The sequence below is a fragment of the Lolium perenne genome, chromosome 5 (genome assembly GCF_019359855.2).
Source record: "Lolium perenne isolate Kyuss_39 chromosome 5, Kyuss_2.0, whole genome shotgun sequence".
Classification (NCBI taxonomy): Eukaryota; Viridiplantae; Streptophyta; class Magnoliopsida; order Poales; family Poaceae; genus Lolium; species Lolium perenne.
In genome coordinates, this window is record NC_067248.2 from 58047792 (window position 1) to 58119880 (window position 72089).

The 72089-nt window shown below is 41.0% G+C and overlaps 3 protein-coding genes across 10 annotated transcripts; 1 reads left to right on the forward strand and 2 right to left on the reverse strand.

Moving 5' to 3' along the window:
* Positions 1-26908: 26908 nt before the first annotated feature.
* Positions 26909-30547, reverse strand: LOC127299249 (uncharacterized). 6 transcript variants are annotated; one of them, XM_071819887.1, is made up of 6 exons: positions 29857-30547; positions 28159-29666; positions 27961-27978; positions 27626-27859; positions 27449-27515; positions 26909-27367 (listed from the first exon to the last, which is right to left on the reverse strand). In XM_071819887.1, the coding sequence occupies exons 1-2, from the start codon at positions 30327-30329 to the stop codon at positions 29621-29623; spliced, it is 519 nt and encodes a 172-aa protein (XP_071675988.1). In that variant the 5' UTR covers positions 30330-30547; the 3' UTR covers positions 26909-27367; positions 27449-27515; positions 27626-27859; positions 27961-27978; positions 28159-29620. The 6 variants fall into 6 exon arrangements, with proteins under 6 accessions (XP_071675988.1, XP_071675986.1, XP_071675985.1 ...); XM_071819885.1 differs by having other exon boundaries at positions 27747-27859; positions 27961-29666; XM_071819884.1 differs by having other exon boundaries at positions 27961-29666.
* A 352-nt stretch (positions 30548-30899) lies between these two features.
* Positions 30900-33402, reverse strand: LOC127304657 (putative pectinesterase 63). Its single transcript, XM_051335278.2, has 5 exons — positions 32843-33402; positions 32564-32753; positions 32246-32452; positions 31929-32173; positions 30900-31357 (listed from the first exon to the last, which is right to left on the reverse strand). Exons 1-5 carry the CDS (start codon positions 33271-33273, stop codon positions 31198-31200), a joined length of 1233 nt encoding a protein of 410 aa, XP_051191238.1. The 5' UTR covers positions 33274-33402; the 3' UTR covers positions 30900-31197.
* Positions 33403-47408: 14006 nt separating this feature from the next.
* LOC139831004 (uncharacterized) lies at positions 47409-50708 on the forward strand. 3 transcript variants are annotated; one of them, XM_071819890.1, is made up of 5 exons: positions 47409-48261; positions 48893-48962; positions 49429-49504; positions 49587-49641; positions 50033-50708. In XM_071819890.1, the coding sequence occupies exons 1-4, from the start codon at positions 48139-48141 to the stop codon at positions 49639-49641; spliced, it is 324 nt and encodes a 107-aa protein (XP_071675991.1). In that variant the 5' UTR covers positions 47409-48138; the 3' UTR covers positions 50033-50708. The 3 variants fall into 3 exon arrangements, with proteins under 3 accessions (XP_071675991.1, XP_071675992.1, XP_071675990.1); XM_071819891.1 differs by having other exon boundaries at positions 49594-49641; XM_071819889.1 differs by having other exon boundaries at positions 47409-47969; positions 48107-48261; positions 49587-50708.
* Positions 50709-72089: the final 21381 nt, after the last annotated feature.

Below are 72089 nucleotides of genomic sequence, written 5' to 3' on the forward strand. Positions count from 1 at the left end.
ACATCGTGGAGAATCCTTCTGTGATATCTTCGTTCGACTTCTCCAGTGCTGTACTCCAAAAGCTCGTTTCTTCCATCGAAGCTTATAATGGAGGTACAACTTCAGTGTTAGGAGGGAACCTGTTTTGCTTAATGGTACGTAATGTTCATACCAGGGTAGAATTCTCCAAAAGGTGGAAAAAGTCTGTATTTTAACATCTTTTCTGCTTTTGCTTGTCATAGGCTGTGTACTTTGAGTTTCTTGACACTGAGGTGATTCTGTCACACTTGAAGTGCAATGTTCCTCGAATATCAATATGGACTTCTTCTTTGGTTTCGGAAATCGAGATGCTAGATTGTGTTTGCAAAGACAAAGGACTATTCGGTAGCTTGCCTGTATGTTTTCCTTTTTCCAGACTTAGTTTATTTCGTACAAATTTCATTTTTCTCACACAATCATCCTTGAAAACATTGTTTTTTTTCTTCTCTTATTCATTCAGATGAAAGATGCTGCAAGGACCCCTTTTGGAAATTTAATTAATGAAGGTCAAACCATTGAGCGTAATTCATATGAAGACCTTCTACAATTTGTCTTGTCAACAACACCTTTGGAGTTGCATGAAGAGGTATGTATGCTTCTAAGATAATTATAATTCTGTGATAGCACCAACTGCTTTTGAAGAATTCTACCCTGGTCTGGGGTTTTTTTTGGGAGGATGGTGTTTTTCTGGGAGGGTGTTGACATGTTCACGTTTTTTTACAGTTTTTGGTACGCGACTGGTTTGATAATTTCACGGTTTTACATTTGATAAATAACTTTTCGTGGGATTGATACATAACTGGTCAGGGGGTTCATAAATACACTTTTTTTGACAGGCAGGCGACAGGGTTGATAAATTGACTTTATTACACTTGATAAATAACTTATATGGCGTTTGATACACAACTGGGCACGTGGTTCTTAAATACACTTATTTTCACAGGTAGGCTACTGGGTTGATAAGTCCACCTTTTTACATTTGATAAATAACTGATCGTGGGGTTGATACATACCTGCTCAGGGGGGTTGATAAATACACTTTATTTTTGCCAGGGTAGGCTACTGGGTTGATAAATTCACCTATTTACATTTGATAAATAACTGATCGGTGGGTTGATACATAACTCGTCAAGGGGTTGATAAATACACTTTTCTAAGTCTGTTGTTCAATAGTTCTTTTTTATACTAGTTGCATATTTTTTTTATTAATGTGTCTTTTTGTTTTTTTTTTGTTTTGTTCATAAAGGTTAAGGCACAAGTCCCTTTGTTTATAAGCAAAATGCAGAAAGACATAATGGACTCCATACAACCAGTAATTGTCAAGAATGTCATGAGTTTTCTTAGGATGACTTCAGTTAGTTCATCCTTGTTGAATACTGATGAGAAGCGTAAATGTGAGAGTGGACCTGTGTGTTTCAAAGTACCTTCACATGGTTCTATTGTTTGCCAAAGTCCATTAGTTCAGTCGGACACTATGTGTATTCCTGGGCAAGCAGCATCATTAAAAATTTCTGATCCTCTGACTATGTCTGATGTGGACTCTGAAATAGAACATGTCTGCAATGTGGGTGCTTGTTACCAGTTCCTGACGATGATATGCTTGAGAGATTGAATAAAGAAGCCATGAAGGATGGTCTGGTTCCTGATATCGGCTCCATTGTTTCTGCTATGCAAACTCTTTGTAGCCCAATCAGTCTAGGTGAACTCACCTGTAACTTTGAGTTGTTGGAGCAGATGAAGCCGCCGAAGCCTGACTTCACTCAGTTTTATGATTCTGCATCACCAGGAGTTGACATGCTTCAGTATGTTAAAGATCAAGCTGCAGAAGAGAGGAAACTTATGGATGCAAGGGAAATGCAGTCACAGCTGTTGTTTGAAAAAGTTCACTTCTCTGTCGATTTGGACAGTGTCACCAGTTTCAGGAGACCCAATGGCGCAGGGTACTCTTGCAATGAAATATTATCCTCCAACAAAAGAAATGCAATGATTTCAAGCAATGATTTTGGTTCTGAATCTGCTTGCTTGATAAAGAGGCCAAGGATGTTTGGAATTAAAGAAGAAGCTGCAGTTCAGAGCATTGATCCTGGTGGTATAGATAATACAAAGGAAACTTGTTTTAATGACGGAGAAACATCCTTTATATCTCCCAGCAACTGTAACATATCGCACACACATGTTCAAGCTCCTGAGACCTCGTATTCATGGGATGAAAGTGAGTTTGACAGGGAGTTATTAAGAACAACTCTTCAAGCAGAGGCTGAGCACGAATCGAAGCTACGTTCGACGCAGTTTCCAAGTTATGAAAATCAAGCATTCAATGTTACAGAGATCAGCCCAAACAAGGTCATATCAGAGTTCACTTCTACATTGGTCGAACAAGATGTTTTCAAGGACATTGTGCACAGAGTCCCCAAAACTGCAAAAGAAAAGACGTAAGTTCATCTCCCATTGAACATTTTTTATCGGCAGTACTTGTTTTTTTATACTGTCCATCCTTTTTTATGTGTTTGTGTTCACTGTCTTTATTTTGTTTTTGTGTTTCGTTGTTTCTTTTTTTGGCAGTGTCAATATTGTGCGGATGGGTAGTACTTGGGCCGAGCACCGTGTTTTTGCTCTTAGTATGCAAGTGTATGGTAATGTGAACAAATACGTTATCAACATGTTAGGGAAAGCTGTCATTGTTGAGGATACTGAGAAGCGTTCACTGAAACTTTTACCTGAAGGCCATTGGAAACGATATTTCATCCCTTTTGATGAATTTGTAAGCTTCTTTTCTTTTTTCATCTTTTTATATATATATAGTTATGCTTATGATACATATAGGTTGGACTTTTTTTTGATAAACCTGTGTTAATGTTTTCATTATCAATATGTAGGCTTTGTTTGCTAAACCTGATGAGAACCCTGGAACCCTGTCTAGACTCATATCACATGAAATGATTGGTTTTAAGATCGATTCAATGGATCTGGTATATTTTTATAAACTTTTTATATATGTTTGAAATAATGGTTTTATAATGCTCTTTTTATTTTGCCTTATTCTTTTCAGCAGCTTTTGAAACTTTTTATCTATCAGATGTTGTATTTTTTTTCTGACACTTATTATTGTCCTTTCTTTGTTATGCCTTTTTTATATCGTAGGTGCATGTTCCGTTGATGACATCTGGGTTCTACTAACTTCTTCTTATCAACTTTAGGTTAAAGTTGTTTGAAGTGTTATACCCTAACACAAAATTCAATCTTGTGTCTGAACATGTTGAGGTTGCAATTAAGAATTTTAAAATGGCATTCAATATATCGTACAAGCACTCATTGATCAAAGTTGATGGCATGCAAACAATTTACAGGAGTGTATGTTCTTCGGACAAAGAGTATGTCACAAGTTTCCTATGTTTGTTTTCACCTGTTCTATATTTTTTTATGGATTTTTTTTGTGCTGTTTGTTTCTTCTGTTATGTATATAAGTAATCATGAACCTTTTTGTAGTTTTTTGTTTGTTTATATATGTTTGTATTTTTTGATTAAAAGTTATCAGGGGTATTGTTATGTAGTTACCATTGGTTCTGTACAGCTTTTCCCTTTTTTATAGGTCTTGCTTTTTTGAGTGTTCTCAAATTATGTTGTTTTAAGAAGGTGTCAGGCCATTTGATTTTGTCGTTACGAGGGCTTTTGTTTTCTTTTCTTATATATCCTTATTCCATACAAGTTCTACTGTAACTTTTATCCTTTCTTTTTATGTATTTTTCAGTTGTGACAGTGGTGTGTTCGTCATGGAATTAATAAGAAATCAGAAGGGAGGAAACAAACTCTGTTTTGAACCAGTATGTTTCCTCTTTTTTTTGTTAATTACTTATCATATGTGTTTTCATTTCCTTTTCGTTTCTTTTTTGTTACCGATGAATGAAATATATTGTTAAAAATGTTTATTTAATATATGTATTCTTTATTGTCTTTTTTAGAACCATGCAAAACCACTGCGCGAAAGTCTTACTTACTATATGCTTGCTCATCCTTTCAATGAGAAGATGCCACTGGAAACACAAGAAATCCTTAGGAAGCATGTATGTTTTTTCACATTTTTTGATTTCTTTTTTCCTGAATTTTGTTAATCTTTTTTGATCAATCTATTGATCAGTATTCTTTTTTTTTGTTTGGCATGCATTTCATGATACAGGGAATCCCATTTGACCACAAGGTTTGTATTTCTTAAATCTAGTTTTATATGGCTTTTTTCCCATATCATTTTTTTGTGGTTTGTTTTTGCACACAATTGACTGTACTTTTTTTTTTCAGACACCAGGTTACTATCCCTGGATGCATGAGCAAAACAAGTTTGTTAATGGTGAATATCACATAGTCCTTTTTGTCAGATCTTCATTTTTCTTTTCTGTTTTGTTCATATTTTTGCAATGAAATTTATTCTTTTTTCCATGACATGAGTTGCATGTCTTCTTTTGAATGCAGATGATACTGATTCCATCGAAGAAATGCTTATTTTCTGATTTTTTCCCATGATATGAGTGTCCCATTGCCGTGAAGAAGAGTTGAGATGCGACCGATAAGATGTAGTGTAGACAATCTTTTTTTTTATCAATCCTTTTATGTTTCTTCTTCTTTTTTAAATTAATTGAATAGTCATTCTTCTAGTTGTGTGGAAGTGTACTGAATTTTAAATGTCGACATATCCATCCGGTTGGAATCTGAGTGAGAACCTTTGTGTTTATTAAATAATAATCGCAACTTATTCCTCTTATTTCATTCTTTTGCGGGGTTCGCACTGTGCTTGGCCCATCGTGGCCCAGTAATTAAACTCCTTTTTTATCTAGTCTTATTTTGTTACTGGGCCGTCTCTTCAGGTTCAGTCCAGTAAACAACTTCTACAAGTATACCTGATCTGGAACCGACGGAGCCCGCACATCTACAGTTTCCGCATTTACAGTTCTTCTCGCCCGAGAAGTGGGAGGGGCGGTTGAGAGCAAGCGGATAGAACGGTGGTGTAGGTTCAATCTCAAATCTTCCACCATCAACTCTCTTTTTCGATCTATATTTCTTCTTACTTTTCTTTTTTCGAATTACTTTCTAGTTGGTTTGTAGCATTTCCTCGAGTTTCTATGGTGTTTTTCTTGGTGGAAAAACCAATCTATGTCTCTTTTTGTTGTTCTTTTTTTGGTGGAATCTGAGTTCTCACTGTAGCTTTTTTTGTTGTCTTTTCTCCGGATCTCATCCTAATGGACTTTTTTCTTCTCATATATTCTACTTTTAATCGACTATCTGATGTCGGATAGATTCTTTTCTTCGCAGGTGAACAGTAAGTGCGAACAAAAGGGGGGTTTTCTTTTCTGGAGGTTGTTGCTGTTCAACCTTTGTTGGTGGAGATCTGCTTTTGTTCCTCGGTGGTGAGCACTTTTCCCCTTTTTTATGTATTTGTGTTACCTTTTATCTATATTTAATTATCTTATTTTCATGTTTTCATTTAAGCATTATCCTCCTGGCAGTAAGTCAAGAAATTGGATCCAATATATTTCTTTCTTAATTTTTTTGCGTCTGGAATCCTGGTTATGTGTCAGTAGGAAAGTAGATATCATGGTAGGTATCAACAGTTATACATTGTAGTCATCAAGGTGGTTTTTTATAGTGCTTTTAGTTTCATGTTCTTCACTTTCAGTTTGTTTTATTATGAGACAAACATCAGTTATCATAGCTTTTTGTAGAATATAAATATGAACTTTTTGGTGTATATAGTTTATCAATTGCATCTCTGTTCTGTCTGGTCCTTTTCAATTTTGGTTTTTTATGTTTATGTATGCCAATTTTTTATAGATTAAATATCTTTTTATGTTTATGCTTTTTATTACATATCAACTTGTACCACGGACCCAACAAATGTGATGCAATATAATTGTGACATGTGTCTGTAGACAGCTGGTAGTCTGTTAGCATAACTATAGATATCATAGTAGTTATCAACATTCGTATTCTGTAGTTATCAAGGTGCTTCTATCTACTGCTCTTTGTTGTTCTTAACTGTCAGTTTTCAACATTTTTTGATATATTTTTTTGATTAGTGATTTTGTACATTTTTAGGAGAGTTAAATCCAGTATGTCTACTTATGTGACTGAAGAGACGAGGGTTCAGGTATGTAAGTTCCTTTTTAGTAAACTAGGACTTACTCCTGGCCCAGTTACCAATCTGTTTCTTGTCAAGAACCTTTCCTATTTTGAGCCTGCTAGAGTCTTCAAGTGTCTCCATGTCATCAACAAGCTGGTCGGCACAGAGTTTGATTTCATAGTTAATCAAAGCCGCCAGTGCGAAGTCTTTGTTAGGTGCACGACCCCTGTTGCGTGTACGAAGCTTCACGATGTGCTTCCTTTAACCTTTAAGTTTGATGAAGCTCGCGTGAAGTTTTGCAAGGTTAGCTTCCTTGAAACACTTCCAGAAGATGAAGACATTTTCCTCAAGAAACCAGCCAAGACCTTTTCAGCCAGCATGGAGAATCGTAGTATTACTCAACAGAAGCTTCTAGGTTATCCTGCTGGGTACTCTGATGTAAGCCTTGACATGGATTATGAGGAGAACATCAGAATGACGGACACCACGATGAAGATTCTTGGTGTTTCTGAGGGTTCTCAAGAGGGTCTAGTTAGAGTGAACCTAAAATATCTGCTTTCACCTGAGTATATTGCCCATGCATACTCTGTTGTGCAATCCCCAGACCTTGTCAAGTTTGCTGTTGAATACAACTCCAAGCTTTACATGAAGTTCAAGATCCCAATGATGGCTGAGGTGATGACCAAGAGCCACTACTTTGTTGATAGATTCATTTTCAAGTTCTATTTAGTCAAGACTGTCAGGAAGTGTTCATTCATGGAAGATATTGGCAGGAAATGTCCAGTATACAGTAGGCTCAAGAATGAAGACCATTTCGAAGACCACTTCGAGTCTGCTTGATTTCATAATAGACGATATAGTGCTTTTCCCTTTCCTAAAGTGTTTTTTAGAAGCACAGTATGAACTCTATGTAATGTGGTGCTTTTGTATCAAGGCCTAAATCCCTTGATGTTTGATTTGTGTACTATATCCTTTCTGTGTCTAGGTGGTTTAATGAAACCTTTTTTTAATGCTGCTTTTCGTCGTGTGTAATGGATGCTATTATTTGTATTTTTTACGTAAGTCTGTGCTGGTGATGTGTGTGTGCTGACATTTTTTTATGCACATGTGTGACATATCTGAGTGTCACACATATCTTGCCTGATATACAATATCTTCTTTTGTTTTTAACCTATCATTTTTGTTTTCTGTTCTTTTTTTACCAGGGTATGTCGTACATCACTAAGATGAGGAGGCCATCAGTTACTCGTCATGTTATGAGTATGCTTAGAGAGTATCCGGGGAAAGTGCATGATCTTTACCTTTTCCGTGTGATGGATACTCGGCTTGATGGTATATTCATTTGTCTTGCACTAGCAAAGAAGCTGCTCACTAGGGATTTTCAGTACACTTTTAATCAGGGCAGCAAAACCAAAGTGTTCATCAGGCCCAGTGGGACAGATGATAAAGCTACTCTTCTAGCTGCTTCTGAATATAAGTACATGCTGAATCACTATCATATCAAGATCATCAAGATAGAAGAGCTTCAGTACAAGCCAGTTTCCAAGGATTTCTCTCTGAACAAACCACTGTCGACATTCCCTTGTTCATATGATCATCTCTCAGTTGAAATGATGACTGAATTATCTTATCCTGTTGGTTTCTCTAGCCAAGGTGATAACATTGATGGTTTTTGCAACACAAGAATCTCAGAGACGACCATGAGTCTTCTGGGTATATCTGAAGGAGTGCAATCTGGTCTTCTCAATATCATTGTCAAGTACTTTGTTCAACCTTCAACCATTGGGCTTACACTTGAAGTCATCCCTACAAACTTTGAATTCAAGTTTGCCATTGACCAGAATGAAACTTTTTACATGAAGTTCAAGAAGCCCGAGGAAGCTGAAGCTATTGCTAGGAGGCATTACTTCATTGGAGGCAAAATGATCAAGTTTTACTATGTGAAGACTGTCGAACAGTTGGATGAACAAGATGACACGGGCAAACTGTCTTTCCACAAGAAGCATCATACTGATGATTTCTATGTGCTTTTCTAGTCAATCTATGACTGTGTAGTCGTGCTTTCGTGTCGTTAGTCACCTGGTGCCCTTTGTTTTGTTTCAAAAAACTTGTCATGTAATAAGTAGGTAGCAAGGACTTTACATGTTATTTACTCTTTCAGTGATGTATTTTGCTTTATCATATCTGCAGTCAGTATGTTTTTTTTATCTCTTGGACACTATGATGTAATAAGTCTGTAGCAAGATATGCTATGTTCTTTTTTTAACCTTTTTTTTCACTGTTTTTTTTGTCTCTCTTTTTTGTATGAGTGGTTTTATTGTTCTTCACTTGTATCCTCTTTCATCTGTCTTTTTTTTTGTCATTTTGCCCCTGCTTTTGTATTCAAATCTTCTATTTTTTTACTAGATGTCCAAAATACTGTCTAGCTTGCCGTCATTTTCTACAAGCAGTTATGAATATATTATAATTATTCATGACGCCGGTATCTAGTCTATATTTTTAATTCTTTTAAATTTTTACAGTGGTTTTCTTTAAATGGTTTTTCCATAGTTGGACAGATAAAATGGTTCTCTTTTTTGTAATGCATCGGTACTCATATTCTTAGTTTGTAATAGCTATCGAGCGTGACTGTATGTAGTTACCAACGCTGGTCGAATGTATTTACCGACACTGGGCATTACATATATTTCTTTTTTGCACGTCCTCTTTTTTTATTTTTTATTAGATTATAAAATAGAAATGTTGGATATTTTTTCACTTTACTTATGCATAGCTCACTCCTTTTATAGTGGTTGCTTATTCTCTTTTTTTTTCAGCTCAACTCAAGGAGCCCGTTATATGCTTTTTGTTCACTGCAAATTTTTTAATGCTACAGTTGGTGGAAGGTGAGACGACTACGCTTCAATAAATAGAGACCCCTTATCACTTCTGCATCTCTTCTCACCCTTGGCTATTCCATTCTCCCTCTTTCTAGGTCAACACATCCACATCGAGCCATTGCTCTTAGTGCTGCTTCTCCCTCAGTCCAGACGGAAGGAATCCTCTTCTATCTATCTATTTTTTGGTGGATCTTTTTCCAAAGCTGCATCTGGACGGTAAGGGTTTTGTTTGCTCTCTTTTTCTTCTTTTGATGTTTCTGAACCCCGCACCTCCATGTGTTTATTTAGTACGAACTCGTTTCATTCCCTTTTTCTGCCCCCCGCCCCCCCTCTGTCTGTTGACCTTTTTTGCTAAATCTAGAAAGTACCATGGACAACAACTTTTTAAATATGTAACCAGATTCTGAAGATTTAACTCTATTTTTAGCAGATCTACAACAATATTCCTGTAGATCTAGTTTACTTTTGTAATCTATGAGAGCTCGTCTTCTATTTCCCTATAGTTTTACTCACGATGTCCCTTTTTCTCATTGTGCAGGGTTTTCCTTTGCTCTTTTCAAGATGGTCTGCAATGTATGTGGTAATCCAGATGGACCATGCAGGGCCAAAACGAGGGATTGCTCTTTTTTCATATCAGAGTTATTGGTTACCTCTGAAGATTGGATGGTACATTTTAATTTTTTATTCTTCGTGTTTTATACTTTGTTTTGTGAGATTTATTTGCTGATTTCCTTTTTATCACTGCACCAATGTATGTTTTTTCTTCTACATATTTTTTGTTTTGCATGTTGTTCACTATACTTTTTTACTTTTTGGCAGAATGTTCCATGCTATGTTAGGAACCAGATAAACATGATATGTGCTGGCAGAACTGATATCCCTGTCGTCTCTCATGAGTCTGGAACCACTTACACTTTCAATGTAGCTATGAATGAGTCGGTAACAAGTTTTTATGGTTGTGGGTGGAAGGAATTTCTGATCATGTCCAATTCCAAACCTGGTGATTTCCTTATGTTTCAAATGACCAATAACCCTGAGACACCAATTAAAGTAGGATGTTGCAAGTCAGCAACAATGTGTCAGTTCAGTAAGGTGCAATCTGGTACGTTGAGTGATTCTGATAGTGAATCAAGTGATGAAGAACCAGATCAAAGTGATTCAAGTGATGGAGAACCAGATCAAGGTTGTACGATTTTTTTTACCTTTTTTTTGCACATGCCTTTACCTATGATGCAAAATGCTTAGACCTTAAACAACATTAACTTATTTCATTCCTTTCTTTTTGTTTTGATTTTCTTGTTATCAGTGTATGATCGACATAGTGTTGTTGTCATGACAAGGCCACTTGATTGGACTATGAATCTCTTGGGTAGGTGGAGAGCAATTGTTAACAGGAGAGGCTTTGGGTTGGGACCATTGTTTCTCCACAAACTCACTGCCACAAACATTAACAATTCGCTGATGGTATGTATGTAATTTGTGTGTCTTTTTATATGTGTCCCTTTTTAAAATGTTTAATTTTTTTGTACTCAAGATCACGATATGAACATGCATGTTTATATATACTCAGGGTTGTTTCTTTTTTTTGTTGTTTGTACTGTGCAGAAAATACCTAGCATGGTTGTCCAGGGTCTTAATCTCGAACCATCAGGTTCCGTGGTTCTATCAGCGGACAACACACCAGATGTCCTTGGACAGTTCTATCCCTCCACTGATGGTAGGATGATAATAAGTGTTCAAGCATGGGGAGAGTTTGCTGAAAAGAAGGGATTAGCAGCTGGTCAAGTGGTGATGTTTCTCTTCCATCAATATGGTGGTATCATCACACGCAGGCAGGGTGTTGTTATTACTGTCGATGTTATTTGAATATGTAACGAATCTGTGTATGTTGGAACATCGTTCCAGTCATTTTGTATCGTTTGAAACACCTTTGTTATCCATTTTCTATGTAACTGAACTATGTTTGTAACTCAACTTTGTTTGAGATCAATGTTTCTTATGTGTTTTTCAAGTGATCTGTATGTATGTGATCCATTTTTTTTATCACAAAGTATGATTGCAACATATTTTGCTATCTACCAATACGAATCACTCATCACATATCTTTTTTGCCATGTAATGTGTTTTTGTTACCAACCCTTATTTTCTGTGTTTTTGTTACCCTACCCCGATATTGAATTGTACTAATATTTCCAAAATCCTAGATTGAAAGTATTCGGCTTTCTAATTTGATTTCTTTTTTTCTTGTTTTGATGTGTTTCGGAATTCAGGGTTCGAATCAATTTTGGTCGCCTGAGGTGCTCGCCGAAGCAGTGCCGTCTGAGGGGGCTCGCTGATGCAGGGCCTTATGAGGTTCTCACCAGAGTTGGGCCGAACGAGGGGTGTGTAGGGGAGAAAGGCACCGAGTCGAGTTGGCTAGGAGGTAGTGGGGGGTGTGCGCAAGGCATGCGGCGACGGGCGTAGGGGGCGAGTCGGTGGTGGCCGAGAGAAGGGATACGGGAGGGTTCCGGAGCGCGAGGAGGACAGAAGGGAGCTGCAGGCCGCGAGAATGGAGACGGTGGCAGTTGTGAGAAGGACAGGACGGATGATGGGTGGGGGCAGTCGTGCAGGGAGGGAGATGTGCGGGGCAGATGCAACTTTCTGAGTTTTTCTGAGGGTGAGACTATTTATCAACCCACTTATTTCTATCAACCCTCTTATTCAGTTTTCACCAATACGTTAATCAATGTTTTTTTTGTCAACTTTGTTTTTCATGTCTAGCGTGTCTTACTCTCTTTTTTGGGCCGTCCCTTGTTTTTAGGCCCAGTCCAGTACAAACACTACAAAGCATGCGTCTTCTCGAACCGACGGAGACCCCACGCGTGCAGTTTCTCCCATTTACAGTTCTGGTCGCTTGAGAAGTGGGAGAGACGGTTGAGACCAGGCGGATAGGACGTTGTTGCAGGTTAAATCTCAAATCTTTGCCCATCCAATCTCTTTTCGATCTTTATTTTCTTCTTAATCTCTTTTCGCATTTCCTGTTTTAGTTGCTTTTTCTAGCGTTTTGCAAGTTCTTAGGGCTTTTTGCTGGAGGAACTAATCTATGTCTCTCTGTTCCTTTTTCTCTCGAATCTGAGTTGCCACTCAAGTAATTTCTTCATCTATTGTTGTTCGAATCTTATCCTAATCGACTATTCTCTTCTGCTCATCCATTTTTATACTATGAATCGACTTTTTTTTATGTCGGAGTGTTTTTACATTTTGCAGGTGAACAGTAAGTACGAACAAAAGGGTTTTTTCTCTCTCTGTAGATTTGTTGCTGTTCATCTTTTCTTTGTCGGGAGATCTGCTTCTGTCTCTAGGCGGTGAGTACTTATCCTTCTTTTTTATGTATTTTTCATTAGCTTTTATCTAGATTTTAACTTTGCAATCTTCATGTTTTTTTAGTATGCATTGTTCTTATTTCTAGGGGTAAGCCAAGAAATGAAATCCAATACTTTTTTTATTTTGGTAATCTAATGGTCTCAAATCCATGTTATTTTACCAGCAGCAAAGTACATATAATGATAATTATCAACATTCATTCATTGTAGTCACCAAGGTTCTTTTTCTTTAATAATCTGCTCATTGATGTTCTTCCCCGTCAGTTATTTGGGGTTATTTTTTAGATAAACAACAGTTATACTTGGTTATGTATGACATTTTTTTTGCAGAGTAAATATCTTTTTATGTTCATGTTTTTTATTACACATTACTTTGCCTAGCAGTAAGCCAACAAAATGTGATCCTATATATTCTTTTTCTCCAGGGGCACTCCGCAGCAAGTTATCTCCCTTTGATGTTCCTTCTCATCTTTTTTCTTTCCACTGACCTCTTCGTGTCCCTCTCGTAATGGATGAGGAAGGCAAGGTTAGCAATCCCAGCAGTGACAAGGATCAGGAAGAAGAGGTTAGCAATCAAAGCAGTGATGCGGATGAAGAGGTGTATGTTAGGACTGACATCACTGAAACCCGTAAGATGTTTGCACATACGGCTGAGATTGAGGTTGTCTATACTGATGACACCCATAAAGCAGCTGAGATTATCGACATGTACGAGCAGTGGCTTATCAAGGAGAAAGACAAGTTCGTGGGCCTTGACTTTGAGTATTGTGACTCAGAATATAAAGATGACTATCGTATTGCGGTTGTTCAACTGTCGATGAACAATCATGTATTGGTATACCAATGGTCTAGGTATGATATTTTCAACTTCCATTTATTTTTTTGTGTGTTCTAGTCAGTGTTGAAAGCAGATTTTTTCATATCTTTATATCCTTCTGTTTTTATGTTTTGCAGTAGCCTGAAGTGGTGTCCGAAACTTATGGATTTCTTACGCAGCGGCGTACATTTTGCTAGCGTTGACATAAGGAATGACAAAATAGCAATCAAGCAAAGTTGGAATATTGAGATACCAGCTGAGTGCCACATTGATCTTCAAGACTTGTTCAAGCTCGATCGTGACAGGACTGGTATGGCTGACATGGCAGCCAGCCTCATAGACAGTAGCTACAAAGTAATGAAGAAGAAGTTCCCATCTATTCAGCACAAGTTCTGGGAGAAGAGTCCGCTTGATGATATTAATATTGAGTATGCAGCCAGAGATGGTTATGTTGCGTATCAACTGTATCGTACAATTCTTGCCTGCAACTATGGACAGCGGCACCTGCTACCTCCGCAAGCAACACCAACAGCATTGCAACCCAGTTCAACGGGTGGCATAGAGGCTTCTTCATCGAGCAGCTCCAAAGGAAAAGTATTGGTTGGCACGAAGCGACCAAGTGGGGATGAAGGGTGGACACACACTCGCATGACTGATGGGCATGAATATTGGAGTGCCGCGTCCTGGAAATTTCCCACGTATTATGAAACAAGCCCTCCTCATTATCTTGCGGGCCGGTGGGATGATTGGCCAGAGGACAAGAAGCCAAAGATAGATTGGAGTGATGATGCCCCTGACGACACACCTGTGTTCTATGCTCTGTGAAGTGTGTATGTTCATACTAGGCTTTTGTAAATGGGTTGAACTACTTGTCTAAATGTAAAGTGTGTGTTTTGCACTTTGAAAAATCTTCAAGAAATTTGCTGTGTGTACGTCAAAAATTCAAGTGTGTGTGAGTGTGTAGCTGAATAAAGGCTACTATGTTTGGCGTGTGATCCTTGTTACAAATGCAAAGCCTGTCTCTACACCTGAACAAATCTTAAACGAAATAATACCGTGTTCATACTGTGTTCATTTTTATGTATGTATCTGAGATGTTACTCTTCATCACAAAAACATGATCAACAAATATGTACCAACCCTCACATGTAATTTTTATCAACAATTGACTTAATGTTTTACCAACCCATCTACTTTTTTGTTACCTCCTTCTTTTTATTTCTCTTTTTTTGTGTAGACAAAAGGTGGTCCTTTTTGTTTTTTAAGGGACCAAGGGAAACAATAATTATCTACCCACACATTCAGTATTCATCAACACATGAGTCCACGTGTTACCGACCCATTTCCATTATTTTTAGCTCCATCTATTTTCTTATATATGAACTTTTTGGTTTCTTTTTGGTTTCTTACGTGAATAGGGGAACCGACTAATCAACCCTCCCATGCACTCTTCATCAACAGGTGACTCAATGTTTTACCAACACATCTCATCTTTTGTTACCTTCTTCTTTTTTCTTTTTCTTTTTGTAGAACAAGGTGGGTCTTTTTTGTTTCTTAAGGGTACAAGGGAAACAATGATTTATCAACCCACACATTCACTATTCATCAACACAAAATTCCATGTGTTACCGTCCCATTTCTATTCTTTTTAGCTCCACCTTTTTTTTGTATATGAATTTTTGTCTTTTTTGTTTTATTAAGGGAATAAGGGAACCTACTAACCAACCCTCACATGCACTCTTCATCAACAGGTGACTCAATGTTTTACAAACCGTTCTACTCTTTTGTTACCTCCTTCCTTTTTTCTTTTTTTTGTGTAGAGAAAGGTGGTCCTTTTTGTTTTTAAGGGAACAGGGGGAAACAATAATTATCAACCCACACATTTACTATTTGATCAAGACATAAGTCCACGTGTTATCGACCCATTTCCATTCTTTTTGTATATGAAATTTGGTCCTTTTTGTTTTCTTAAGTGAACAAGGGAACCTACTTATCAACTATCCCATTCAGTCTTCATTAACAGGTGACTCAATGTTTTACCAACCCATCTACTCTTTTTTGTTACCTCCTTGTTTTATTTCTCTTTTTTTTGTAGAGAAAGGTGGTCCTTTTAGTTTTTTTAAGGGAACAAGGGAATCTACTTATCAACCTTACCATGCACTCTTCATCAACAGGTGACTCAATGTTTTACCAACCCATCTACTATTTTGTTACCTTCTTCTTTTTATTTCTTTTTTTGTGTAGAGAAAGGTGGTCCTATTTGTTTTTTCAGCGAACAAGGGAAAAAATAATTGTCAACCCACACATTGAATTTTTATCGACACATAAGTCCATGTGCTACCGACCAATTTCCATTCTTTTTTCTATATGAAATTTGGTTCTTTTTGTTTTTTAAGGGCACGAGGGAACCTACTTATCAACCCTCCTATTCACTCTTCATCAACAGGTGACTCAATGTTTTACCAACCCATATATTCTTTTGTTACCTCCTTCTTTTATTTCGTTTTTGTGTGTAGACAAAGGTGGTCCTTTTTGTTTTCTTTAGGGAACAAGGGAACATACTTATCAACCCTCCCATTCAATCTTCATCAACAGGTTACTCATTGTTTTACCAACCCATCTATTCTTTTTTTACCTCCTTCTTTTATTTCTTTTTTTTGTGTGTAGAGGAAGGTGGATCTTTTCGTTTTTTAAGGGAACAAGGGAACCTACTAACCAAGCCTGCCATGCACTCTTCATCAACAGGTGACTCAATGTTTTACCAACCCATCTATTCTTTTTGTTACCTCCTTCTTTTTATTTCTTTTTTTTGTGTGTAAATGAAGGTGGTTCTTTTCGTTTTTTAAGGGAACAAATGAATATACTTATCAACCATCCCATGAACTCTTCATCAACACATAAGTCCATGTGTTACTGACCCATTTTTTATTTTCTGTTTCTATATGAAATTTCGGTCCTTTTTCTTTTTTTAAGGCAACAAGGGAACCTACTTATCAACCCTCCTATTCACTCTTCATCAACAGGTGACGCAATGTTTTACCAACCCATATATTCTTTTGTTACCTCCTTCTTTTTTTTCATTTTCTGTGTAGACAAAGGTGGTTCTTTTTATTTTTTAAGGGAACAAGGGAACCTACTTATCAACCCTCCCATGCATTCTTCATCAACAGGTGACTCAATGTTTTACCAACCCATCTACTCTTTTTCTTACCTCCTTCTTTTTATTTCTTTTTTGGTGTAGACAAAGGTGGTCCTTTTTGTTTTTTAAGGGAACAAGGGAAACAATAAATATCAACTCACATATTCACTATTCATCAACACATAAGTCCATGTGTTACCGACTCATTTTTTATTTCCTTTTTCTATATGAAATTTTGGTCCTTTTTATTTTTTTAAGGGAACAAGCGAGCCTACTTACCAACCCTCCCATGCACTCTTCATCAACTCTGTTTGTTACCTCCTTCTTTTATTTCTCTTTTTGTGTAGACAAAGGTGGTCCTTTTTCTTTTTTTTAAGGGAACAAGGGAACCTACTTATCAACCCTCCCATTCACTCTTCATCAACATGTGACTCAATGTTTTACCAACCCATCTATTCTTTTTGTTAGCTCCTTCCTTTATTTCCTTTTTTTGTGTGAAGAGGAAGGTGGTCCTTTTTGTTTTTTAAGGGAACAAGGGAACATACTTATCAACCCTCCCATTCACTCTTCATCAACATGTGACTTAATGTTTTACCAACCCATCTATTCTTTTGTTACCTCCTTCTTTTTTTATGTGTAGAGGAAGGTGGTCCTTTTTATTTTTAAGGGGACAAGGGAACCTACTTATCAACCCTACCATTCACTATTCATCAACATGTGACTCAATGTTTTACCAACCCATCTATTCTTTTGTTACCTCCTTCCTTTATTTCTCTTTTTTGTGTGTAGAGAAAGGTGGTTCTTTTCGTTTTTGAAGGGAATAAGGGAACCCACTTATCAACCCTGCCATGCACTCTTCATCAACAGGCGACTCAATGTTTTACCAACCCATCTACTATTTTCTTACCTCCTTCTTTTTATTTCTTTTTTCGTGTAGACAAAGGTTGTCCTTTTTGTTTTTTAAGGGAACAAGGGAAACAATAATTATCAACCCACATATTCACTATTCATCAACACATAAGTCCATGTGTTACCGGCCCATTTTTTATTTCCTTTTTCTATATGAAATTTTGGTCCTTTTTATTTTTTAAGGGAACAAGCGAGCCTACTTACCAACCCTCCAATACACTCTTCATCAATAGATGACTCAATGTTTTAGCAACTCATCAATTCTTTTTGTTACCTCCTTGTTTTATTTCTCTTTTTGTGTAGACAAAGGTGGTCCTTTTTTTTTTTTTTTTGAGGGAACAAGGGAACCTACTTATCAACCCTCCCATTCACTCTTCATCAACATGTGACTCAATGTTTTACCAACCCATCTATTCTTTTTGTTAGCTCCTTCCTTTATTTTCTTTTTTTGTGTGAAGAGGAAGGTGGTCCTTTTTGTTTTTTAAGGGAACAAGGGAACATACTTATCAACCCTCCCATTCACTCTTCATCAACATGTGACTTAATGTTTTACCAACCCATCTATTCTTTTGTTACCTCCTTCTTTTTTTATGTGTAGAGGAAGGTGGTCCTTTTTATTTTTAAGGGAACAAGGGAACCTACTTATCAACCCTCCCATTCACTATTCATCAACATGTGACTCAATGTTTTACCAACCCATCTATTCTTTTGTTACCTCCTTCCTTTATTTCTCTTTTTTGTGTGTAGAGAAAGGTGGTTCTTTTCGTTTTTGAAGGGAATAAGGGAACCTACTTATCAACCCTGCCATGCACTCTTCATCAACAGGCGACTCAATGTTTTACCAACCCATCTACTATTTTCTTACCTCCTTCTTTTTTATTTCTTTTTTCGTGTAGACAAAGGTGGTCCTTTTTGTTTTTTAAGGGAACAAGGGAAACAATAATTATCAACCCACATATTCACTATTCATCAACACATAAGTCCATGTGTTACCGGCCCATTTTTTATTTCCTTTTTCTATATGAAATTTTGGTCCTTTTTATTTTTTAAGGGAACAAGCAAGCCTACTTACCAACCCTCCAATACATTCTTCATCAATAGATGACTCAATGTTTTAGCAACTCATCAATTCTTTTTGTTACCTCCTTGTTTTATTTCTCTTTTTTGTGTAGACAAAGGTGGTCCTTTTTCTTTTTTTTTGAGGGAACAAGGGAACCTACTTATCAACCCTCCCATTCACTCTTCATCAACATGTGACTCAATGTTTTACCAACCCATCTATTCTTTTTGTTAGCTCCTTCCTTTATTTTCTTTTTTTGTGTGAAGAGGAAGGTGGTCCTTTTTGTTTTTTAAGGGAACAAGGGAACATACTTATCAACCCTCCCATTTACTCTTCATCAACATGTGACTTAATGTTTTACCAACCCATCTATTCTTTTGTTACCTCCTTCTTTTTTTATGTGTAGAGGAAGGTGGTCCTTTTTATTTTTAAGGGAACAAGGGAACCTACTTATGAACCCTCCCATTCACTATTCATCAACATGTGACTCAATGTTTTACCAACCCATCTATTCTTTTGTTACCTCCTTCCTTTTATTTCTCTTTTTTGTGTGTAGAGAAAGGTGGTTCTTTTCGTTTTTGAAGGGAATAAGGGAACCTACTTATCAACCCTGCCATGCACTCTTCATCAACAGGCGACTCAATGTTTTACCAACCCATCTACTCTTTTCTTACCTCCTTCTTTTTATTTCTTTTTTCGTGTAGACAAAGGTGGTCCTTTTTGTTTTTTAAGGGAACAAGGGAAACAATAATTATCAACCCACATATTCACTATTCATCAACACATAAGTCCATGTGTTACCGGCCCATTTTTTATTTCCTTTTTCTATATGAAATTTTGGTCCTTTTTATTTTTTAAGGGAACAAGCGAGCCTACTTACCAACCCTCCAATACACTCTTCATCAATAGATGACTCAATGTTTTAGCAACTCATCAATTCTTTTTGTTACCTCCTTGTTTTATTTCTCTTTTTGTGTAGACAAAGGTGGTCCTTTTTCTTTTTTTTGAGGCAACAAGGGAACCTACTTATCAACCCTCCCATTCACTCTTCATCAACATGTGACTCAATGTTTTACCAACCCATCTATTCTTTTTGTTAGTTCCTTCCTTTATTTTCTTTTTTTGTGTGAAGAGGAAGGTGGTCCTTTTTGTTTTCTAAGGGAACAAGGGAACATACTTATCAACCCTCCCATTAACTCTTCATCAACATGTGACTTAATGTTTTACCAACCCATCTATTCTTTTGTTACCTCCTTCTTTTTTTATGTGTAGAGGAAGGTGGTCCTTTTTATTTTTAAGGGAAAAAGGGAACCTACTTATCAACCCTCCCATTCACTATTCATCAACATGTGACTCAATGTTTTACCAACCCATCTATTCTTTTGTTACCTCCTTCCTTTATTTCTCTTTTTTGTGTGTAGAGAAAGGTGGTTCTTTTCGTTTTTGAAGGGAATAAGGGAACCTACTTATCAACCCTGCCATGCACTCTTCATCAACAGGCGACTCAATGTTTTACCAACCCATCTACTCTTTTCTTACCTCCTTCTTTTTATTTCTTTTTTCGTGTAGACAAAGGTGGTCCTTTTTGTTTTTTAAGGGAACAAGGGAAACAATAATTATCAACCCACATATTCACTATTCATCAACACATAAGTCCATGTGTTACCGGCCCATTTTTTATTTCCTTTTTCTATATGAAATTTTGGTCCTTTTTATTTTTTAAGGGAACAAGCGAGCCTACTTACCAACCCTCCAATACACTCTTCATCAATAGATGACTCAATGTTTTAGCAACTCATCAATTCTTTTTGTTACCTCCTTGTTTTATTTCTCTTTTTTGTGTAGACAAAGTTGGTCCTTTTTCTTTTTTTTTGAGGGAACAAGGGAACCTACTTATCAACCCTCCCATTCACTCTTCATCAACATGTGACTCAATGTTTTACCAACCCATCTATTCTTTTTGTTAGCTCCTTCCTTTATTTTCTTTTTTTGTGTGAAGAGGAAGGTGGTCCTTTTTGTTTTTTAAGGGAACAAGGGAACATACTTATCAACCCTCCCATTTACTCTTCATCAACATGTGACTTAATGTTTTACCAACCCATCTATTCTTTTGTTACCTCCTTCTTTTTTTATGTGTAGAGGAAGGTGGTCCTTTTTATTTTTAAGGGAAGAAGGGAACCTACTTATCAACCCTCCCATTCACTATTCATCAACATGTGACTCAATGTTTTACCAACCCATCTATTCTTTTGTTACCTCCTTCCTTTTATTTCTCTTTTTTGTGTGTAGAGAAAGGTGGTTCTTTTCGTTTTTGAAGGGAATAAGGGAACCTACTTATCAACCCTGCCATGCACTCTTCATCAACAGGCGACTCAATGTTTTACCAACTCATCTATTCTTTTCTTACCTCCTTCTTTTTATTTCTTTTTTCGTGTAGACAAAGGTGGTCCTTTTTGTTTTTTAAGGGAACAAGGGAAACAATAATTATCAACCCACATATTCACTATTCATCAACACATAAGTCCATGTGTTACCGGCCCTTTTTTTATTTCCTTTTTCTATATGAAATTTTGGTCCTTTTTATTTTTTAAGGGAACAAGCGAGCCTACTTACCAACCCTCCAATACACTCTTCATCAATAGATGACTCAATGTTTTAGCAACTCATCAATTCTTTTTGTTACTTCCTTGTTTTATTTCTCTTTTTGTGTAGACAAAGGTGGTCCTTTTTCTTTTTTTTGAGGGAACAAGGGAACCTACTTATCAACCCTCCCATTCACTCTTCACCAACATGTGACTCAATGTTTTACCAACCCATCTATTCTTTTTGTTAGCTCCTTCCTTTATTTTCTTTTTTTGTGTGAAGAGGAAGGTGGTCCTTTTTGTATTCTAAGGGAACAAGGGAACATACTTATCAACCCTCCCATTCACTCTTCATCAACATGTGACTTAATGTTTTACCAACCCATCTATTCTTTTGTTACCTCCTTCTTTTTTTATGTGTAGAGGAAGGTGGTCCTTTTTATTTTTAAGGGAAAAAGGGAACCTACTTATCAACCCTCCCATTCACTATTCATCAACATGTGACTCAATGTTTTACCAACCCATCTATTCTTTTGTTACCTCCTTCCTTTATTTCTCTTTTTTGTGTGTAGAGAAAGGTGGTTCTTTTCGTTTTTGAATTGAATAAGGGAACCTACTTATCAACCCTGCCATGCACTCTTCATCAACAGGCGACTCAATGTTTTACCAACCCATCTACTCTTTTCTTATCTCCTTCTTTTTATTTCTTTTTTCGTGTAGACAAAGGTGGTCCTTTTTATTTTTTAAGGGAACAAGGGAAACAATAATTATCAACCCACATATTCACTATTCATCAACACATAAGTCAATGTGTTACCGGCCCATTTTTTATTTCCTTTTTCTATATGAAATTTTGGTCCTTTTTATTTTTTAAGGGAACAAGCGAGCCTACTTACCAACCCTCCAATACACTCTTCATCAATAGATGACTCAATGTTTTAGCAACTCATCAATTCTTTTTGTTACCTCCTTGTTTTATTTCTCTTTTTTGTGTAGACAAAGGTGGTCCTTTTTCTTTTTTTTGAGGGAACAAGGGAACCTACTTATCAACCCTCCCATTCACTCTTCATCAACATGTGACTCAATGTTTTACCAACCCATCTATTCTTTTTGTTAGCTCCTTCCTTTATTTTCTTTTTTTGTGTGAAGAGGAAGGTGGTCCTTTTTGTTTTTTAAGGGAACAAGGGAACATACTTATCAACCCTCCCATTCACTCTTCATCAACATGTGACTTAATGTTTTACCAACCCATCTATTCTTTTGTTACCTCCTTCTTTTTTTATGTGTAGAGTAAGGTGGTCCTTTTTATTTTTAAGGGAACAAGGGAACCTACTTATCAACCCTCCCATTCACTCTTCATCAACATGTGGCTCAATGTTTTACCAACCCATCTATTCTTTTGTTACCTCCTTCTTTTTATTTTCTATTTTTGTGTGTAGAGGAAGATGGTCCTTTTTGTTTTTTAAGGGAACAAGGGAAACAATAATTATCAACCCACACATGCACTCTTCATCAACACCTAAGTCCATATGTTACCAACACTCCCATTCAGTCTTCATCAACATATATATGGAAGCTTAACCAACACCTACGTTTTTATGTTACCAAGAAGGGAATTGCGGAAGAAGGGAATTGTCATGTTGCAAGTCATAGTTCATTTCATTTGCAAGTGGATTATGTTGCTCCCCTCCCTTTTTTTAACCCTAAAATTTCACTAGCACAAAAAGAGAATAAGGGAATAGTTAATATATTACTACGTGAACATGTAAAGGGAATTGCCCACGTGCAGCAAGCAAAATAACGTACCACAACCCAACTTGTGTCACGAGCGGAAAGGAAATTGCGGAAGAAGGCAAATCAATTAAGGCACGTAACCTGTGTGGTCCACAATTACCACGAAAGGGAAACGCGGTTTTATTCCCAAATTGGGTTGTCCGAAACTGATCGCTCGATTTAATCCTGGCGCGCGAGCGCCAGCTAGGGCCGCCCATTAGCAAGACCTGTAACTTTTAATCTGTTTGGCTGCTTTGCGCGGGGATGCAGCTCCGGCAGATGATGACCACGCTTCAAGATCCTCTAGTAGGAATATATTCTTTCATACTTCCTCTCTCCCATGAAACATGTTGAAAGTTTGTTTAAATCGAATGTATTTAGACACTATTTAGTAACTACATACATTCAAATTTAGATAAATTTTCAACATGTTTCATGAGGCGAAGAGAGTACACTACTAAAAAAAAGGCTAGGCATGGCGCACCGCATTTTGCTACCCGTGGCGCACCTAGGTGCGGTGCGCCACGCCTAACTGTGAAATTCAAAATTTTTTTTGCTTTTTTGGATTATTTGTTAATACATTCATTCTCGTGACCCTACCCAGTGGCCGGAAAAGGATGGAGGGGCGGGGGCCAAAGAGGAGGGATGGCCGGAGAGGAGGGTGGGGGGAGGGCGGCTAGAAAAGAGGCAAGGGTGGGTGCCTGGAGAGAAGGGGTGGCCGAAGAGGAGGCAGGAGCCGGTGGGAGGAGGAAGGCCACCATATCCTTGTGTATGTGTGTGTGTGTGTGCGTGTGTGTGCGTGTGTGCGTGCGTGCGTGCGTGCGTGTGTGTGTGAGAGAGAGAGAGAGAAAGGAAGAAGCTGAAGATGAGAGAGGAATGGGTGTGGGTTGTGAGGATGGAAGAGAATAAAATGGAGATCATGTGGGTAGGTGGACGGGTAGGTTAGCTGTGGCGCACCACTATTTTAGTGGCCCATGGGTAAGTTTTTTTAAATCAAAATCTTAAATCTCCGAAATTCCTATTTTCTTTTTGATTTTGTGAAATCTAAAAAATGGTAAACGGCCGTAGACGTTGAAATCGGATGTAATTTTTTGCGTTGATATATTTTTATATAATTTTTTTCATCGAAGGTCGTATGCAATCAGAAAAACCGTTTTATCGAAAGATGACGCCATTTTGCAAAAAAATTATGAAATTCATGTTTGTCAATTTTACCTAAAACTTGATGACATAAAACATGTGCATGTTGAAGGATTTTATTTTTTGAAATTTCTACCAGTTTTTTTTTATTTTTTCAAAACCTAAAAAGTCGATCCACGGGGATGGACTGGGGGGGGGGGGGGGGGGGGGTAAAATCAGGCATGGTAAGCTTATCTGTGGCGCACGAAGGCCCGTGCGGCACACTCATGCTTACACCAAATTTTGAATTTTGAATTTTTTTATAGGTATGGCACACTTGTATTTGATGCGCCACGGGTACCAACGATACCCTGGCGCAGGCGAGGGAATAGACGTGACGCATCACTTTTACACGTGCACCACAGGTAGGCTAGATAAGCGTGACGCACCACATACACGTGTGCCACAACTAAGTAGCCGCGGTGCACCACTCTCTTCATGCGACATGGATGAGGTATTTATGTATGGCTGTTTTTTTAGTAGTGATACATCGATTGCAACATTGTTGCACCTTTTTTCCTTAAGTAAATCAAAAGCAAGCCAAAGGGTGTGGACCTGCGATATTTTACTTTCGGTATGAAGGTGGCCACCAAGGCCGAGGAGGAATGGTATAGTGTTACCAATGAATTAGTTAAGTAATGTTATTTATTTGTATTTGATTGGTAGTGTTACATGGCGTCTTCATGGAGGTGAAGTTGCCCAATGCCGCGCAAGCTTCCTAGTCGGCCACGAGAATCAAGTCAGCGGTGGCGGTGACCATTGGTTCTCTTCCCCATTTGCCATTTCTCAACTAGGCAATTATTTTAGTTATTTGGCTACTACCTCCGTTTCTATAAATATGGCATATACGCATTCTAAAATAAACTTTAATCAAATAAATTGAGCAACAAAATTTTGATTATATTGAAAACACTTTCTAATGATGCTAATTTTAAACCAACAATCTTTGTATATTTAAAGTATTTTTAATAAAAAACACGCAAAACGAGGATGTCTTATTCATTGCAATGGAGGAAGTACATGAAGCACAGACATCTATATGCTAATGTGTTGTTTAATTGATCTTTTTTCAACTCGGAAGTTTCAATGAGCGCTTTGTTTGAGAAATAAAAGGAGATGCCTCATGTAGATAACGGATGAAGATGAGGAATTGGAGTTGGCATGAAAAGCTCAAGTAGCTCTGTGTGCAAGGTGTGGCGGATATATTTTGAATCTAATCCATGAGCAAAAATAATGGAGAAGAAGATAAAACACAATCATCACTCAAACATCAGCTTTTGACGGCGAAGAGTGGAACAAGTACACAATAACAAAATAGAAAACTATGTTGGCACGAGAAGAACTATACTATTGGTTTTGATATCTTCCATGAACTATGTTAGGTTAAATTGACTATGCCATCTTATAGTATGAACTATGGTAGGTTTGCATGAATTATGACTTATGTCAATGTTTATATAATTATATCATCTTATTCTTGTTGTTAACCGAAGTTTGTAAAAACTAATATTTTCTAATTTTTGGAAAAACTTCAATGGTGTGAACCGCATGGTAATACACCACCAGTAAATATTTTACTAGTTGTATAGCGCAGATTATGTACCACTCCATCAGTGTTTTACTGACCGGTGGCGCAAGAGCTGGCATACCACCAGTAACAATTACCAGGGGCGAAATTTGGGTCCGTGCCGAATACACAGCACTAAGGTTGTTTTCAGCACACCACCGATACGCTATTCCAACTAGTGGTGGAGGGGGGTAATCCCCTTTTATTGACACTAGGAAGTTTGCAGCGCGGCGCACGCCGCGCCAGTGTTATCTACGGTGCGGTTCAGTTTTTAAAAAACGGCGCTATTTAGGTTTAAGAGTGCATGATTCTTTTTTAAACTCGACCACGCCCTTGGTATCAAGATCGTTGTTGGTTACAATTTTGTAGAAATAATACAATATCTGGGTTGCTGAAGTACCGTGGAAGTGCCAGGGAAATAGGCGGCGGATGGTGGAGTGCTTTTCTTTCTAGATCGTTGTATAAATATTGTAGAAATAAAAAAATATATGGGTTGTTGAAGTACCACATAAGTGCATGTGAAATAGGCGGCGGATGATGGAGTGCTTTTGTTTTCGATGTTGCTACAAAAGGAAATGGTAGTATTTCTCCGGCCGAAAGAGGCAACGGGTGATGGAGTAGGTCATCCCAGGTGAAAATGTGACAGATGGTGGAGTAAGTATATTTTTTCGATGTTACCGTAGAAGAACACAACATTATTTTCCCCGAATAAAAGAGGGGGAGAATGTTGGATTTATTTTCATCACCGGTGAAGAATTATGCACAACGTACTAAATAAATATCGGCGAGTCGTACTGTCCAGAACCACGGTTCAGGTTGAAGGTTCGTGTAAAAATTACTACCCTTGTGTGTCGTTGCAAAATGACCGATTGAGAAATATGCGGCATTAAAGGCGTGTTTCATAGTTGACATCGGCAATATTCAAGATGTCTAGTGAGAAATTACTTTCTAGAAAAATATAGGTAGTTGCCGCCTCGCGAAATACTGCGAAACTAAACTTGAGGTTCAAATTACCACGTCGTTGCATCATTGAGAAATTATCGCCGCTGGAATATGCGCCCTCAAATATTTAAATATTAAGTAATTAACGATCTACTTTATAGTTTACGCCGGAAAATTACTGTTGACGTTCAAGGATTGCACCTAGAAATTGGTTTTGGGAAATTATAGGTTCGTCCTGAAGAAGATAACTGCTTTCAAACGACGATTTACTGCGAGAAATTACCATCAGATTCTCAAAAAAATAGTTTGAGGAATTTTGCTCAAAATTACCATCAGATTTTTTAAAAATAGTATGAGGAATTTTTAAAATCAAAAGATAAATAAATATGGTGCACTATTCACGTACTATTCATATGTGTGAACATTGACCAAATCAATGAGAGAGCTGTAAAGTGACTTAGCTTTTATATATACTAGGAAGCAGTGGCGCGGCGGCACGCCGCGCCCGTGAAGCATGCAAGGTATGCGCTGCATTATGGATAGGTAGGGCCGCAAAGAATATTCATACAGAAATAATAATTTCATTACATGGTTCATCGACTTGGCCTACACAAACAGAGCACGACAAACCATAGATAGTTGCCCAAAGCAGAACATACTCTTGATAGCCAAAACCTGATTCAGTAAAGTAAGATGGTAATATGTATAGCTTTGCCACTTTCTAAGACATCAGTAGTCACTTCTATCGTTGGAGGAGAGAATGATGTCTTAGTCTAGCAGATGTGATGGTAAAACTAAGAGAGGGATCTGCTATTATACATGCCACTTAATAATACCTTCTTTGAGGTACTCAATATTACAGTAGCGAGTAGCCCAATGGTCTGTTCACTCTGTTGTAGAGCTGCTGGAAGGGTGGTTCATATCCTACATTTGTGTTGCGGCTGGGCCATTGCAGAGAAAATGACTTCTTCAATACAGGTTCTCTGGATGGCTAGTTCTTGCAGTCCCATGGCCTTTATTAACTTTTATACCTGCTACAAAGGAAAGTGTTACCACAATATTACATGTTTAGTCATGGTTTATGCAATTTAACTCCAGCTTTGCATTTTTACCTGGATAAGGGCGGTGGCTTATTTATCTGGGAGCAATTCTTTGGTCTATTTCTTCTCTTCTAGCAGCCTGCATTGCAAACAACGAATATATGGATTCAGACACTGGTGCAATCATACATAATTTGTAAATGTATGCCTTCTTTTCACCGATCCAGTTGATCGCCCCATGTATTTTACCTTATTTTGCTGTCGGTTGCCGGGTTTGTTTCCATGCATACGAAAAATCTGAGGTGGGGGATGGTCTATTGACGCTGGATTAGCTATAAGCAGTATGAGAAGTGTCATTGTGGGAGTGTACCTCAGCCTAGATCTGGGTTGATTGGTTGAAGGGCGTCTTGAGTGGGCATGTGGCTTCTTGCAGGATCATCAGGTAGATCAGTGGTCACAGATCGCTTAAGTAATTATCTACCTCTGTCCTCAGCATCACATAAAAATGATATGGAGTATGCAACTAAGGGTCAACCACTAAATTAAATACTAAAGATGGGGGGGAAATGGTAGGTTGTGCATACACTCAATTTTTACTGTCCCTGAACAACCAAAAATATGATTAACATTATCTATAGATAAAATCAGTGTATTAGAAAAATACCAAAACAACCATATATATAGAAGGTTGGCTAGCTGGTATAAGCCGCTTTGTCCCTATACTTCACTTGCCAGCTGTGAATATTTGACATGACCCTGATTGCAGGAATTAATCAACATACCTGCCATATCTCTATTACTCGGTGTGAATCATTCCTGGAATAGTCAAGAAAGCAGACACTCCGCAGATGCGCAATTGAGTTATATCATCCATGGGAAAGGGACCTCACAGTACATAGATGGTTCAGTTGTAGGCAGAGTAAAATAAAAAAGAGAAGAACACCATTTACATGCATAGATGAGAGAGAAGGAGATCTAAGTTGCCGATGCTCTTGCAGTCCAAAGTTACATAAAAATGGCAGTTCAGTTTTAAGTCGTAAAAACTACTTAGGAAACATAATGTAGATGTGCACCAAGTTTATTTTGAAGTACTTCAATATATAGATTGCCTATACGCCAACAGCGCAATGGCATGCTCACCCCATGCAACGATGGTTGCTTTCTTGCATAAAGCACTGTACTTGATAAATATGTAACCATGACATGCTTTGGAAACCACTAATTACCAGAACAATGTACCTCCGATACGTGATGTAAATGTGAAATCTTTCCTATTCAGCTGCCCTGAAAGAGGTGTAACATTGACTACATGAACCAAATCAGGCATGTACAATTCATATCATGTTAGTGAAAAATTCATTGTATGCATGTGAGGTTATCATACCTAAACCAATGATTTATTTCGTGATCTGAAAACATAATGTTTTGCTTCATTCCAGTTGCTCACGATGTGAATATTCTTTCAGTCCTGAAGGGGTGGTCGACTTATCTATATGTTTTTTTCGCCTCATAGAGGGTAAAACACTATTGTGTAGATGGAGTCCTCCTTAAATTGGTGCCTGAATTGATCCACCCGGTAACCAGGCACTGACTCTTCCATTGTGGCACTCAGCAGGCATCAACATATGCAAAATCATCTGACCTAAACAAAATGGATAATGCAATCTGGCGAAAGAAATAAAAAGAAGTTGGCCACAGTTCTATGAACAACCATGCAACATTAGTCATTCTAAAAAATAGAAAACAGTAAGCATGCAACAATATTGTTGGCCCATGTGAACTTTTGTAGTACGTACTGTCTCCGCTGTGTAGTCATATCGAACCTGTGATCCGCGAAAGAAGCAAAAGAAGCTGGCCACTCTAGTATGGCAACTATACGCTACAACTGAAACATTAACCTAGTGTGCAAAGCCTGAATTTATTAAAATCAAATTTTGATTAAATAGCTGGGACTATGAACTATGAAGCATTGAAATGTCCAGTGGCAACCAATAGTCTATCCACTGTGCTATTTTGTAAATATTAATTGTTGGGAATATCAGTCGACCATTGCATAAATCATAAAAGACCCTAAGTAAACCATGGAGATGTATACTGCTGCAACTGGTGAAATTTAGTACTAACCTAGCGTTCAATGAAAACAAAGTCAACATCAAAGAGAGCCCTTGAATCGGATCTCCAAATTCCCAGGTTCAGCCAGCGGTAGAATCACTTGCCATTCATAAGAGCTCAAGGACACGTTCTTCAGCAGTGTCCCTTCCATTGGTCAGATCGGATACTGCATGGAGTACTGCAACATCATGAGCCCACGTTAGCAGATCTGCTTCATCTATTATTGAGGCACATAGGAATGAACAGAGAAGGCAACGATACTTGCAACCTAGAAAATAGATCACCGGAGAACCCTAGAAAAATAGTTTCAAATCTAAGAAACACAACAACAAACATGTGGAGGGCAGTGTGTGAGGAAGAGATTTAACCTGTTGTTTTCTTCTTCATCCAGCCACCGCCGTTTTTCTCCGCCGGCGGCCTCTGGCTGCTCCGCCGCGACGTGGCCGCCGCTAGCCGCTGGCTGCTCCACCCCGACGTGGCCGCCGCTGGCCCTGCCTGGTCCGCCCCAGGCACGCGCTTCCACCGGCCCAAGGTCGTCGTCCCAGGCCCCCGCCAGCTCCGCCCCATGGGCACCGTCCCTGGCACGCGGCTGCCCTGCCCCACGGTCCGCCGGTCCCTGCCTGCTCTGCCCCGCCGTGGCCGCCGCTGGCCTTGCCTGCTCCGCACCATGGGCGCCGTCCCTGGCAGGCGGTTGCCCCACCCCAAGGTCCGCCGGTCCCTGCCTGCTCCGCCCCGACGTGGCCGCCATGAGCCCGCGCATGCTCTTCCCCGGGCCCTCGCGCCTGCTCCGCCTCAAGAGAGCCCTCCCTGGCACGCAACTGCCCTGTCCCGCGGTCGCCATCGCTGGCCCGCCCCTGCCCCGGCCCCAAGGTCGCCGCCCCTGGCCGTTCCCGCTTCGGCCCGAGGTCGCCCCACCGGCAGACACGTCTCCTAGGATGTCCTCTGCATCATCACGGGAAAGGGCAGTCTGGTGGTGGATTGGTGCACAGGGAAGAGGAAAAAACCAGGAACTCTACATGTGCTATTTTTGAGCGGTGGAACCTAGGAGAGAGGAACACCTAGAAACTGATCGCTGAAAAGTGAAAACTGAACCGCCCACCGCTTTGACCGCTGAGGGCCTCACAACCGGTAGCCGGTTACCCTGGTCGATAGAAAAAAATTTGACAAACCTATTAAGCAGTTCATCTTGAAAACGTGTCAGGTGCTAATTAGAGGAGCATGGAGGAAAATAGCTCATCAACAGTAGCCGGAACAAGTAGAGAGCGCGAATCCATCTACCTTTTATATAGTGTATAATAAGTATAGTATGTAGTGCTATTACATTAGTGGACTACTAGAAAGGCTTGGAAATATTTATTTCTTAGCTACCTAGGAAATAGCAGACTTTAAGTAAAATTAAAGTCAAGAATCATGGAAATTGATAACCACATCAGTATAACTATTGAATTTAACTCCTACGAACATTTTCCATGTTGTACATACCATGTTACAAGACCTATTGACCCATGACTTTAGTAAGTGGGTACCACATATATACAATTTTGCTAGGTATCAGTGAGATGTTTTAAATCTCAATCGGAATTTAATGCTAAACATATGTTGCTCTTTTGTATATCTATATATGGAGGTTTTAGAAAATCTCAGCCCTTTATCAAAATAAAATCTCAATTGATTGAGACATAGATCCCCGAATTGATTGGTCCAACTAGCTACTTTGGTGGGGGCAGGATCCATGAGTTGCCGTATACGAAGTGCGAGCCGGTGAAAGCCCTAGCCTGCATGTCGTTGAGCACCCGCGCCCACCCGATCCTCTGGGTGGACATCGCCCCTGGCCCGGTGCACTTGTACTCCCCGTAGAATACCCCGGTCCTGCAAATAAACAAAACAACAATACATCACATCGCCGGTCCTCGCCTACCCGTTTAACTGCATGTAGGGTGGAGGCAAATGCATTTTAATGAACAACAGAACCGGTACCTACCGACACAAGTTTCACTATTGATTTGTGTTCTAAGATTCATGCCCCAGATCAAACACAGGCTCGAATCAATGGTGAATCTTGTGCCAATGGGTAACCGATCCGGTAAATCTTGCCGGGGAATTGTAGGGTGAGTGGAAAGTGTTTTGGGAAAATTTGGTATAGAACTCTGTTATTTTTTGGTTTTGATAAAACACACCCTCGATTGTCTCTTCGCCAGATTACAATTTTGTAGTAAATTTGCTAGAACACACCACTTGTCTAAAAATAGAAATTTTGCATTTTTGGTGGGATGACCATGTTGTGACTGGTTTTGAATAGAAAGTGCAAAACTTTCCTATTCGGGCTGAAACGTGCCACAAAATTATAATAGTACTTCCGCAAAGACATAGTTAGACCGTGCATTGCTAAAATCTAAAAAATAACGGTGTGGTGTAGTAAATTTTGTAAAGACATAGTTACTTTGCTGGCTTCTCGACGTTCCATCCGTCCCATCCAACGGGGACGACCTCTTTCCCCATGTCGGTGAAGGAGTAGACCACCCGGGATGAGTCCCCCCACGCCCTCCCCAGGTAGATCTGCCCCATGCCCGTGATCTTGCACCGCACGAACGAGAACCCGCTCTCCACGGCGTCGGAGATGGTCTTGGTCCGCTGCTGCGCCGTCAGCACCGCGATCTCCTTCGTCACCGACATGATCGTGCAGTCCTGAGTGCGCATCGTGCATACGAGTCAATCGTATGCATCATCCGGCAATTTTGGTGTTTCGTTGAGATTTACCGTGTAGAGGGACCTCCCGAAGCCGAAGATGAAGTCCACGCTCCCCTTGATGACGCAGTTCTTGAAGTAGTGAAGGCCCTTGTGGTCGTACAGCGTGTCCTGCCCACCGTCAATGGTGCAGTCGTAGAAGGCGGCCTTGGTGCCGAACACGCGCAGCGCCACCGCCTGCCCGCCCTTTGCCCCCGGCAATGCCAATGGCGCGTGGTTCTGCCATGACAAAGCTTAATCTCTATTGGGATTTTAGGAATCGCAACATTTGGCGGACAGAGCTTAATCTCTGTAATTGCACACGCATGCATGGAGATTAATGTGACCAACCTTGAAGACGATGCCGGAGGCCATGAAGTAGTCGGCCTCGACTGCGACGCTAGCGCTGCCCATGGTTCCGACGGCGGAGCCGTCTTTGGCACGCGTCCCGGCCGTGTCATCCCACGTGATGATCGGCGGGTTCTTCGTGTTGCCCAGGAACGTGATGAACGGCTTCGTGCTCGGGACCAGCACCTTCTCCCTACATATGTCAATTTTCCCATTGCGATTCGAACGATCATCCACGTAAATTCGTTTATTGAATTAACGAATTTGATGATGAATTGTTACTTGTAGGTGCCGGGCCGGATGTCGAGGATCACCCGCTGCTTGTTCCTCTCCGGCACGGCCTTGATCGCCTCCGTGATGGTCCTGAACTTCCCCTTGCCGTCGGGGCTCACCACGTACCTCACCTTGGAGGCCTCCGCCGCTGACAGGTCGGCGTCCAGCGTCTTGCCGCCGGTGCCGTTCTTGGCCTTGCTGGCGTAGATCTGCTCGGTGACGGCGTAGTGCTCCACGTTCTGGGCAATGAACTGGTCGAAGCTGCTGCCGGCTCCAGCTCCGGCGTCGCCACCAGAACTCGGCGTTTTTGGGGCGCCGCCGCCGCCACCCACGTTGAAGCTGGCTTGCTGGTGCTGCGAATATGCCGGGGAGATGAATGCTACGAGTAGCACAAGAAAGGCAATGGAGAGGGGCAAAACTTCACGTTTGTGCCTCTGCATGGTAACAAGATCTATACAGATGAACTATGAACTATTCGATAGGCTAATCTATGTGTATTTAGTTTTTTTTTGTTAGTTTATTGAGAGATGCATGGGCCTGTGAGGGAATGACTAATTTTGAACAGTAGTTGCATGCATCTGTATATGTATAGGTTTGGGATAGGATCAACGGAAGGGTGCATGCGAGCTACTTTTTTCGGCAATCAACTATATTTGCCACTTGACCTTGTTCATGGTGGAATCACCTCAATCGTTCATGACGGGTCTTGGTGGGGGGAAACCTCCACGTTTTGTACGCCCCACCCCCCAGTCATCCACCATCTATTTCCCACTGTTTTTTACTCCATCGCCCACACGGCCGTTCCAATAGTAGGTAGGTTAATTTTCCCCAAATCCAAGCGGAGTTTAAGGTTTATGCAGGTAATTTGTGTGGATGAGGAGGCGGAGGGCGGCGGTGAAGTGCGCCAAGCAGTGGTCGGTCACGGAGTAGAGGAAGCGGAGGTGGGACCTCGCAAAGGCTCCGGGTGCGAGCTGTCGATCGGACTTGGCGATGGCACCCGGTCACAGAGGCTGCTGAGGCGAGATATACTCCATCTTCAGGGTCTGGCTGCTTCAACCTTTGCATCAGACTCTTTTGGGCCGATCACCATTGATCTAGTGCTCATCACGAGGAGCGGAACATGAAGTTCCAGACCATGTGCCTCCATTGTTGGGAGATCTGGTGCCTACATGTGTAATAATGGTGCTCGGGGCGCTGATTTAGGGGCGGATGCCTGGTCCGAAGTTCGCGCATGTTCACGACTTTCTGTTGAAGGAACGAGAAACAAAGGATACCGCGCAGAGCATTCACATGGAACCCTGCAGGCCAAAGGCGCCGAGGTGGAAGGGGAAACCACAGCGAGTTCTCTCATCCTTCTCGGTGGCGGTGCAAAGAGCAAAGGCACGCATGTCAGAGATGTGGGAAAGGCCCTAGAAACCGCCTAGTTTTAGCTGGAAGGACATGAAAGGGGCAATGACGCTTCTGGTGCTGAACCACCATGCGCTTCCGTTGGAGAAAACTATATATGAATTCACAGAATGGGAGACAGCTAGTGCCTTGAAGCTTGATGGTCCATGGGCTTCCTCTCCTACAAATTTTGGGCGGGAACATGGAGACGCTGAGGGCAGGTAAAGTGGGCACACGACCATCCATGGCGTCTCAGGATGGGCCATGGATCTAGGTTTGTGGGTGCCTTGGGCTGATGGCTCGTGGAGAAGAAAAGGAGGTGGAGGTCCTTTCTGGCCAACTTTGGCATGTTCCTCGGCATCTTCTCAAATCTACCATGGGGAAATGAGTGGTATAAAATAACTACCATCACCTAGGGTTCGTGCTCCTCCTCCCCTGCAGCCACTACCACCAAAGAGGCCAGGGGTTTGCTAGCAGGTGGTAGAGGAAGATGAATTAGTAGAGGAGTGATAACCCACAAGTATAGGGGATCGCAGCAGTCTTCGCGGGTAGTAAAACCCAATTTATTGATTCGACACAAGGGGAGACAAAGAATACTTGAAAGCCTTAACAGCGGAGTTGTCAATTCAGCTGCAGCTGGAAACAGACTTGCTCGCAAGAGTTTATCAGTAGTAACAGTTTTATAGCAGTAATAGTAGTGAAATAACAGCAGCAGAGTAACAGAGACAGCAGTAGTGATTATAGTAAACAGCAGGATTAAAATACTGTAGGCACGGGGACGGATAACGGGCGTTGCATGGATGAGAGAAACTCATGTAACAATCAAGCAGGGCATTTGCAGATAACAATAAAACGGTGTCTAAGTACAAAGCAATCAATAGGCATGTGTTCCAATTATAGTCGTACGTGCTCGCAATGAGAAACTTGCACAACATCTTTTGTCCTACCAGCCGGTGGCAGCCGGGCCTCAAGGGAATCTACTGGATATTAAGGTACTCCTTTTAATAGAGCACCGGAGCAAAGCATTAACACTCCGTGAACACATGTGATCCTCACATCACTACCATCCCCTCCGGTTGTCCCGATTTCTGTCACTTCGGGGCCATTGGTTCCGGACAGCGACATGTGTATACAACTTGCAGGTAAGACCATAAACAATGAATATCATGATGAAATAATAACATGTTCAGATCTGAGATCATGGCACTCGGGCCCTAGTGACAAGCATTAAGCATAACAAGTTGCAACAATATCATCAAAGTACCAATTACGGACACTAGGCACTATGCCCTAACAATCTTACACTATTACATGACCAATCTCATCCAATCCCTACCATCCCCTTCAGCCTACAGCGGGGGAATTACTCACACATGGATGGGGGAAACATGGCTGGTCGATGGAGAGGCGTCGGTGGTGATGGTGGCGATGATCTCCTCCAATTCCCCGTCCCGGCGGAGTGCCAGAACGGAGACTTCTGGCTCCCGAGACGGAGTTTCGCGATATGGCGGCGTTCTGGAGGGTTTCTGGCGACTTCGACTTCTCCCCGTGCGTTTTTAGGTCGAGGCCGATAAGTAGTCCGAAGGAGGGCGTCGGGGGCCGACCGAGGCCGCCACACACTAGGGCCGCGCGGGCCCCTCCTGGGCTGCGCCGGCCTAGTGTGTGGGGCCCTCGTGCCCCCACCTGGCTTGCCCTTCTGGCTCCGTAAGTATTCTGGGAAAATAGGACCTTTCGCATAAATTCCGAGGATTTTCCTGAAAGTTGGATTTCTGCACAAAAACGAGATACCAGAACAGTTCTGCTGAAAACAGCGTTAGTCCATGTTAGTTGCATCCAAAATACACAAATTAGAGGCAAAAAAACAGCAAAAGTGTTCGGGAAAGTAGATACGTTTTGGACGTATCAACTCCCCCCAAGCTTAGCTTATTGCTTGTCCTCAAGCAATTCAGTTAACAACTGAGCGATAAAAGAACTTTCACGAACACATTTGTTCATATGATGTAAATATTCTCATGCTATGGCTAACACTTAGGCAGTTCATAATAAGATACATGCAAATAAGATCATCTAATAGCTATATCAATCATGGAAAGGTACCAACAATTAATAATAAGCATCATGAATCATGTATATAAGCAGGATTGCAATGTTCATAAAAGAGTATGATAGAGTGGTATCTCGCTTGCCCATATTTGATCAGCAAAACATAAATGCTCAGGCACCTCTGAAGTTCATAGAAAAACTAGAAATAGCGATTGTCAAAGATAAAAGCATCAAAGTTATACCACAATCAATCATATTTTGAGACAAGCATATTATACTAAGAATGACAGTTGTGCTCTCAGGAAAGTGCTCAAAGAAAGGATGGAGACACAACATAAAAGTAAAAGATTGACCCTTCGCAGAGGGAAGCAGGGATTAACATGCGCTAGAGCTTTTCATTTGTAAAACAGGAGTAAAATTATTTTGAGAGGTGTTTGTTGTTGTCAATGAATGGTAATGGGTACACCAACTACCTCGCCAACCGGACTTTCAAGAGCGGCTCCCGTGAAGGACGTTATCTCTACCAGCAAGGTAGATCATCCCTCTTCTCTTTTGTTTACACATGTATTTTAGTTTTATTATGGGTGACACTCCCCCCAACCTTTGCTTACACAAGCCATGGCTAACCGAATCCTCGGGTGCCTTCCATCAATCACATACCATGGAGGAGTTACTATTTGCAAAATTAAGTTGCTTACTGATGAATCAGAGCAAAACATGTGAAGAGAATTATTAGTGAAAGTTGATTAATCGGGGCTGGGAACCCCATTGCCAGCTCTTTTTGCAAAATTATTGGATAAGCGGATGTGCCACTAGTCCATATGAAAATCCGTCAAGAGTAAATGACAAGGTTGAAAGTTAAACACCACATACTTCCTCATGAGCTATGAAACGTTAACACAAATTGAGAAGCATTTTGAAGGTTTAAAGGTAGCGCATGAGAATTTACTTGGAATGGTTTGAAATGCCATGCATAGGTATTTATGGTGGACACTCTGGGATAACTTGGTTTTCATGTGTTTGGAGGCACGAGCAGCGTTCCCGCTCAGTACAAGTGAAGGCTAGCAAAAGACTAGGGAGCGACAAATCAAGAGAGCAGTAACTGTCATAATCATGCTTGCGGCAAAATAAATTAACCGAGGCATAAAAGTGATACAAGAACTCTGAAGCAATGTAAATCATCGAGGCTTAGTTGACTTTTGTTCAGTCATATGCATGCATGAGCATGTGCCAAGTTAATTCAAATGAATTATTCAGAGGAGGATACCACAATATCATACCTATCTATGAATAAAACAATGCAAGCAAACATCCATGACATGCTACTCATATTAATAAATTGGAGCTAAACATGAGAGATCATGAAGTACTAGACTTTCTTAAATGACATATACCTCACATGAACCAACTAAGCATGCTCACATGGATGAGTATATGTACAAAAATGAAAACAAATAGAGTTCATACCAGCCTCTCACCACAATCAGATTGTCGTAGATCGTCATTATTGCCTTTTCACTTGTGTAGCTTGGATAATATGAAATGAAAACCACGCTCCAGCCACCGAAGACCATTGAACTCATAATGAACTTTACAAAACCAAAGAAGAACAGCAAATATTTTTGGTGTTTTCGAATTTGGAAACAAGAACAAAAGGGAACAAGCAAACAAAGTAAAATCTTTTTGGGTTTTTCTTATAGCAAACTAGCAATAGCAAATAAAGCGAAGAAATGCAAGAAACCAAAATAAACAAATGGTGAAGAGAAACAACAGAAATATTTTTGGTCTTTTTGTGTTTTAGGAAAGAAACAAAGCAAAAACAAGAAAATGAAAACTAAAAGAAACACAGAAAAGCAAGATGGCAGAAATCTGCCAAAACCTGACAGCAGTACAGAAATCGATTTTTACAAAAACTTTCCGTTGCTCAGCTCGAAAAGTGTTCAACTAATGAAAGTTAGATAACAACCTGGGAAACATGCACAAAAATTGGCAGCTCAAAATAACGTTCTGGCTGTGCGCACGATTTTTTTTGGTAACAGTCCAGAATCTGTTTTCAGGCAGCACTTCCCCAAATATCATCTCCCTCTCATTAGAAAACCACTCAAAGAAACTAAACAAGTATGTACAAGTATCCAGCAACCATAATATGCAAAGAATGAGTGATGCCGGTATACCTCCCCCCAAGCTTAGGCTTTTGGCCTAAGTGGAGTTCAACCCCATGGTGCCCATGAAGAAGCACATTCGTAGTACGAAGATGGATCATATTCCGGGTATGTGCTAGAAGAAGCACCCGGATACGTGACGGTGTAGTCGTAGGAGGGCTCGGCGTCCTCGGAGTCATGCTGCTGTGTATCTTCATCTTCTCATCCACCTCCTCCTTAGAGCGCGACCATGGTTTCCTGTTGATACTGAACAAATCTGGTTGGGGCAAAGGGACTTCCCTCTCTTCCCCGTCAGCAAACAACACTCTATAAACAATATTATCTAACCTAGAGTCAGCTGTAACAAATTGATGACTCTTCATAGCAGCAATATCAAGCCTCATAGGAGTTATTCTCACATCATTAGGGTCAAGAGGAAGCTCTAAATATGCTAAAACGCGCGAAGCAATAATTCCTCCAAATATAGGCCCCTTGTTAGACAAGCGGCGAGCAACAAGAGCACCAAGATGATAAGGCGTATCCCCAGTGAGTGCAGCAATTAAGAAACCAAGGTGATAGCTAGATATGTTGCTAGTGTTCTCCCTACCAAGAATGCTAGTACCGATATAGTAAGCAAAATACTTAATGGCGGGGAGTTGAATGTTTCTTATCTTGCCACGCTGAATGGTGCGACAATCATTGTTGGTGATCTCTCGATAGAGCTCCAGCAATTTCTTGGGGTTGTCCTCAATCTTCCTTGCTGTACCTACAGGGGCAATACCCAATGCAGCACAAAAAATTTCCAACTTCATAGTAATAGGCTTACCATAGATCTTAAAGTCTACGGTCGGGCGAAAATGCTTATTGTTGAACTTGAAACTCTCCACAAAGATTTTAGTGAGTGTAGTATTGCTCACTCTCATCTGCCACATAGGTGGTTAAACCCGCCTTACCGACGAGGGTCAAGAAATCATCCAACAACCCTGCATTACCCAAAAAGTCATAGCATGGAAAGGATGCAGCATTGGGGACTCCATTGTCCTCCTCGGGTGCGAAGCTTGGTGCGATGAGGTCCTCATTGTAGGATGGCCTGAATCGGGTGGATGACCTCGAGGGCCTCCCAGTGCTTGTTGTCTCCCCTTGGAACACTTCTCCAAAGTTAAAGTTGTCCATCCCCCTTTTCTGAAATTTTCCAACAAACAATATAAGATTTGATTTGGTGACATATAATTGAGGGAAACTACCATAGGAACTTGCTAGAGTACTAATCATGCATCAAAACTAGTTTCTACCACTTAGAACAAGCATGCAAGCTCACTAAACATGTTACCTACAGCAGCAAAATATGCAAGATATACTCCACCAAACAAAATTCTACTTGGAGGGTTGGAGGAGTCACATACCAAAGAGCAAATGTGCCAAATTTCAGATAGAAATCTGGGCTGAGCAAAGAGATCGAGAAATCTGGAGTTCTTGAGCAAAAACACGAGTGAGAGGAAGCTGGTGTCGATTTTTTCGGGAGAGAGAAGAGTGTGGGAGGAAAAGATGCTGAAGTGGGGTAAAGGGGGGCCCACACACCAGGGTGGCGCGCCCCCCTTGCTGGCCGCGCCAGCCTGTGGGGTGCCACCCTGGGGTGCCCCACTGGTCATCCCCAGGTGCTCCCAGGTGCCTCGTCAAAAAATAGGACCAATGGTATAATTTTTGTGAATTTTTGAAAACTTTGAAAAATGCACATTTCTGGGTATTAAATTTATTATTACTGGCCAGGAAATTTTTTGAAATCTCTAATTAACTAAGGAACTTTGCAAAATAAAAGTGCTACATCAACTAGAGCAAGTGGAGGAAGAAAGAAATGTTGTTTACCTCCTCTATGCATATAAAAAGTATCTGTTAACAAGGTTGATCAAGTCTTGCCACCAAATAAATTTTACATAGCATATGAAGAAATAAACCTCAAATCAATCATGTTACCTTGAATTGTATTGATATGGATCCAATCACAAGAGTTTGATATTCTTCTTTAGGCTCATATATAGGACAATCGATAGTTCCAACCTTGATAGTTCTCACATTAGAAATAGTATTAACTCCACATGCTTTTTCAATCCTCTTGGGAAAATAGACGGTATGCTCCCTATCATCAACATTGAAAGTAATCTTTCCTTTATTGCAATCAATAATAGCCCCTGCGATGTTAACAAAAGGTCTCCCAAGAATAATAGACATATTATCATCTTCAGGCATTTCCAACACAACAAAATCAGTTAATATCAAGCAGTTATTAGTAACTTGAACAGGAACATCCTCACATATACCAACAGGAATAGCAGTAGACTTATCAGCCATTTGCAAAGATATATCAGTAGGTATCAACTTATCTAAGTAAAGTCTCTTATAAAGAGAAAAAGGCATAACACTAACACCGGCTCCCAAGTCACATAGAGCAGTTTTAACATAATTATTCTTAATAGAACAAGGAATAGTAGGTATACCTGGGTCGCCCAACTTCTTTGGAACTTTGCCATTGAAAGAGTAATTAGCAAGCATAGTAGAAATTTCCTCATTGGGGATTTTCCTTTTGTTAGTAACAATATCTTTCATATACTTTGAATAAGGAGGCAATTTAATAGCATCAGTCAAAGGGATTTGCAAGAATAAAGGTTTCATCCAATCACAAAATTTATTATAGTGTTCTTCTTCCTTTGATTTTAGTTTCTTAGCAGGAAAAGGCATTTGCTTTTGCACCCAAGGTTCCCTTTCATTACCATGTTTCTTAGCAATAAAATCTTCTTTAGTATACTTTTTATTTTTATCTCGCTTTTCAGGTTCATCTTCAACTTCTTCTTTATCAGAAACATCATTCTTATCATTACCATTATCATGTTCATTACCACTTTTAGTTTCAGCATCGGAAATAGAAATACTATTAGGATCATTAACAGGTTCAGAAGATTCTACAACATTTTTATGTTTCTTCTTCTTTTTCTTAGAAGGAGCACTAGGTTCAATGCGTTGAAAATCTTGTTCAATTCTTTTGGGATGCCCTTCAGGATATAGAGGATCCTGGGTAGAGACACCACCTCTAGTTGTTACTTCATAAGCATGTTTCTCTTTAGAATTATTTTTTAATAAGTCATTTTGCACTTTAGTGAGTTGATCAATTTGAGTTTGAACCATTTGAAAATGTTTAACAAGCATCTTAACATCATTGGAGGTTCTCTCCACAATATCATGCAAATTGCTAATAGCTTGAGAATTTTCCATTAGATGATTCTCTACTCTCATATTAAAATTTTCTTGCTTAACAATATAATTATCAAACTCATCTAAGCATTGCGCAGGAGGTTTTGAATACGGAATATCTTCCCTAGTAAAGCGCTGAAGGGAGTTTACCTCAATCATGGATGAAGGGGGAATTATCTCACATATATCTTCTATGGGAGGTAGATTCTTCACATCTTCAGATTTAATACCTTTCTCCTTGAGAGACTTCTTGGCTTCCCTCATATCTTCATCATTCAATTTAATTAAACCCCTCTTCTTCAATATTGGCGTTGGAATTGGTTCAGGCGTAGTCCAATCATCATGATTCCGGCCTATTTTAGCCAATAATTCTTCAGCTTCGTCTGGAGTCCTTTTCCTGAAAACACAACCAGCACAACTATCCAAATATGCCCTGGACTCAATGGTTAGTCCACTATAAAATATATCAAGTAGATCATTCTTTTCTAAATCATGTCCAGGTCGAGCTCTGATAAGAGAACAAAATCTTGCCCAAGCCTCAGGCAATTTCTCTTCATCTCCCTGGTCAAATCTATAAATTTTCTGTAAAGCAACATGTTGAGCACTAGCAGGAAAGTATTTTCGAAAGAAAACATCACGCAAATCAGTTGGACTTTTAATAGAACCAGGAGGCAAATTATTATACCAAGTTTTAGCATCATCCTTTAATGAGAAAGGAAAAAATTTAGCAACAAAATAAGTACGCATCTTGATATCATCAGAAAACAAGCTACTCATAGAATAAAGTTCAATCATGTGTTCTACAGCACTTTCTTTTTCAGTACCACAAAAGGGTGCTTTCTCTACAATAGCTATATGAGATAGATCAAGAGAAAAATCATAATCTTTATCCTTAATGCATATAGGAGATGTGGAAATTTAGGATCAGGAGATAACTTATGTCTAACAGTATATTGTGTGAGAAACTTTTTAATTTTACTTGCATCAGCAGTAGCATTGCGTCTATTAATTAAATCATCATTAAGCTCCACATAATCTTCATCAGGATCATCACTAGAATAATCTAGTTCAGGTGAATTAACAGGTGTAGTAGCATCAGGAGTTTCAGTATTTTCAATTTGTCTAGACCTAGCAATTGTAGCATCTAGAAAGGATCCCAATGAACCACTATCATCAAGCACAGCAGAAACATTATCAATATCATAAGAGTTTTCAGATTCAGCAGAAGTACCAGCAAGTGAAGCTTGTGGCGGTGAAACAAGTTTATCAATCACAGATGGTGAATCAAGAGCAGCAGAGGTACTCAGAGTTGTACCTTTTCTTGTAGTGGATGGTAATATGGCGACTTTATGATCGCGAGTTTTACCCATGATGGAGAATTTGCAGCAAACAATATCAATCCAAGTGAACTTCCAAATAAAGCTATGCTCCCCGGCAACGGCGCCAGAAAACGGTCTTGATAACCCACAAGTATAGGGGATCGCAGCAGTCTTCGCGGGTAGTAAAACCCAATTTATTGATTCGACACAAGGGGAGACAAAGAATACTTGAAAGCCTTAACAGCGGAGTTGTCAATTCAGCTGCACTGAAACAGACTTGCTCGCAAGAGTTTATCGATAATAACAGTTTTATAGCGATATGATAGTGAAATAACAGCAGCAGAGTAACAGAGACAGCAGTAGTGATTATAGTAAACAGCAGGATTAAAATACTGTAGGCACGGGGACGGATAACGGGCATTGCATGGATGAGAGAAACTCATGTAACAATCAAGCAGGGCATTTGCAGATAACAATAAAACGGTGTCTAAGTACAAAGCAATCAATAGGCATGTGTTCCAATTATAGTCGTACGTGCTCGCAATGAGAAACTTGCACAACATCTTTTGTCCTACCAGCCGGTGGCAGCCGGGCCTCAAGGGAATCTACTGGATATTAAGGTACTCCTTTTAATAGAGCACCGGAGCAAAGCATTAACACTCCGTGAACACATGTGATCCTCACATCACTACCATCCCCTCCGGTTGTCCCGATTTCTGTCACTTCGGGGCCATTGGTTCCGGACAGCGACATGTGTATACAACTTGCAGGTAAGACCATAAACAATGAATATCATGATGAAATAATAACATGTTCAGATCTGAGATCATGGCACTCGGGCCCTAGTGACAAGCATTAAGCATAACAAGTTGCAACAATATCATCAAAGTACCAATTACGGACACTAGGCACTATGCCCTAACAATCTTACACTATTACATGACCAATCTCATCCAATCCCTACCATCCCCTTCAGCCTACAGCGGGGGAATTACTCACACATGGATGGGGGAAACATGGCTGGTCGATGGAGAGGCGTCGGTGGTGATAGTGGCGATGATCTCCTCCAATTTCCCGTCCCGGCGGAGTACCAGAACGGAGACTTCTGGCTCCCGAGACGGAGTTTCGCGATATGGCGGTGTTCTGGAGGGTTTCTGGCGACTTTGACTTCTCCCCGTGCGTTTTTAGGTCGAGGCCGATAAGTAGTCCGAAGGAGGGCGTCGGGGGCCGACCGAGGCCGCCACACACTAGGGCCGCGCGGGCCCCTCCTGGGCCGCGCCGGCCTAGTGTGTGGGGCCCTCGTGCCCCCACCTGGCTTGCCCTTCTGGCTCCGTAAGTATTCTGGGAAAATAGGACCTTTCGCATAAATTCCGAGGATTTTCTTGAAAGTTGGATTTCTGCACAAAAATGAGACACCAGAACAGTTCTGCTGAAAACAGCGTTAGTCCGTGTTAGTTGCATCCAAAATACACAAATTAGAGGCAAAACAACAGCAAATGTGTTCGGGAAAGTAGATACGTTTTGGACGTATCAAGGAGCTTGTTGAAAACAAGTTGGTGGATGTGAAGCAGAGCTTGATCAGCATGGCAGATCGAGGTAGAGGTGGTAGAAATAGTGGGAGAAGTTTTGGTGGAGGAAAGGATGATGGTTGGAACCAGTCGCAATAAAAATCAGTAGCAATAGAACTTGCAACATCAACAATAACCACAATAGCAACACCAACTGTTTCAGGATTTCCAATGTTCGTCTAGTTTCCCCTATGCATCCGAGCCTTATGGTATCATGCGTGGAGGGGTGCCTCCTCACTAGGGTTTTCCTGGCCCTTTTCTTCCTTTCCCTCCTCGGCAGTTTGGATACCAATCCAATCAGTGGGTACCTCCTCCTTCTGGGGATTTCTCTCAAAACAAGCAAGACGATGAATGTGAAGTTGCAGGGAAAATTAAAATTCAGCAAGCTAAACCAATCCAGAAGAAGAAGGTGGGTGCTAGCAATGACAACATCAATCTTGGTGTTAATACACAGATGAGCTATGTTGATACTATCTGCTTGGGCTATGGGGAACCTCGACACTTCAACCAATCCGGTGACAAGAAATCTTCTCGCTTCAACTGCAAAGCCACAAGCCACCCTGTTGAAGAGTGCCCTGTCAAGAAGAGACCTCACTAGATGGAAAAGTTCCTTGGGTGCTAACACCAAAAATTATGGTTAGTGGTTACTGAGGAGGGAATCATTATTAAACCAGAGCTAGCTAAAGAATTTGCTAGCATCTATAGAACCAACTGGCCATGGAAAATCAGAGAACTGACACAATGGTCTTATCTAATGAAATTTCCACCACATCTACTAGTTGAGCAAGTCATTGGCTATCCAAGATTTTTTTGACTAAATCTGGTGTCTGGGTCAAGGTTGAAGAGTGGAATGATGACCTTGACCCTGTCTATGGCTGTAATGCAGTGGACTTGGATGAAGGTGTATGAACTGCAACCCCCTGGTGTGAGTGGATTTAAGTTAATCAGGTTATTTCTATTTGTGGCATTCTCCAATAGGTTGATTGGCTAAGTGTGTTCAGAGACGGTGCTGAGGTATTGAGAGTTAGAATTAGATGCAAGGATCCTAATAGAATCCCATTGGGGAGGCTTTTTCACTTCCATGGTAAGTTTTATCATCCGATGTTTGAAGTTAAAGGTGATCCTACTCTAGGGAATATTGAAGATCCTAATCCTCCTCCTCCTGCTGCCGAGGAACAGGATGACAATGGTAATAGTAATGAGGGTCAAAGAAATGGAACAAATGATGCATGTAAACTGATGGGGGGAATGGCACTATTGGTTCTAATTCTTCTAGTAGTTTTCAAACTCTAGGTCATAATGCTCAAAATTATTACGTATATTAAAGCTGAACCCATCTGCTAAAACCATATTTTTTTGATTTTTTTTACATTGTTTCCATGAAACTTTTGTCCAATGAACTCTTGCCACGTCTGTTTTTTTTCCTGTAGACGACCGATAGTTGCTGTAGGACATTGTACCATTTTTTTGAGCGATCAAAGCGGTGGTACGGCCCACCACGAACAAACCGGAAGCTCGGGGATTGATGCACGCGTCTATCTCTCTCCCGACTCTTCTCGAGCTCCCCAATCCACTCCCCAGTCCACCTCCACCGCCTCCCTTCAAGCTCTTCCAGCGTGTCCGAGGGATTCGCCAGTCCGACCATCCACCGCGATGGCAGGGATGACCGAGGGGTCCTGCACATGTATCTCCGGCGGCTTCGTTGGTCCGGCACCACGGCCACGGCCGATGCGTTGGGAAATCGTACCTGGAGGAGCAGCGGCGTCGTCGCCTCGCGTCACATCCACCCAGATTCTCTGGCCTCATCTTCCTCTCGAGACGGTTGGCGGCATGAAGGATAAAATTGGCGGAGGAGCAGCAGCGGTGACACGTTCAGGCCCGGTCCTGAGATTTCAGGGACCCGGGGCGAAATGAAAATCTAGGGCCCTAGAAGTCTCAAATAATTATTTATACACATATACATGAAATGATACCAATTAACATTTATAATCTATGCGAGCAATATTGATATCAAATATTATACTTGTTGTTTTAAGAATATCCGGTATTCCTAGATATAAAGTCACTAATGATTGTATGTTAATAATTTACGTACTCCTTTTATTTTGAAAAGATATCACAGATTTGTCTAAATTTGGATATATCTAGACGAGTTAGATATAGTGAAATTTAGATAAATCTGCAAGATACATCTAAATTTAGGTAATTCTACGACGTCCTTAACTTTTGATACCAAAAGTATATGTTTATATGATGGCCTTCTTTTTGAGACAATGATGGTTTTATTTTAAAAGTCACTAATGAGAATATTTTATGGACCCCAACGTCCTGCGACGGATTAAGTAGCCAAGTATGAGGACCTACATCACCGTATATGGAATTTTGAGCAGGCATATGTTCTTTTTTTGACTCTCGTTTCTCGTGCCAGAAAAAGAATTCTGCACTTCAAAATACGATTAATTTTTAGAGCGCCACTTCTCAAATTGATCTATGCGTGTATACATGATATATCTTACCTCAACATACCCCACACACTTTTTTTTGAGGGCCCCCACGCACTTTTTTTGAGGGGCCCCCACGCACTTAGTATCCTCACAGCTTATTAAAGGAAAAAGGCCCAAACTGATTAAGGAAAAAGGCCCAACATAACAAAAGGGAAAAGAATCGTCCAGCCCACTAAACAGAATAACGCTTCGTTCGGTCGTCCTCCTCTCTCCTGAACGACACGAGAGAAACACTCTGCATGCTCTAATGGCGCCGCCGGATGAACCTCCGCCGCTACTGCCTTAGCTTGCCGGGACTTTGGGGCCCCTTAGGTTTGGGGGCCCGGGGCGGCCGCCCCGCCTGCCCCCCCTCAGGGCCGGGCCTGGACACGTTCGTGGAGAAGCAGCGGCGACGACACCGCGTCATATCGGAGGGAGCGAGGCCGAGGGGTTTCGCCCTCGCGTGCCACGATCCGTGCCGCTTCGGCTGCGGCTATGGCCCGTCCCCTCCAATATCCTTCTCGACCGCCTCTCTCTCCACCTATCCCCCGAGGCCTAGCCCTAGCGCCACCCCAATCCCAGGCGGCCAGGCCCTTGCGGCGACCTTATCCGTCCGTCCAGCAGGGCCTCCTCATTACCGGCGACCTCCTCCCGATCCAGGGCAAGCGGCGGCCATGGGGCGAGGCTGCGGAAGCGTCACCCGGGACGCCGGCGGACCGCAGCGACATGGAGCACCGCGCGCTCACGGCGGCTGTACCGCCTCCTCGGCCTCGACAACATAATGAATCGATGCGCAGGTATGCCTCTCTAGCTCCGCTCTCTCTCTCTCTCCTCCACAGGAACTCTCGCAGCTCTGCTAGGATCTAGATACTCTCTCTGATCTACAGCGGCGTCGCCCGAGCAGTAGCAGCAAAGCGACCTTGCAAATCAATCCAGCAGCCTGCATGTGCAAGGTATTCTTTGACCCGTGCCCAGTTCGAATCCTGCTCCTTAGTTGCTCAATGCTAATTTTTTATTCATCGGTTGGTTACCTGCCAATAATTTGCTTCTGAGTATTTGTGTCTTGCATGCTTTCTTCGTATGTGCTAAGTGAGATTCAGTCCAAATGCACGAGGAGTTCAGATGGTGGAGCCGCTGGGTAGTCTGTATTGTATCGAGCCAACACAGTGCATGAAAGCAGAAAGAGCCTCCGACATTGAGGCCAGCCAGCAACAACGTGTATGGTTGGTCCTCTTGGTGATTCAAGTTTGTGTCCCTCGGCCCCTCCCATCTTCCCATCTCTTGGTGGTGGTCTTTGTTCATCTTTTATGCATAACTGAATCCATAATTGGCTTATCCACCTTTTGGCTCTATCTAAACTGGTCGTTTTAACTTTTTCAGAGATAGTGTGTAGAAAAGATTTAGTGTAATTGGTTATCCAAAAGAAGCCTTGAGCAGTAACAGATGCTACTGTCACAAGACGTCTGCTAAATGTGTTGAGTTCAACACACTGGGGTTTACTTATCAGTTTTGTAAGGAAATTCATGAATCCTGGGTGTTATCTATATAGGCTCTGAAATACTTTGCTTATAATGTTATTCCAAATGAATTTGGATGCATGGAGATAGGACAAAGGTGTGCAAGGAGATGTTGTAAAATCTGCAACATCAGGATATTGTTACCGTATTCTCCTTTTCAGCAGCCATTACAATCCATGTTGTCGTCAGGTTACTTAGTAGCTGACCAGAAGTTATGTGAAATTGTGAATTATTACTCATGATATTATACTATCTTAACATTTACACATCATCTGCTGTATTTCTATTTCATGATCAATTTGCAGCTTCGTACTCATTTGTTCCTATCATGACCACCAACGTTTTTCTTGGTTCTATAGGTTCAGAATGATATGATGAATGATTTTAAGAGTACTGAGGTGGACATAGGTCACAGGATACATACATCAGGTTATTTTTCTCTACATGTATTAATTTTTTACGGTCAGAGGGGCTCTGTACTCACTTCATGTTGCTTTTTGTTTGGAAATTGCAGAACGGAAATGTTTTCCTACTGCTTCCGCTCATTTATCTGTTGTAGGTTAAGACACATTATTCTATATTATTCTCTTTTCTAAGGCTCACTAGGTTTAGCTTTTTTAAAAGGCTTAATACATTTTAAAACGAAGGTAGTAATAGGATTAGGGTGTAAATATTTATGCTGCTAACTAGCAGATCATAGTCTTGTGACCACTCAATTGCCTTACGTAGGTAATTTTTTTTTTTCCATTTTTTCCTTACTTTATGGCTTACACATAGTTAAAAATAGAATTGTAAGCTAGGTTACACGTACTCTCCTTTATTTGGGATATCGCTCTCTCTCCCTCTCTCATTAGAAGAATGACTATTTTGAATGCTCCTCAAATTCTCTTTGTAGCCTACATGCCATTACTTCAGAACAGAAGCGAGGTTTCACTTGGTCCAGAAGTAGAAAACCAATCACAAACTATCAGGTGATGCGGATCTTTACTTCATCGGGTATCACTGTTCCTCAAGTTTCAAACTTCATGGATTTTCTATTAAATGCGCATTTAGTTTGCAGGTGCCTTTTCTGACGCCAATCCCGAATCTATGTAACCATTATGTTTAGGTAAAGATTGATTTTTCTATTTCCCCATCTCATGCCAGTCAGATCTTTTGAGAGATAATGGCTGCCTATTAGTTCGGCCTTATGAAGTACTGCATGGTTTCTCTTCATTTCGTGCCTATAGATACACTGTCTTGCTTTTAGTTTTGTTCTTAAATTTCTTTGTTTTACAAACTAAACAATATTTTTTTAGATTTCTGTTATATGGTAACTAAAATCCCAATTCCTTTGTCTTGCACTCTGTCGATAAATGTGACATTGTTTGTTGTGGGTTTGCCTTTGTTTTGTTTATCTTGCCCTTTGGTTCTGTGGATTCTTTGGTATGTTTGCTTTGTGCAATTCTAATTCCAGTATACATATTTTAAAAATAGCTCTGTGATGCTACCTACTTCAGGTATTGCGGTACAAAATAGGAGTGGGCTACATGGTTGTCCGGAGTTCAGGTGACGCTCTGGGCCCCCTCCCGTTCCTACCTATCTCTCTGGTGGAATCCGAGCATGCTCTAGCAAGGTGGTCCGTCGCGCTTCGACAAGCGGCAGCGAATTATGCCTCCTGTGCATATCGTGCCACAGCAGGTGGCCATAGCATCAGAGGACTCTTCAAAAGATGGCCTCGCCTTTCCTATGATGGATAAGATGGTGTTCTACTGTTCTACCACACACCCAACGCCAGTTAGCCCGTGTGATACATGGTCTAAAGCGACATCCAAGAAGACCTGTACAAGAAGGACTTCGGCGGCGAACAGACAGAAACATTTGCTCCATGCTACATGTCACCGACCTCAAGAACTCGGGAAGCACCGCAATGTCACCTGCCAGGCGCTGGCGCTGCTCCAGGAGTACAACTACCCTGAGCTCATCGCCAAGAAGGCAACGCCTATCTCTGGTATTGACATGCTTATTTGGAATTTTGCAGCTGCATTAGTTGTGATTCGACATTGTGATACTGTAGTTTGAAATTCAGTTGTAGCCCATTGTTCCTTAAATCAGTTTCTGTATGTCCGCTGTTCAATATTAGGAGTGAACGAGTGGGGTCAGCATGGTGTCAAATTGAGTCCTGGTTTGAGTTGATTTCTCTCTTTTGGCATGGGCGTTGGTAATCAGGAATATCTCCATTTTGTTGGCTAATCCCCATTTCTGGTATGACCAGGAATGTTAGTCTACTTATCAATTTCAGCTATTGCAGTATGACAGTTTGCTCTATGTATGAGCGTTATGCTATACCGTAACCTACTAGCGTTTTCTTCAACACTACCAGCATTTTCTTTGACGACTGAAGATACAGATGGAGCTTCACTGCTTCAGTAGTTGTGTACTGCGTCTAATGGGCATGGTGCATGGACATCTCGAGCATAGCCTCTCCCCATGAGATCGATGTCGCCAGTATTGGCGCCCTCACTGGAACGTGTGCAACTGGAGACTTCTACAAGAGGATTACGTGGCAGGGCAAGCAACCGGGAGAGGCAGTTAGGCAGACATCGCCAACACCACCAGTTGTTAGCATGTGAGCTAGGTTCACGTCTTGGCAATGCTATCTCTGTGTAACTAGATACTTGAGTAGCATTATATTAGTATCACGGGGGCTGATCTACTTATGTAACTCAATTCTATGAGCCACGTAGTCGAGTATAGGAACATGTTGCTAATCCCTGATTCATGATATCGATGTTCTCCAAAGTAGCCGCCAACCTTTAATCAACGCCTCCACTTTCATCCTCAATGCCTCATTCTTTTCTTCCGTCCGACGCAACCCAACACCAGAATTGTAGCTATTGTTGTTGAAACAGCGCATATTTTGCCAATTAAGATCCTTTATCTCAAATTTAGAATCCCTCTCAAATTTAAAAACCATCAACAATAAAACCTTCCTTCCACATGGTGACAACACGGGCGCGGCGTGCGCCGTGCCGCACACTTTCTAGTACTATATATAAAAGCTGACCACTTTTGCTTCAACCTCATTCACTTGGTTACTGTTGATGCACATGAATAGTACCATATGAAAATTGCTACATGCACACTACCTGCAAAAACCAATACCATAAGCCTCTGTTGTCATGTGAGCCCTCCAATTCACTGTCAGTTCAGTGTTGCATATGAAGCTGAGCGTCTTTGCTAGCCTGTGAGCCCTCCAATTCACTGTTCGTTGCATATGAACAGTAAGCGTGATGAATAGTACCACCAACTATAGTAATTGTATCATGAACAATACCGCGATGACCAATACAACATGCTGCTATAATTTATATCAGTATACAATACAACTACATTATTTTTTGTGGCACTTGCCTGATATTTCTTTTGATGTTAAATAACATAATTTTCATTTTATTATAATTATTTTTTCAATCTGTGACATAATTATTTTCTTCCGGTGAGTGACCGCGCCAACCTTTTGACATAACATATCGGCCCAGCGGTACTTAACCTCTAGCCCTGACTTTTTTTCGAAGTTGTTTTTTTTTCCAATTATTCGATAGTGATTTTCCACAATTTTTTGACCTCAATTTTTTCACGGTAGTTATCCTAAAGTAGTTCGTCAATGGTAATTGTAATACGCAAAGAATATTTTTCCTATTCTTTGGCCATAAGTTTTCGAGACAACTTCCATGCGTAGTTTGCTACTATTAGTTTCCTCACATTGTTATTTTTCTCTTCTTTGATAGTAGTTATTCCAAATATTTTCCCCACATAATATTTCTGTTGTAACATTGACACTCATTTACCAACTTCTTCCCCAATAATTTTTCGACATAGATCTACCATCGCCGACCCACATTAATCCTTCATCAGCGCACCGGTAATTATTCGTCACAAATCTTTAGCCTCAATAGTAATTTCTCTGTGGCAATTATTTGATAGTAATTTTGCAACGACAACTAATCCTTCAACGGTAACTATTAGACAACAACAAATACGAAAAAGAAATCCACCACGCAAGTTGATTTTGCAAAATTAATCATATGCACGTGTAGGCCAAACGGCCACCATAAACTACAAAAAGATAGCTCATAAGAACTAAATATTGACTAAACATTCTACATGATCGACACCACAGGCGCGGCGTGCGCCGCGCTACATTCCTAGTCATGTTCAATAGTTAGAAGGGCTGGTTGCAATGAGGAGGAGATGAGGGGAGTATGTCAGTGGTAGTGTTTTTTATGACCTATTGATGAGGAATGGGTGCATTGATGAGAAAGGTAACTTTGTTTGGTTTAACTATTATGAAGACTCTGGGGATGAGGCTGTGAATGAAATTAATGAGTTCGTGAGGGAAGGACAATCTCAAAATTCTTTCCAGCTGAGGGTTGAGAAAGAGAGTGAAGATATCTGTGGAGATGGTCAGGAGGTTGTCTTACCTAAATAAATTATGCCAATCTTTGAGAAGATTAACATGGGTGCCAAAGATGGTGATGAAGTAAAGAAGAGGGGATGCAAGAAGAACAATACTTGGAGCCCTGTTCAAGCAACAAGGCAGAGCTCTAGGGTTGATAGGTCTATGAAACTGATGGACAAAGAGTGGGAGCTCCTGGGTTATGAATGCTAGGGGAGTTGTGTCTGAGGAGGTTCCTGCGTATTGCGCACATCCGACAAGCCTAGTGGTCACGTGACACTACAAGTGTCCCCCACCAATCTCCACATGAGCCAATACAATGCCCCGCCTGGCCTAGTGATTGACTCCGATGCTCCGACACATCCTCAATGACCATGAAAACATATTCTCTGTGTACACTAGTCAAATTGATTTTGCTTGACAAGTTTCGGTATGAATGATAGAGTTTACTCAAAGTGGAACATGGGCCGTCGTTTGTAGAGGAAAAATAAGTGTTAGATTTAGTACCTTTTTAAGGGTTCTTTGATTACCACTTAAGCGGGGCGGGAGCGTCGCTGAAGCGGCTAGCTGCTGGGATAGGCCGATCGATTCGCCCTACCAATGTCGCTGTCATGCGATCACCAACTAATTAACCCCGATCGACGCTTCTCTTGTTTTCCGCCTCCTCACTCTTTTCGTTTGAACAAATTCAAAATCTGAATAAATTTAAAATTCAAAACCCAACCGAATATTTAAATTTCAAAACCCAACTGAATATTTAAAATCTGAAGAAATTCACAGTATCAAAAAAATAACTTTTTTCAAATTTGAACTTTTCAAAACTGAACATTTCTCAAAAGTTTGAAAATTTATAATGAAAGACAAAAAATGCATAGAAAGAGGACCAAAAGCCGGAAGGAAAACTAAAAACAGAAAAAACCGGGCAGCACTATATATCATCTGACGGTGAATCGGGTGAAAGTGAAAGTCGAAAAAAATGGTGGAATGCTCTCGAAATCAATTCACTTGAGTGAATCAGAGGAGAGTGAACTTTCATATGTAGAAGTGAAATTCGTAGATCTATGCCGACACGATCACGATTAACTATGGAGGTTTTCCCCCTCCGGTGCGCGTGGAATACAAACTCAAACCGTTATTGTACTAGAAGAAAACGTAAGAGCATCTCCAGTCACGCCACCAAACCGTCCCCCAAATGGCGTCGGATTGAGCATTTGGAGAACGTGTTTCGTTCATGTCGCGTTTGGGGACGTCGCTCCTCAGCCTCGTTCCCCAAACATTAAAATACTTTTTTTGTTTTTTTTTTTGCATTTTATTTCACTAAAGAGAAGAAACATTTCACAAACTAATACATAATTGGGAACATGGTTTACACACATAGTTTGGAACATGGTTTTCCACAAACTAATACATAGTTTGACCCATGGTTGACACAAATATAAAATATTGCAAAATAACTAAACCTAACAAGGCCGGGCATCGAAGGTTTCGTGTGTCCATTGCCAAGAAAGAACACTCGAGGGCACACCTAGTCACCCAAACTAGAAAATCCAGCTATTGACGGTGCCCTGTTGGTTCTTCCGAGGAAGAACAACCAGAAACCTCCGTGCATATTTTCGTTGTGAAGAAACAACACTCATCAGTCGTCATCCTCCTCGGCGCTGTCGCCGTAGTGCCAGCGGCAACGCATCTCGTCGAACACTGATACGTCTCCAACGTATCGATAATTTCTTATGTTCCATGCCACATTATTGATGTTATCTACATGTTTTATGCACACTTTATGTCATATTCGTGCATTTTCTGGAACTAACCTATTAACAAGATGCTGAAGTGCCAGTTGCTATTTTCTGCTGTTTTTGGTTTCAGAAATCCTAGTAAGGAAATATTCTCGGAATTGGACGAAATCAACGCCCAGGGTCCTATTTTTCCACGAAGCTTCCAGAAGTCCGAAGAAGAGACGAAGTGGGGCCACGAGGTGCCCAAACCCTAGGGCGGCGCGGCCCCCCCTTGGCCGCGCGGCCCTGTGGTGTGGGGCCCTCGTGCCCCCTCCTGACTTGCCCTTCCGCCTACTTAAAGCCTCCGTCGCGAAACCCCCAGTACCGAGAGCCACGATACGGAAAACCTTCCAGAGACGCCGCCATCGCCGATCCCATCTCAGGGGATCCAGGAGATCGCCTCCGGCACCCTGCCAGAGAGGGGAATCATCTCCCGGAGGACTCTACGCCGCCATGGTCGCCTCCGGAGTGATGAGTGAGTAGTCTACCCCTGGACTATGGGTCCATAGCAGTAGCTAGATGGTTGTCTTCTCCCCATTGTGCTTCATTGTCGGATCTTGTGAGCTGCCTAACATGATCAAGATCATCTATCTGTAATTCTATATGTTGCGTTTGTTGGGATCCGATGAATAGAGAATACTTGTTATGTTGATTATCAAAGTTATGTCTATGTGTTGTTTATGATCTTGCATGCTCTCCGTTATTAGTAGATGCTCTGGCCAAGTTGATGCTAGTAACTCCAAGAGGGAGTATTTATGCTCGATAGTGGGTTCATGTCTCCGTGAATCTGGAGGGGTGACAAGAACCTCTAAGGTTATGGATGTGCTATTGCCACTAGGGATAAAACATTGGTGCTATGTTCAAGGATGTAGTCACTAATTACATTACGCGCAATACTTAATGCAATTGTCTGTTGTTAGCAACTTAATACTGGAGGGGGTTCGGATGATAACCTGAAGGTGGACTTTTTAGGCATAGATGCATGCTGGATGGCGGTCTATGTACTTTGTCGTAATGCCCAATTAAATCTCACTATACTCATCATAATATGTATGTGCATGGTCATGCCCTCTTTATTTGTCAATTGCCCAACTGTAATTTGTTCACCCAACATGCTGTTTATCTTATGGGAGAGACACCTCTAGTGAACCGTGGACCCCGGTCCAATTCTCTATACTGAAATACAATCTACTGCAATACTGTTCTACTGTTTTCTGCAAACAATCATCTTCCACACAATACGGTTAATCCTTTGTTACAGCAAGCCGGTGAGATTGACAACCTCACTGTTTCGTTGGGGCAAAGTACTTTGGTTGTGTTGTGCAGGTTCCACGTTGGCGCCGGAATCCCTGGTGTTGCGCCGCACTATATCCCGCCGCCATCAACCTTCAACGTGCTTCTTCGCTCCTCCTGGTTCGATAAACCTTGGTTTCTTTCTGAGGGAAAACTTGCTGTTGTGCGCATCATACCTTCCTCTTGGGGTTCCCAACGAACGTGTGAGTTACACGCCATCAAGCTCTTTTTCTGGCGCCGTTGCCGGGGAGATCAAGACACGCTGCAAGGGGAGTCTCCACTTCTCAATCTCTTTACTTTGTTTTTGTCTTGCTTAGTTTTATTTACTACTTTGTTTGCTGCACTAAATCAAAATACAAAAAAATTAGTTGCTAGTTTTACTTTATTTGCTATCTTGTTTGCTATATCAAAAACACAAAAAAATTAGTTACTTGCATTTACTTTATCTAGTTTGCTTTATTTACAGTTGCTAAAATGGCCAACCCTGAAAATACTAAGTTGTGTGACTTCACAACCACAAATAATAATGATTTCTTATGCACACCTATTGCTCCACCTGCTACTACAGCAGAATTCTTTGAAATTAAACCTGCTTTACTGAATCTTGTTATGCGAGAGCAATTTTCTGGTGTTAGTTCTGATGATGCTGCTGCCCATCTTAATAATTTTGTTGAATTATGTAAAATGCAAAAGTATAAAAATGTAGATGGTGACGTTATAAAATTAAAATTGTTCCCTTTCTCATTAAGAGGAAGAGCTAAAGATTGGTTGCTATCTCTGCCTAAGAATAGTATTGATTCATGGACTAAATGCAAGGATGCTTTTATTGGTAGATATTATCCCCCTGCTAAAATTATATCTTTGAGGAGTAGCATAATGAATTTTAAACAATTAGATACTGAACATGTTGCACAAGCATGGGAAAGAATGAAATCTCTGGTTAAAAATTGCCCAACCCATGGACTGACTACTTGGATGATCATCCAAACCTTCTATGCAGGACTAAATTTTTCTTCGCGGAATTTATTGGATTCAGCTGCTGGAGGTACCTTTATGTCCATCACTCTTGGTGAAGCAACAAAGCTTCTTGATAATATGATGATCAATTACTCTGAATGGCACACGGAAAGAGCTCCACAAGGTAAGAAGGTAAATTCTGTCGAAGAAACCTCTTCCTTGAGTGATAAGATTGATGCTATTATGTCTATGCTTGTGAATGATAGGACAAATGTTGATCCTAATAATGTTCCATTAGCTTCATTGGTTGCACAAGAAGAACATGTTGATGTGAATTTCATTAAAAATAATAATTTCAACAACAATGCCTACCGGAACAATTCTAGTAACAACTATAGGCCATATCCTTATAATAATGGCAACGGCTATGGTAATTCTTATGGAAATTCTTACAACAATAATAGGAGTTCACCCCCTGGACTTGAAGCCATGCTTAAAGAATTTATTAGTACACAAACTGCCTTTAACAAATCTGTTGAAGAAAAGCTTGGGAAAATTGATATACTTGCTTCTAAAGTCGATAGTCTTGCTGCTGATGTTGATCTTTTGAAATCGAAAGTTATGCCTAATGAAAATCATCATAATAAAATTACTACTACAGCAAATGCCATCCAAGTTAGAATTAATGAGAATATAAGATTAATGGCTGAACTGCGTGCTAGGTGGGATAGAGAAGAAAATGAGAAACTAGCTAAAGAAAAGAATGTAGCTAAAGTCTGGACTATTACCACCACTTGTAATGCTAATGCTACACATGTTGCTGCACCTCCTACTATTAATAATAAAAGAATTGGTGTTAGCAATGTTTCCACTTCTAATGCAAAGCGCGAGAAACTGCCTGAAACTGCTAAAACTGCTGAAACTGCCTGTGATAAAGCTGCTGAAATTTTTTCCAACATTGGGGATGATGATCCCATTGCTTTAGATTATAATGGTTTGAATTTTGATGATTTCCACATCTCTGAAGTTATAAAGTTCTTGCAAAAACTTGCTAAAAGTCCTAATGCTAGTGCTATAAATTTGGCTTTCACGCAACATATTACAAATGCTCTCATAAAAGCTAGAGAAGAGAAACTAGAGCGCGAAGCCTCTATTCCTAAAAAGCTAGAGGATGGTTGGGAGCCCATCATTAAGATGAAGGTTAAAGATTTTGATTGTAATGCTTTATGTGATCTTGGTGCAAGTATTTCTGTTATGCTTAAGAAAATTTATAATATGCTTGACTTGCCACCGCTGAAAAATTGTTATTTGGATGTTAATCTTGCTGATCATTCTACAAAGAAACCTTTGGGGAAAGTTGATAATGTTCACATTACCATTAACAATAACCTTGTCCCCATTGATTTTGTTGTCTTGGATATTGAATGCAATGCATCTTATCCCATTATATTGGGAAGACCTTTTCTTCGAACTGTTGGTGCTATCATTGATATGAAGGAAGGTAATATAAAATATCAATTTCCTCTCAAGAAAGGTATGGAACACTTCCCTAGAAAGAGAATGAAGTTACCTTTTGATTCTATTATTAGAACAAATTATGATGTTGACACTTCGTTTCTTGATAATACTTGATACACACTTTCTGCGCCTAGCTGAAAGACGTTAAAGAAAAGCGCTTATGGGAGACAACCCATGTTTTTACCTACAGTACTTTGTTTTTATTTTGTGTCTTGGAAGTTGTTTACTACTGTAGCAACCTCTCCTTATCTTAGTTTAGTGTTTTGTTGTGCCAAGTAAAGTAGTTGATAGAAAAGTTCATACTAGATTTGGATTACTGCGCAGAAATAGATTTCTTTGCTGTCACGAATCTGGGCTGTTTTCCCTGTAGGTAACTCAGAAAATTATGCCAATTTACGTGAGTGATCCGCAGATATGTACGCAACTTTCATTCAATTTGAGCATTTTCATTTGAGCAAGGCTGGTGCCTCGATAAAATTCGTCAATACGAACTGTTCTGTTTTGACAGATTCTGCCTTTTATTTCGCATTGCCTCTTTTGCTATGTTGGATGAATTTCTTTGATCCATTAATGTCCAGTAGCTTTATGCAATGTCCAGAAGTGTTAAGAATGATTGTGTCACCTCTGAACATGTTAATTTTTATTGTCGCTAACCCTCTAATAAGTTATTCTAAGTTTGGTGTGGAGGAAGTTTTCAAGGATCAAGAGAGGAGTATGATGCAACATGATCAAGGAGAGTGAAAGCTCTAAGCTTGGGGATGCCCCGGTGGTTCACCCCTGCATATTCTAAGAAGACTCAAGCGTCTAAGCTTGGGGATGCCCAAGGCATCCCCTTCTTCATCGACAACATTATCAGGTTCCTCCCCTGAAACTATATTTTTATTCCATCACATCTTATGTGCTTTGCTTGGAGCGTCGGTTTGTTTTGTTTTTTGTTTTGTTTGAATAAAATGGATCCTAGCATTCACTTTATGGGAGAGAGACATGCTCCGCTGTAGCATATGGACAAGTATGTCCTTAGTTTCTACTCATAGTATTCATGGCGAAGTTTCTCCTTCGTTAAATTGTTATATGGTTGGAATTGGAAAATGATACATGTAGTAATTGCTATAAATGTCTTGGGTAATGTGATACTTGGCAATTGTTGTGCTCATGTTTAAGCTCTTGCATCATATGCTTTGCACCCATTAATGAAGAAATACATAGAGCATGCTAAAATTTGGTTTGCATATTTGGTCTCTCTAAGGTCTAGATAATTTCTAGTATTGAGTTTGAACAACAAGGAAGACGGTGTAGAGTCTTATAATGTTTACAATATGTCTTTTATGTGAGTTTTGCTGCACCGGTTCATCCTTGTGTTTGTTTCAAATAAGCCTTGCTAGCCTAAACCTTGTATCGAGAGGGAATACTTCTCATGCATCCAAAATACTTGAGCCAACCACTATGCCATTTGTGTCCACCATACCTACCTACTACATGGTATTTTCCGCCATTCCAAAGTAAATTGCTTGAGTGCTACCTTTAAAATTCCATCATTCACCTTTGCAATATATAGCTCATGGGACAAATAGCTTAAAAACTATTGTGGTATTGAATATGTAATTATGCACTTTATCTCTTATTAAGTTGCTTGTTGTGCGATAACCATGTTCATTGGGGACGCCATCAACTACTCTTTGTTGAATTTCATGTGAGTTGCTATGCATGTTCGTCTTGTCTGAAGTAAGAGCGATCTACCACCTTATGGTTAAGCATGCATATTGTTAGAGAAGAACATTGGGACGCTAACTAAAGCCATGATCCATGGTGGAAGTTTCAGTTTTGGACATATATCCTCAATCTCATATGAGAAAATTATTAATTGTTGTTACATGCTTATGCATAAAAGAGGAGTCCATTATCTGTTGTCTATGTTGTCCCGGTATGGATGTCCAAGTTGAGAATAATCAATAGCGAGAAATCCAATGCGAGCTTTCTCCTTAGACCTTTGTACAGGCGGCATAGAGGTACCCCTTTGTGACACTTGGTTAAAACATGTGCATTGTGATGATCCGGTAGTCCAAGCTAATTAGGACAAGGTGCAGGCACTATTAGTATACTATGCATGAGGCTTGCAACTTATAAGATATAATTTACATGATACATATGCTTTATTACTACCGTTGACAAAATTGTTTCATGTTTTCAAAATCAAAGCTCTAGCACAAATATAGCAATCGATGCTTTTCCTCTATGGAGGACAATTCTTTACTTTCAATGTTGAGTCAGTTCACCTATTTCTCTCCATCTCAAGAAGCAAACACTTGTGTGAACTGTGCATTGATTCCTATATACTTGCATATTGCACTTATTATATTACTCTATGTTGACAATATCCATGAGATATACATGTTACAAGTTGAAAGCAACCGCTGAAACTTAATCTTCCTTTGTGTTGCTTCAATGCCTTTACTTTGAATTATTGCTTTATGAGTTAACTCTTATGCAAGACTTATTGATGCTTGTCTTGAAGTACTATTCATGAAAAGTCTTTGCTATATGATTCACTTGTTTACTCATGTCATATACATTGTTTTGATCGCTGCATTCACTACATATGCTTTACAAATAGTATGATCAAGGTTATGATGGCATGTCACTCCATAAATTATCTGTGTTATCGTTTTACATGCTCGGGACGAGCAGAACTAAGCTTGGGGATGCTGATACGTCTCCAACGTATCGATAATTTCTTATGTTCCATGCCACATTATTGATGTTATCTACATGTTTTATGCACACTTTATGTCATATTCGTGCATTTTCTGGAACTAACCTATTAACAAGATGCCGAAGTGCCGATTCTTTGTTTCTGCTGTTTTTGGTTTCAGAAATCCTAGTAAGGAAATATTCTCGGAATTGGACGAAATCAACGCCCAGGGTCCTATTTTGCCACGAAGCTTCCAGAAGTCCGAAGAAGAGACGAAGTGGGGCCACGAGGTGCCCAAACCCTAGGGCGGCGCGGCCCCCCCCTTGGCCGCGCGGCCCTGTGGTGTGGGGCCCTCGTGCCCCCACCGGACTTGCCCTTCCGCCTACTTAAAGCCTCCGTCGCGAAACCCCCAGTACCGAGAGCCACGATACAGAAAACCTTCCAGAGACGCTGCCATCGCCGATCCCATCTCGGGGGATCCAGGAGATCGCCTCCGGCACCCTGCCGGAGAGGGGAATCATCTCCCGGAGGACTCTACGCCGCCATGGTCGCCTCCGGAGTGATGAGTGAGTAGTCTACCCCTGGACTATGGGTCCATAGCAGTAGCTAGATGGTTGTCTTCTCCCCATTGTGCTTCATTGTCGGATCTTGTGAGCTGCCTAACATGATCAAGATCATCTATCTGTAATTCTATATGTTGCGTTTGTTGGGATCCGATGAATAGAGAATACTTGTTATGTTGATTATCAAAGTTATGTCTATGTGTTGTTTATGATCTTGCATGCTCTCCGTTATTAGTAGATGCTCTGGCCAAGTTGATGCTAGTAACTCCAAGAGGGAGTATTTATGCTCGATAGTGGGTTCATGTCTCCGTGAATCTGGAGGGGTGACAAGAACCTCTAAGGTTATGGATGTGCTGTTGCCACTAGGGATAAAACATTGGCGCTATGTTCAAGGATGTAGTCACTAATTACACTACGCGCAATACTTAATGCAATTGTCTGTTGTTAGCAACTTAATACTGGAGGGGGTTCGGATGATAACCTGAAGGTGGAATTTTTAGGCATAGATGCATGCTGGATGGCAGTCTATGTACTTTGTCGTAATGCCCAATTAAATCTCACTATACTCATCATAATATGTATGTGCATGGTCATGCCCTCTTTATTTGTCAATTGCCCAACTGTAATTTGTTCACCCAACATGCTGTTTATCTTATGGGAGAGACACCTCTAGTGAACTGTGGACCCCGGTCCAATTCTCTATACTGAAATACAATCTACTGCAATACTGTTCTACTGTTTTCTGCAAACAATCATCTTCCACACAATACGGTTAATCCTTTGTTACAGCAAGCCGGTGAGATTGACAACCTCACTGTTTCGTTGGGGCAAAGTACTTTGGTTGTGTTGTGCAGGTTCCACGTTGGCGCCGGAATCCCTGGTGTTGTGCCGCACTACATCCCGCCGCCATCAACCTTCAACGTGCTTCTTGGCTCCTCCTGGTTCGATAAACCTTGGTTTCTTTCTGAGGGAAAACTTGCTGCTGTGCGCATCATACCTTCCTCTTGGGGTTCCCAACGAACGTGTGAGTTACACGCCATCAAACACCTTGACGCTCATGTCCCTCTCGCCAAAGTAGGAGAACACGAGCACGAAGCCGGCTTCGAGGCGGTGGTAGCGCGCGAACTTCTCCCAGCCGATGTGTAGGTACATCTTGCCGCGCGCGTCATAGATCATGTGCACGATCCACCGGCAGCAGCCGCAGGCAGCCTCCCGCAGATGCAGCGAGCCCGGGCGCCCGTCATCGGCGACGAAGTCAGCGAAGGTGCTCGGCAGCCTCTGGATGGCGTGTGGGTCGCCTTTGAGGATGATGACGAACTCGAAGAGCACGGCCCCCTCCTCTTCATGCATGTCCGACGATGAATATGACAGCGTCGTAGGCGACGGCGAGCGTGCGGCTCTGCCGCGGCCACGACCACGACCACGGCCGCGAGCTCGGCCTCCGTCTCTACCAGCCATGGCGTCGACTCTTGAGATTGTGGCGGCTAGGGTTGGGGAGAGAGGCGTTAGGTTTTGTGTGTGAGAGGGACGATGAGAGGTGGCCCTTTTATAGGCTGGAGGGAGGCGGGGGAGCTTTGACGCGCATTAACACCGGCACGTCAGAGCTAGGCGCGACGAGACGCTTCGCTGCGCCTCTGAGGGAACTGCACCGTCGCTGCGCACCAATAAATTCCGTCGCGAGGTAGGCGACGGTTAGGTTAAAATTCAATGTGCCGCTGACGCGTCGGTCCCGCCACTCCCCGCCTCGCTTTTCGGTGTGTCCGACATCTAGCGGGGACGGGCTCGGCACACCGGACAACGTATCAGGCCGTGCCGGACAAAAAACGGCTTTCGAGGACGCGGTTGGGAATGTTTTTCTGTCCGGCGCGTCCCAAATCCCTTTGGGGAACGCTTTGGGGATACGACTGGAGATGCTCTAAGGGCATCTCCAGCGGCGCGACGCATTTCAGCATCCGAAAATGTCCGCGAGCGTCCGTTTGCGTCAGCCAAAATGGTTGAAATCGACCGCGCATCCGTTTGCATCGGGGGGTGGTTCCAGCGGCACGACACATTTTTTGCTCGAATTTCCAATTTTTTATAACACGAAAAGATAATATACATAGTTGAACACATGGAAATAAACCCTAAACGCATGCGCCTACTACTTTTCCTCGTCGATGTCGAGCACGATGAGCTCCGGTACCACCCACGGCCAGTTGGGAACCAGCGGAACGTACGCCGGGCGCGTCGGCTGTGCTTGAGGTGGAGGCACCCAGGGCTGTGGTTGTGGCGGAGGTGGAGGCGCCCAGGGCTGTGGTGGCGGTGGAGGCGCCCAGGGATGTGGCAGCGGTTGAGGAGCCCAGGGGTTGTACGGCGGCGGTTGTGGCATGTGAAAGAGGAAGGTCTATACCCCGTGTTTTGTGTGTTTGATAACAACACTTGAATGAATTTCACCGTGTGCAAAGATTGTCTTTGATAGATTTGCAGGTGCACGGTGGACTCGCTGAACACGTCATGATCGGAGGACTGAAGCATAGCTTATAGGTTTTCTGGTTTTGTTTGTGTGTCGCGAGGTGACGTGGCTGGAGATGGAAAGAGAAAATCAGCAGTTTCTGCCTGACCGGTACTACCGGTACCAGTAGCGGTAGTACCGCTACCCCTACTGGTACCGCCCTATGGTACCGCTCTTGGATTTTAACTGAATAGACCCACAGAGTGCATTACGGTACCTCTACGGTACCATGAGCGGTAGTACTGCTTGCGAGCGGTAGTACCGCCTTGGTACCTCTTAGGTACCGTAACACAAGTTACGGCACTACCACGTTGGTAACGCTAAGGTTCCGCGAGGAGTCCGGGACTCACAGAGGTCGTTACGGTACCGCGAGCGGTACCGCCAGCGGTACTACCACTGTGAGTCCACGTGGTGAATCTGTGGAGCGCATTCGAACCCAGAGCGGTACTACCACTTGCCCAAGTGGTAGTACCGGTCGTGCGGGAACCGCACATAACGGTTGGATTTGAGGGGACCTATAAAAAGGCCCCTACTTCCCTATCTCGATTTCATCTCTTCTCTCTCTCTCTCTCTCCTCCATTGTTGCTTAGCTTAATCCTTGAGGATCTCCCCACCTATCCAACCAATCTTGCTCAAACTTTGTGGAGTGGTGGAGGAGGCCCCGATCTATAATTCTACCAAGAGAGAATTCACCAATACTTTCTAGTCCTTAGTGGATCTTGGAGTTAGGGTTCCTATGGTGGGATCTTGGAGGATGTGCTCCTATGGAGGCTAGTTTGGAGTTGTGCTAGCCCCATAGAGTGTTGGGAGCCTCCGAAGTTTAAACTTATTGAGCTATCCCTCCCCCCATAATGCATAAAGAAATCCAAAATATTTGCTATTTGTCAACTAAGTGACTAATGAGCTTCACGTTGAGTTGTAGCCGTGAGACCTAGATACATCTACGCGACCTCATACTACTATACTCTTACACGGTGGCTTCGGCCGCCAACCTCCTCCTTCAGGAGTTTTTTGGTTCTCTTTGGTTCTTCTTGATTCTTTATGTTTTTCTCTTATTTTCTTTCCTAGTTGCTTTTGGTTTTTCTTTTTCCATGTTCTTTGTGGGAGATTCACCCAAGCTTGGCTTTTCATGTTGATAGCTTGGTTGAGTAGTACCTTACTAGTTTCTCAATCTAAACCTAAGCCAATACCTACCTCTTGAGCCATTTCAGTCTAAACGCACAAGCCTACAACATAATCTGGGGTTTTAGAGACTTGGAGCCCGGTACTACCGGTCCTTAGACTGGTACTACCGCCCCGGTGCAGTGTCCTGACGGTTGTTAGGATTTTGCCCTGGAGTGGTACTACCGTCCGAGGTACCGGTTAGGTACCGGTAGGCGGCACTACCGCTTATATGAGCGGTACTACCGTTTTCGGCTTTGACTTAAGGTACCGAGTGAGGTCGAATCCAAACAGATTCATCTCTTTTCCCCACCCACCTCTAGTCAACGACGACTCCAAGCTCGAAGAACCAGAGGAGACCGGCCCCGATCTCCTCCTCCGGCCATTCCCGGCCAAATCTCTTCTGTGGAGAAGCTTCACCACCTTCTCCTCCACCATGTCCTCCGGTATGAGCTCGAACCTCTCTCTCTCTAGGGTTTGTTGAATTCCCTAGATGCATAGGTGATACGTCTCAAACGTATCTATAATTTCTTATGTTCCATGCTACTTTTATGATGATACTCACATGTTTTATACACACTTTATGTCATTATTATGCATTTTCCGAAACTAACCTATTAACGAGATGCCGAAGTGCCAGTTCCTATTTTCTGCTGGTTTTGGTTTCAGAAATCCTAGTAAGGAAATATTCTCGGAATTGGACGAAATCAACGCCCAGTATCTTATTTTTCCACGAAGCTTCCAGAACACCGGAGAGAGACCAGAGGGGAGCCAGGGGGCCCCACACGCCAGGGCGGCACGGCCAAGGAGTGGGGTGCGCCCCCCTATTGTGTGGCCCCACCAGGGCCCCTCCGAGGCTGCCCTTCCGCCTACTTAAGGTCTTCGTCGCGAAAACCCTAAACCAATAAGCCACGGTACAAGAAAAGTTCCAGAGCCGCCGCCATCGCGAAGCCAAGATTCGGGGGACAGAAGTCTCTGTTCCGGCATGCCGCCGGGACGGGGAAGTGCCCCCGGAAGGCATCTCCACCGCCATCTTCACCGCCATCGCTGTCTCCATGATGAGGAGGGAGTAATTCTCCCCCGAGGCTGAGGGCTCTACCGTAGCTATGTGGTTCATCTCTCTCTTTGTGATCTAGTTGAATATCATCTATGTGTTACTCTGGTGATGTTATTAAAGTAGTCTATTCCTCCTCCATGATGTAATGTTGACAGTGTGTGCATCATGAAGTACTTGGTATAGGTTATGATTGTGATCTCTTGTAGATTATGAAGTTAACTATTACTATGATAGTATTGATGTGATCTATTCCCCCTTTCATAGCTGATGTTGACAGTGTGCATGCTATGTTAGTACTCGGTATAATTGCGTTGGTCTATCATGCACTCTAAGGTTATTTAAATATGAACATCGAATGTTGTGGAGCTTGTTAACTCCGGCATTGAGGTGCTCTTGTATCCCTACACAATTAATGGTGTTTGTCATCCAACAAGAGAGTGTAGAGTGGTTTTATTATGTGATCAATGTCGAGAGTGTCCACTAGTGAAAGTATGATCCCTAGGCCTTGTTTCCAAACATCGAATCTCTGTTTATTTACTGTTCTGTTGCATGTTTACTCGCTGCCATATTTTATTCAGATTTCTATTACCACTCATATACATCCATACTACTTGTATTTCACTATCTCTTCGCCGAACTAGTGCACCTATACATCTGACAAGTGTATTAGGTGTGTTGGGGACACAAGAGACTTCTTGTATCGTGATTGCAGGGTTGCTTGAGAGGGATATCTTTGACCTCTTCCTCCCTGAGTTCGATAAACCTTGGGTGATTCACTTAAGGGAAACTTGCTGCTGTTCTACAAACCTCTGCTCTTGGAGGCCCAACACTGTCTACAGGAAAAGAAGTGTGAGTAGACATCAAGCTATTTTCTGGCGCCGTTGCCGGGGAGGTAAGGTAAAAGGTATTCACATCCTTCGACTACTAAGCTATTTCCTAGCATTGTTGCCGGTGTGTGAGTGCTCGAAGCTATTTCCTTTAGATCCTGCAATTGCATATTTTTGTTTCTTGTTTTTATTTTTCACTAGTTAGGCATAATGGAAAACAACAGTGAGCTTTTTAATTTATTTCCTGAGTTAAGATATGAATTGTTTGATGCGAAAATTAAAAAACCTATGGAACCTTATTTGCATGATAGTAGCAGTGTTATTAGTATGAACGCAATTACTGCTAATGCTATGGAGAAGTCTAAGCTTGGGGAAGCTAGTTTATATAAAAATAATCTTTGTTGCTCCTCAGTTTTGGAAGAAATATTTTTCCCTGATAATGCTTTATCTCCAATATGTGGTGATTCGAATGATGCTTGTGATATTTTAAATCCACCTGTTAAAAGTATTCCATATAAAATACCTATGAAAATTATTGAACGTGTTATGGATAACCGTTATGAAGGGGATGGAACTGTCCATCCAGGAGATCATTTACTGTTTTTGCATGAATTATGTGGGTTATTCAAGTGTGCAGGTATCTCTATGGATGAAGTGAGGAAGAAACTATTCTCTATTTCGCTGTCTGGTAAAGCGGCGCATTGGTATAAATTGCTGAAGAATAGTCACTCTCTTGGTTGGGAGGAAATTGTACCTCTCTTTTATTCTAAATTTTATCCTCCTCATGAAGTGCATACTGATAGAAATTACATTTATAACTTTTATCCTCGTGATGGAGAGAGTATTTCCCAAGCACGAGGGAGATTGAAGTCGCTAATGCTCAAATGTCCCATTCATGAGCTCCCCCGTAATGTTATTATTAATAATTTTTATGCAAGGCTTTCAGGACACCACAAGGACTATCTAGATGCCTGTTTGGAGGGATCTTTCACAAGCAAGGAGGTTGAAGCTAGGTGGGATCTTCTTGACCGGATTGAAGAGAACGCTAAAGATTGGGAGAACGACAAAGGTAAAGAGTCAGGTGTAAATTATGATTATGAATGCATTGAAACTTTTATGGATACTGATAAAATTCGAAATATGAGTGCTACTTATGGTCTTGACTCTCAAGTTGTTGCAAATCTTTATAAAGCTTTTGCCTCTCATTTTGAATTGCCTAAGAAGAATTTTGATAAGTATCATGAACCTTTTAAAGATGCTTCCATGAAGGATGAAATTGTTGTTAATGATTGCAATAAGCAGGCTCAAACTCCTAAGAATGCTATTTCCTATAAGCATGTTAATTTTTGTGGAATGCATAGACCTTGTGGAATTAATCAAATCGAAGATGAATATTGTATCCATCATATTAATGGAAAAACTAGAAAGTGGTCTAGGGCTCTAGATGATCTTGGTAAAAAAGTTTGTGCCAACTATCCTTTTATTTGTGAACTTTGTCATAAAGTGGGTCATTTTAATTTTCAATGCTCCTCCAATGATAATTCGCACCGCATGAGTGCTGCAAATTTGTATTGTAATGATGAAATTACTCCTAATCAGCATGATGAACTTACTTTATTTTTGTGGTGTGAAGAGTTATCAAGAAAAATCTCTTTGTTACATATGAGTGATCTTCATATTGATGATGTCCTGCATGGGTGTTTTTCTTATTGCATTGATAATTGCCATACAAATACTTACATACAAAATATTTTAGAAGATGACACTTTGCCAAAATATGATAGGACCGCTGTGTGTTTTGAACTTATTAATGAAAAGGACGAATCCACCCAAGTTTCTTCTATTGTTTCTGGAAATAAATCAGGTTATGTGGAGGAGCCCCCCTTCAAGCCGCTTCCTCCTAAAGAAGGGAACGAGGAGAAGGAGGAGAAGAAGAAGAAGAAAAAGGGAACGAAGAAGAAGAAGAAGAAGAAGAAGAAGAAGAAGGGGAATAAAGAGAAAGAGGTAATAGCATATCCCCGCGTGTATGAGATAATGATAGGTAACCGTAAGTATGTTGCTCCTAATGATTATTATGATAATGAATCTGAGTACAATGATCTTCATATGCCCTTTACCTACATTAGTGATCATGATTTGAAAGAGCACACTACTTTTGATATTGGAAATCTCTGGGAAACTAATTCTGAAAATGATGATGTTAATAATTGCCATAGTATCAGTACTATCCATTCTTCCTCCCATAATGATATAGAAAGCTCTAAGCTTGGGGATGAGGTGTTTGAAAATCCTTTTGATACTGATCATTATATGTTTGATACATCTCCTTCTAGTAACAATTTGATGGTATGGTCACAGATGAACATACTGTGAAAGATAACTATTCTATTTCTTATGATGACACTATGCCTCCGACCTTTGATGATTATAAAGAATGCTATGATATAGGTTATAAATATCCTTATAAAACTTGTCATAGTTATGATTGGATTGCCAAAAACAATTTCCTTAGTATGCAACTTGTTTACCATGTTCAAATTCTTGATAATAATCTTGCTCCAATTACTATTAATGAGAAGAACTCTTCTTATGCCAAAATTAATGATACTTTTATGCATACGAACCATGATAAGAATGTTTTAAGTGATGGGTATATTGTGGATTTCATCTATGATGCTACTAAAAGTTATTATGAGAGAGGGAAACATGGTTATATGCATCTTAATAATATTAAGTTTCCCCTCTTTATGTTGAGAATCTTGAAGTTACTCGTGTTTTATCTTCCTATGCTTGTCACTTTGTTCTTCATGAATTCATTTGTGTACAAGATTCCTTTTCATAGGAAGTGGGTTAGGCTTAAAATTTGTTTCATACTTGCCTTTTGATGCTCTCTTTTGCTTCAACTACTATTTCTTGAGAGTGCATCATTAAAATTGCTGAGCCCATCTTAATGGCTATAAAGAAAGCACTTCTTGGGAGATAACCCATGTCTTTATTTTGCTACTGTTTTGTTGTGTTTTGGAAGTTGTTACTACTGTAGCAACCTCTCCTTATCTTTATTTTATTGCATTGTTGTGCCAAGTAAAGTCTTTGATAGTAAAGTCAATACTAGATTTGGATTACTGCGCATAAACAGATTTCCTGCTGTCACGAAATTGAGCCGCCCCGTCTGTAGGTAACTCAGAAAGATCTTCCAATTTACGTGCGTGATCCTCAGATATGTACTCAACTTTCATTCAATTTGAGCATTTTCATCTGAGCAAGTTAAGTGCCCCAGAAAAATTCGTCTTTACGGACTGTTCTGTTTTGACAGATTCTGCCTTTTATTTCGCATTGCCTGTTTTGCTATGTTTGATGGATTTATTTGTTCCATTAACTTCCAGTAGCTTTTTGCAATGTCCAGAAGTGTTAAGAATGATTGTGTCACCTCTGAATATGTGAATTTTTGATTATGCACTAACCCTCTAATGAGTTTGTTTTGAATTTGGTGTGGAGGAAGTTTTCAAGGGTCAAGAGAGGAGGATGATACAATATGATCAAGAAGAGTGAAAAGTCTAAGCTTGGGGATGCACCCGTGGTTCATCCCTGCATATTTTAAGAAGACCCAAGCATCTAAGCTTGGGGATGCCCAAGGCATCCCCTTATTCATCGACAACTTATCAGGTCACCTCTAGTGAAACTATATTTTTATTCCGTCACATCTTATGTGCTTTACTTGGAGCGTCTGTATGTTTTTATTTTTTGTTTGTGTTTGAATAAAATATGATCCATCATGCTTGTATGGGAGAGAGACACGCTCCGCTGTTTCGTATGAACACATATGTTCTTAGCTTTATTCTTAATGTTCATGGCGAAGGTTGAAACTGCTTCGTTCATTGTTATATGGTTGGAAACAGAAAATGCTTCATGTGGTAACTGGTATAATGTCTTGAATAATTTGATACTTGGCAATTGTTGTGCTCATATAGATCATGTTTAAGCTCTTGCATCATGTATTATGCACCTATTAATGAAGAACTACATAGAGCTTGTTAAAATTTGGTTTGCATGATTGGTTTCTCTAGAGTCTAGATATTTTCTGGTTAAGGTGTTTGAACAACGAGACGATGTAAAGTCTTATAATACTTACAATATGTTCATAGGTGAGCTTTGCTGCACCGTTTTATACTTGAGTTTGCTTCAAACAACCTTGCTAGCCTAAGCCTTGTATTGAGAGGGATTTCTTCTCGTGCATCCAAATCTTTGAGCCAAAAACTATGCCATTTGTGTCCACCATACCTACCTACTACATGGTATTTCTCTGCCATTCCAAAGTAAATTACTTGAGTGCTACCTTTAAAATTCTATTCTTTTTCTTTGCAATATATAGCTCATGGGAAAATAGCCTTAAAAACTATTGTGGTGAAGAATATGTAGCTATGTATCTTATTTCTTATAAGTTGCTTGTTGAGCGGTAACCATGTTTCTGGGGACGCCACCAACTATACACCTTTGTTGAATAACATGTGAGTTTCTATGCATGTTCGTCTTGTCTGAAGTAAGGGTGATTTATCATGATCAAATGGTTTGAGTATGCATATTGTTAGAGAAGAACATTGGGCCGCTAACTAAAGCCATGAATCATGGTGGAAGTTTCAGTTTGGACAATTAATCCTCAATCTCTTATGAGAATATTATCTGTTGTTGAATGCTTATGCATTAAAGAGGAGTCCATTATCTGTTGTCTATGTTGTCCCGGTATGGATGTCTAAGTTGAGAATAATCAAAAGCGAGAAATCCAATGCGAG

Bases quoted from the DNA above. Each gene is read 5' to 3' on its own strand.
- LOC127299249 (XM_071819887.1), bottom strand. From the start codon at position 30,329: ATGGCGACCGCGGGACAGGGCAGTTGCGTGCCAGGGAGGGCTCTCTTG. The intron at 29,667-29,856 runs GTTAAATCTCTT...ATGATGTTGCAG, and splicing joins GATGAAGAAGAAAACAACAG to TACTCCATGCAGTATCCGAT.
- LOC127304657 (XM_051335278.2), bottom strand. From the start codon at position 33,273: ATGCAGAGGCACAAACGTGAAGTTTTGCCCCTCTCCATTGCCTTTCTT. The intron at 32,453-32,563 runs GTTGGTCACATT...TTGTCATGGCAG, and splicing joins CCTCCGGCATCGTCTTCAAG to AACCACGCGCCATTGGCATT. The intron at 32,174-32,245 runs GTAAATCTCAAC...ATGCGCACTCAG, and splicing joins TCGGGAGGTCCCTCTACACG to GACTGCACGATCATGTCGGT.
- LOC139831004 (XM_071819890.1), top strand. From the start codon at position 48,139: ATGGTGGAGCCGCTGGGTAGTCTGTATTGTATCGAGCCAACACAGTGC. The intron at 48,262-48,892 runs GTTTGTGTCCCT...TTGGTTCTATAG, and splicing joins TGGTCCTCTTGGTGATTCAA to GTTCAGAATGATATGATGAA. The intron at 49,505-49,586 runs GTGATGCGGATC...ATGCGCATTTAG, and splicing joins AACCAATCACAAACTATCAG to TTTGCAGGTGCCTTTTCTGA.